Source organism: Balaenoptera musculus, chromosome 1 (assembly GCF_009873245.2).
Source record: "Balaenoptera musculus isolate JJ_BM4_2016_0621 chromosome 1, mBalMus1.pri.v3, whole genome shotgun sequence".
Classification (NCBI taxonomy): domain Eukaryota; kingdom Metazoa; phylum Chordata; class Mammalia; order Artiodactyla; family Balaenopteridae; genus Balaenoptera; species Balaenoptera musculus.
In genome coordinates this window covers 120,626,353-120,698,441 of record NC_045785.1, presented here as the reverse complement: position 1 = coordinate 120,698,441, position 72,089 = coordinate 120,626,353, and positions in this window count along the sequence as shown.

The following is a 72,089-nucleotide window of genomic DNA, read 5'->3' as shown; positions in this document are numbered from 1 at the left end:
TTTAAATATTTCTGAAATTGTGACATACTTCACAATAGATCTAAACATTTGATGTGGTAGTAGCTCTCTCCCACCAGAAGGTTATTTTTAAATACTATATAAACATTAGGGTAGCGGAAATAGATATAGCAGTGAAAATGCCTCATAGAGACTTAGACTCATGGAGATTATAGGCCAGTAATCACACAGGGAGTAGGAAGTGGAAACGGGACTCAAATCCACATAAATTCCATCTTGACACTAGACTAAGAAGCTCCCTGATTGCAGTTTCTTAATTTCCTGCATTGATTACATATCAATAGCTCCTAACTCAATGCTGAGAGTGGAGGTACTGAGTAAACATTAATTAATTAATCAATTGAATTTATTTTTGTCTTTTAACCTCATCTAGCTTCAACTACTTCAATTATTAAAGATTTCTGCTCTTCTTTGCTCCTTTACCATGTCCCTAACTTAGCTTTTCTATCCTTGGGACACATCCCTCACCCTGGGTACTGTTTATTATCTATTTTTGGTTCAACCATGCGCAGATCCCCTCCTCCCTTTCTGGGTGGTGACTGACCGTGACTCTGCTCGCAGGTACTATACCATTAAATACTTTTTTATTCTTTGATTTTGGCCCATTGACCATTTTGTCCTTGTGGAGCTGCTCAGCTCTAATCAGGCTTATCTTTGGGTATGTGGTTCATACTGGAAAACTTGGCTTGGGCCCTGGTTTCATGGACGTTTGCCTAGCTGGCTTTTGAAGGCAGTGCCAACCTCATTATATATGATCTGTGCACATGGCCATGGTCTACCCTTTTGTGTGTTCTCTATATCTGTGTTTCTCGTACCATAATAGACTGGGAGTGATAAATAAGGTCATAATAAGGCCACTAACTGTACAACAAGAACTCCCAGGTGCTACCTCCTTCTGCTAATGTGAGGGCTTTGATACATGGTGAAGTCTCTGCAGGTTTTCTCTTGCAATTCTCAAGGAGAGAAAGTAGAGTGATTTTACATATGCCATGAATGCAGCACCTTCAGCTCTCATGGGACTACTGCTATTGCCCATGAATATATATATATTTTTTTGGCTGCACTGCACGTCATATGGGATTTTAGTTCCCCAACCAGGGATGGAACCCGTGCCCCCTGCATTGGAAGGCAGAGTCTTAACCACTTGGACCTCAGGGGAATTCCCTATTGTTCGCTTTTATCGCTTTGACTTTTTGCTGTTTTCTCTTTCCTTTGTCACCTGTGATATCCAATGAAGACACTTCAGAGCTGTGGTGCCTTCTGCTGATCGCCATCAAAGTTGTACTGTATCCATAACACATTGAATTCCAGTGTGCCCAAACCACCATGTTTGATCCCAATAACATTTCTGACATTAATGAGGGGATGGCACCCTTGATATGTGCTCTTCCAAGTAGGGGAGAAGTCTTCCTTTGTGGTTTAAAAAAAGGACATGACAAGGTGACAAAATAGTACTGTTCTGTGATGCTATAAATATAATGAAGCTTTTGTGAAGAAAGTTGCACTTTCAGCCCTCTTTTCATAGAACTCAGATGTGATTTCATAAGGCCCTGGGCCAAAGGACAAATTAGGTGACAGGCATCACTGGGCACAACGTCATGCTCCCTTACGTACAGCTGGGCATCACAATTGGCCCAAGCTTGTGTGCCTTACTCTCTCCTTTGGGGGACGTCTTTTCCAGTTGATTTTTTTGGGGGGCAGTTAATGCATACAATTCCTATACACATCCAATCCTATAGACATGCTTCCATATGTCTAAACTCCAGAGTGAACACAATTTGGGTTCTTGTCTACCTCCCTCACTCCATCTTTATGAACTTTTTTTTTTAAATTTTATTTATTTATTTATTTATTTATTTATGGCTGTGTTGGTTCTTCGTTTCTGTGCAAGGGCTTTCTCCAGTTGCGGCAAGTGGGGGCCACTCCTCATCACGGTGCGCGGGCCTCTCACTATTGCAGCCTCTCTTGTTGTGGAGCACAGGCTCCAGACGGGCAGGCTCAGTAATTGTGGCTCACGGGCCTAGTTGCTCCGCGGCATGTGGGATCCTCCCAGACCAGGGCTCGAACCCGTGTCCCCTGCATTGGCAGGCAGATTCTCAACCATTGCGCCACCAGGGAAGCCCCTTTATGAACTTTTTAAGTGATCACAAGTTAATTATTCTTTTTGTCCAAGTTAATTTTTTCCTTTTATCCAATGAGATAAGGATAACATATTACTTCTAAATGAAGGAATGTGAAAATCTGTAAAACAGACCAATAGGTTCTTATCTGTAACTTTTTCTTTGTGTCACCAAAATGCTTTACGGGACTCTTATAAACTTGGCTTCATATCAGATGATTAGTACTTACATGTAGGGAACTGTACATATTTAGAATTCATTAGTATCATATTTGCTGTGTCTGTAGGTTGTCTTTATTTGTGTTATTCTCAGAAGTAAACCATTTCCATACCCCAGCATCTAGTAATGAGTTGCTTGCAAAAAAAGTGACTTTTTTTGTTATACATCTTTAAAAAATCAATTGAGATGACTGGAATATAGATTAAAAGGATAAAATCAGAGTTAATGTATTATGAGGCTGATATTTTCAACATTAAATGTGAAAAAGTAACATATGGTTTGTCATCCCAAATAGTATGAATAAATGGAGATAAGTTTAATGATCATTGGATCAGAAATATTTGAAGGTTGTGTTAACCAAATATGTGTATACACACACACACACACACACACACACACACACACACACACATATACACATATACAGAGAGAGAGAGAGAAAGAGAGAGAAAATGAATATGGGTATATGCCGTGCTTTATAAAATAGCATTGCTACATACACTGTAGAATACAGTGTAGTCATTCAACTTTACTACAGAATAGTCGTAATGAAATCTGGCATTTTTATTCATAGGTAGTATAGATTCAATAACCACAATTTTGTGAAAAAAATACACTAATGGTCCTATTAAAAATAGTGACTTTGTGCTTGTTAAGTGCTCATTGATTACTTAAAAACTCACACTCACTTAATCTGGAAGAATAATTAATAAAAGAAGCATTTCAGAGTTCAATTTCCCAATTACAAAGTTTATTTCTACATTTACTATAAAAGAGACAATATTGTTGCAAAACACAAAGCTGTAATTTGCCCCATTTTAACTACTTCTGTGCTTCAGCTCTCTCACCTTGACAGAAGCATGCTGAAACTCGGTGTGCCAAGATGGTGTTAAGTTCTATGAGACCCCTGAAGACCCGGCTGTGGAGAGCGTGATCCTAGTATACACTTGTGAACCCTGGCTTCTTAAACTGGAATTAACTTCACAAAGAATTGTGCTTAACTCTGCCTAAATGTGGTCTGCTCTGACAGAGTCTGAAATTGTTGTTTGGGATCCATAGACCATGCCAATTTGATTCACTCATGGACACCAAGCGCTTCAGAGAAGGCATAAAAACAGAGGCTAATTGAGTGCTCTAATAAACAATTTGCTTGTAGTCAATTTCCATTAAAAGGCCAAATAGCTTGCATTTGTTGTGGTTCTTTCTCCTGGGTGATATAAATGCCTAATGCCCCAAAGAGTCCATTTTTGCTGTTATGTGCCATACTGCTGATTTGAGATAGTGTGAGAATCAAAATACCTTTGCACTGGCTTTGTCACTTTAGATCCTAGACTCCTCTAGCCATCTTCATTTGGCTGTTCTAAAACTCAAGAGGGAATTCTCCCTTTGCAAGCCTCTAAATGCAGCAGGGGTTCCCCACAAAACAGCTCTGCCTGTGCCATTCTTGAAGGGTATTGGCAGTGCCTACAGCATACCGTGAGTACCCCTTCCACCAACACATGTGAACCAGGAACTTGGGTTTGCCCTTTGATCCAAAACAAATGATATCCAAAACACACATAATAGATGAGACTAGCCATCTGTGGTAATATACCTAAAGACTGTCAGAAAATATGTGATGGTAACACCTAGGGTGCCTAAAACTCCAATCAAAGTGTACTGGGTATCATCTAAGGGAGATGGGACTGAATGTAATTGTAATTTGGTAAGAACATGCCTAATTCATTTTATTGTACCCAAACTGGAAAAATGAAAAGAGAGCAAGCTGACACAAAGCATAAGACATAGAATCCCAAAGAGCCAGAAATCAACAGCATTTACTTAGAGCTGTCTGCAGGAGAGAAACACACACCGTAGAAGACACCAACTTTCTCATCACTGGAGAGGCGTTCTCTGTTTTGGCATAGGAATGGCTCATTAGGACTACGGCCAGCTCTAGACCTTGCATTTGGTAGCTCTTTTGTCTGAAACAAAAGGACCTATGAAAAGATTATATCTACATGTGGAAAGCTTTTTTTAAAAAAGACTGTGATTTGATACAGACCTTCCCATTACTATTGACATAGTAAAGAACAATTATAGAAATAAACCGGCTTTAACGTTTTGTAAAGTAATGGAAGTGGGAAGACCCACATCACACGTGGATGATGATGGCAGGCAGATTTCCTTCAACAGCAGATTTGGGACTTTGTCAAGAATCAATGAGAATGAGGAGGGCAGGACTGGATTAAGTTAACTAGGTGGAAGGGCTGATCCAACTAATCCTTATGGGAAATGGGTGGGATATAAATTATAAATAAACAAATTGAGTTGAGAGTGGAAGATCCTGATGGCCTGACAGAAAATAAATAATTGAATTAAAAAAATAATAAACCTGCTTTATCAATAGATGTATCCAAAATTATATTGCCAATAATTCTATTCTTTGGAACATTGTAAAAATGTCTAGGGTTTATACTCATGTCCACAAAATTACATATTTAGAAGAGAATATATAAAAAATATGATATTACTTTATAATAACAGTCTTTTATTCAATAGACATTTATGAGTACTTATGCAGTCTCTTTACAAGGTACTGGAGGAAAAGCACTGATCTCAGAAAGCTTGAGGTGATAGAAATACATGACCACATGGTTACAGAAAAGGTACCATAAAAGGGGATATGGATGGGTGCTACAAGAAGTATCAAATACGACACACACATGCACACAATACTCAGGGTATAAATCACCTGACGCATCAGTAGACACTGATGACTTTTGAAGGCTATTGTTAGTCGAATAGTCTAAGCTCCAACAGGAATTCAAGAAGGAACAATTCTTTCCTTATTCAATTATCCATCCATTTCTTCATGTAGTCACTCATTCAACAAGTGTTTTTGAGGGCCTGCTGTATGTGAGGTGCTGTGCTGCGCTGCTTCCACTCTTTGAATGGGGTGGTGGACATGCCATTTGGCATGCTATCAAGAGGAAGAGGACAATTTTTAAAGCTCTTATTGTCCTCAAGCTCCCTCTTTTGGGTCATTCTAAACTTCTCTCTGGGCTCAGTTTTCTTCCCTTGAAGTTGTTTACACCTGAAACTAACACAACATTGTAAATCAACTATATTCCAATAAAATTTTTAAAAAATAAGTAAACTGTAGCACTGGAGAAAAAAAGATGCCTTGAAAGCACCTCAGGTCCCAACTGAGAGTGAAGATGTAGCCTGGGTGGCTGTTCTCAGCTTGGCTTCAGCCCTTAGGGAGGGGCTCACTCTCTCTTTTCTCGATTCTAGCTCATTTCCTGCTCTCATAGTTTCATGGTGAGACAGGGTGAACAAAGCAAAAGGCTGGGGCTGAAAGATGCCATTTGGTCAGGCTTAGCATAAGCCTTAAGCTAAAGGAACAAAAAGTGATAACAAAGTATAGTGGTTAAGACTGGGAAAGGCTGCCCAAGCAAATGGCATTTAAGTTAGCACTTGGATGAATATTGTTTGTCCAAAGGAAGGTCAGAAGAGAGTTGTATATGGAGTGGGGAAGAGAAGAGAGTATATTAGGCAGAGAAAATGATGTTTGAGAAGGGAAATTATGGCACAACTAAAAAACTGAAGGGAGTTTAGTATGGATGAAATCAGGGCAGATATAGGTACAGGCAGAAGAATTTTAAGGAAGGAAGTGTCATTATCTGATTTCACTTTAGAAAGAATACTCTCTGGCTGCAGTGTAGAGAGCAGATTGGTACAGAGAACTGGAAGAAGGTAAAACCAATTTTCTAAATAAGAAATGACAGTTATCTGGTCTAGAGTAGTGGTAGTGGAGATGGAAATATATAGACTTATTGAGAACTATTTTGGAGGCAGAATCTGCAGAAACTTATATGGAGAATTTTTTCTCACATAAGGCAGAGCCAGAATAGGTGTTGGTCTAAGTGGGTAATCGTTTGTCTAAATGTTGTAAGTTAGACATTCTTAGAGAAAACCTGTCTCCAAATATGATCCTTGAGATCTGCAAACTGATGCCTAGAATTCTATCATTAATGATTAATTTTTTTTGTTAAATGCCCTGGATTGTCTGTTGTCAACTAGGCACCATCATAATCCCCTTCTAAGGTCTATGTTCATTACAGAAGCAAAGCCAGAAATTACATTTCCCAGAATCCCTTTACTTGTGTAGTTCTAGGTGAGATATTTTTTTCCAACATGAAGCACTCACATGTGATTTGGAAGGTGGGAAATGAGAAGCCATTATTCTCTGGACACAGTTGCACCAGATGCAAAGGCAAAGGTGAAATTCACTGTGGCTTCCCAGTGAGCTCTTAAGAACCATTCTGTGGCAGGCCAAGACAGTTGGTGCAAGCTTCTCTGCAGTTCCCTGGCAAGGTTTTCAGGATCACCCACTTTGCTGCTTCAGTCTGATAACATCAGTGTCAGTTTCCTTGACCTTTACTCCTCTAGATTTATTAAAGATTACCCCTAATTCCTATAGTAAACTCTTTTTGTATCCCAAATGCATTTAATGGTTTCTATTTTCTCTGAAGGAGGTCTGACTGAAACAGATTTCTGTACCTGAAGAAGTGTTTCCAGGGGAATTGAAAATTTAAAAATGGGAATCTCATATTAGTTCTACAATCTGGTTAGGTTTGGAGGAAGTAATAACTTTATTGACGGTGAAAAATGAGTCACTAATAGTTCATGGCATGCAGTGATAAACCAGCTGCTTAAATTATCACCTTCAACTGCCTGAGTCGAGTGGCTACAGAAGATGAGGCTTGGGATCACTGAGTTGTACTAATAGCACTTTATGGTGCATAAAGACTAGTGGGGATGGGATGGCTGTCTCTTCCTGAACTGGGGAGTCTAGAGAAAGAAAAGCAAAAGCTGAAAACTTTAAATTCCCAGCTCAAGGTACAAATAGAGAACCAGAAAGTGTCTATGGCTGTCCTAAAGGAAACAGAGATTTAGATATAAGTTATATCTAGATATATAGGGCTGAAACTAATGAAAAGCAAAACCAGAATCTGGGGATGGCTGAATTAAGTACAGATTGAGTCCATGAGCTTGCTCTGTCTCTTATGTTAAGGTTAATCCTTAATTAGAGAAGAATGGGACCCTGAGATTATAATAGGGTATTTGGGTAGATTATTAAGAATTTGAGTTCATCAAGCCTCCAGATACAGTCATCCCTCCGTATCCCTGCGGACTGGTTTCAGGACCCACCTCAGATACCAAAATCTGTGGTGCTGAAGTTCCTTACATAAAATGGTGTGGAATGGTCAGCCCTCCTTTTCCATGAGTCCGTATCCACAGATATGTAGGGCTGACTACACCAAGCCTTCCTTCCCAGCTGAAGTAACTCTTCCACTCCTGTCTAAAGAGTTCAGTCTCCACCTGAGAAAGGTCCTGAACTGATCTTAGGTAAGGCACTTGCCTTGCTGTGGAATGCTGACTCTCCTCAAGGCCCTCTCCAACCATCTCTCATTTCCTGCAGACCCGCAACTAGACTCAAATACCTAGGGATCTGAGAGACAAGCACAAAGTCTGACCCATGAGGAGATAAAAAAGGAACTGTAATATTTCACCATTTAAAATCAGCAGGTATTTAGTAAGCATGTGTGGAAATGGATTCTGTGTTAAACCATGGAAGAAGATATATAATAATGGACTGGACCAAACTGATTCATATGGGAGCGCTAATTAGAGATTACCTCTGTTATCTCAAGCATCTGGAAGTGGTTTTAACAATATTCTCTGTTGACTGATTGAAACTTCTACTTAATCTTAAATGAAGATGAGAAGCTAGATGTTTCTTGGTATTCTATAGAAGAAAGAATTTAAAGGCTGAGGGAGATAGGAATGCTGGAATGGCTTTATTAGGTGTAATCTGTAACCCTCCCCCATTACTGTCCCTCAGCAGGGTCCAGAGGGGTCTCTCTTCATCAGACACTGAGAAATATATTGGTTAGGGAAGCATCACCATCCCTAAAAGGCTCTGTATTGGTTGTTCTCTGGAGGTCAGGGTTGACAGTGGGAGATGCCATCACTGAGAAGGATTCCATGAATTCAGTGGGGCTGATAGGATCTCAGAAAGGGAGAGGGAGACACTTAAACATCAGGGACAAGGTGGAGGAGCTTAGTCTAATAGACATCAAGGCCAAAGCATTAATCTGAATGCTTTAAGTCTAAGACTGAAATAGATGGGTAGCCTGCTGTTACTTGAGCTGTATAAGAAAACAATGAAACAAACTCTCCAGGTTCACTTCTTTCTTAGCAATGGATTTCTTTTACTGACTCACTTGTGCCTTGGTTCTCATAAGGACTATTTTCCCTGTGGCCTGAGATATGACAGTGGTTTGGCACACAAAGAGTTAACCTTATTGCCATCTGTGTCTAGGTTTATGAGCAAGATCCTTTGGCTGCCTCAAAGGAGCCTTGAGCACTGAGAATTAGACTAGGCCCACGGGAGGAATAAAAACTGTTACCACTATGGAGCAATTTTGTGCTTATTCTGCCTGTTTGCTTATGATTTTGGCTTCCTTTTATTTAGCCCCTGTGACAAACTCTTGACCCTGTCACTGTACAGTAAAAACTCTGAGCATTGTTTCTGGTTCACTGAGCTCACGGCACTGTCTGAGTGGTACCAATCACTGAAATTGTTCTGAACAATTCTTTGACAACTTTTGTCTATGAGACCACGAGAAGATGAGGCGAACCACAAAAATGATACCACTAACTGATGCCCACAGACTCGTCTCCTGCTCGGTAAACAACATGGAGCTCAAGTCAATATGGCTGCCACAGACTTAATCCCATGATATACACCAGGGCTGATGTCAGAGCTGGGAAAGGAAGACCTGGTTGTGGAGACTAGAAATTGGAGACAGGCACTTGAAGCTGGACACTACTGTAGATGGTAGAAGTAATAGAGACAGGCAGGTAAATCATGCTGTTCAAAAAGTATAGTGATGGGAGTATGGGGGCATCTGTGTTGTCTTCATGGGACATGGAGTGTCAATGTCTGAGGCTGGGAGGTACAGAACAATGGATCAATGGGTGGATGGGTGCTGGGGGAGTTAGAAAGATCAACAGTTATTGGAGACCAAAGGGAGAAATCAGCTGGGATGTGGAGGTAGAAGTTCAGAGTCAGGGAGCAAAGTTTCAGGGAGAGCAGGTTAAGATGAAATGGAGTGGAACATGAGAAACTTCCATTTAGTATCCAGTAAGAGTAGGGTTCATTGGTGCAGTGGAGGCTGGATTAAAGGTCAAGGAGTTTGAGGGCAGAGGGCGAAGAGTAGGTGATGAACGGATACTAGTCCCTCAGTTTTGGGATGGGTCTTTAGGGGAGGGCTCTGGTTTTTGGAGACAATTGCCAGTAGTTACATATGGTCTCTTTCTTGGAGTAGATGAGGAACTGTATAGGATTCTGAGGTAGGACTTCGGCCACAGTGAAATTTAAAAAGTACAAAACTGGGATACAAGGCAGGAACTTGTCCACAAAAATAAAGTAGCAGCTTAGGTATCAGAACTAGGTACAAATGCATTATTATATATAAAGTTCATTAAATTTTCCTGTAGAATAGAATCAATTCCAAGACCTAGGGTGGAAATGGACTGAGGCCGTAGTTAAGAAAACCCAGCTATGGACAGGGGAGAACAAGAACCATGGTCAAATAGGAAACAAATAATTGTTGGGCACCCATTAGTACAAAACACTGGTCAGTAAAAAAAAAAAAAGGCAAATGTAAAGTGTGTTGAGCGTGTGTGTGCGTGCATGTGTATGTGTGTTTCCCTGGGAGGAGGAGGACAGATGAGATGCAAAAATAAGACATATAAAACTTGGCTATAGCTTTTTTCAGTTCTCAATCTAGTCAAGGAATTAAGTCATAAATATTCTCATGGGAAAATGATAAATAGTGCAACTGAGTACATGAAAAGGACGTCAAGTGGAAATGTGGTGGCCAGAGAAGCCTTCACCAGAGAGATAACAGAAACTGGACTTAGTTGGAACTTTAGGACTTGAGAAGACAGAAAAAAGGAGAAAGGGCAGACTGAGTAAGGAGAAAAGGCATAGTTCACGGGAGGAAAGGCATTAGAAAAGAGAGTGGAGTTGAAGGTGCCTTGGCACGTTAGTGAGAAAGACACCTTAGCTGGTGTGGAAAGTTTTTGTAGGGGAGTACTGTAGATAAAGTCAAAAGGAAGAAATGGGGTTCGTATTTTGTATTTAAGGGGTCATTGCTGATCTCTTCCATCACACTTTGATGTTCACCTCATCAGGGCTACTTTTTTGTTGCTGTTCTATTTATTTTGACTTCAACTAAGAATTAGATGGGATAAGAAAGTTCTAGGCAATCAATAGACTAACATTTTGGCTTATTGCTCCTTGGAGAGATTTCAAAGATTTCTTAACTTTCACTGTCACAAAGGAGTGTTTGCTTTGTTTTCGTTTGTAGTACAGCTAGTAAGCTAATCAATGTTCAAGCGCAATTCAAACCCAGGTGGCCTTTCCTAAAACCTGCATTCTCTCCAACATACAGTGGTCACCCTGTAAATATCCATTCCACCCCTGTTCAAACTCCTCTGGGTTGGGCTCATATGTATAGACCCTGAGCTCGTAGGTGCTTGAAGCAACATGCCAGGCATTTTTCTTATATGAGAATATATAAAACTACAAAAGGAATGTGTGTGTTTTGTTTGACATGCATTTAATTGTACATGAGCAAAGTATGTAAAAGAACTGAAGCCTTGTTTTCTTTTGTAAGAAGCCATCAATGAATGAATAGCATTGTGTGTACACAAACTTCCAGCAGGGTGACAGGTGACAATGATTGACTGCATGGGTGGGTATACCAATGAACACCGAAGTGAGGATGATTCATGCATAAGGTGTCAGAGGGAATGTGGTTGTCTTAGACAAAGTCACTTAGTCAATTGGGTCTACATTAAGGATAGCTGTGTGGCAGGATATGAGGGCACAGCTACTGCAGGCTTGGTTTCCATTTGGGGGTGGAGGGTTTAATCAGAGTCCACAGGCACGGCCTACTATCTTATAATTATCACTAAATGCAGAGCAATTTACCTATATGATGAGTCTGGAATAGTTTCCTCTCAGAGGCAAAAAATACTTACTCAAATCTGCAAAAGAGAAGTTGTTATACTCTTTGCGTGTTGTCTGTGTGAGCTTGTGTGTGTGTGTGTGTGTGTGTGTGTGTTTCTTTGAAAGCTAACAGCGAAAGGCCAAGTAAAGCACTGCAAGGCAACATAAATGATTTAAGACCCAACGATTTTGCCAGGGAAACATTCAAGACAGAGTCTAATCCTTTAATCTAACCCCAGTCCCTTTAAAAGCTTTGAGCGAGGAGTTGACTCAGCATGTCAGTGCCAAGAAGATCCATTGACCCTGAGTTCAGTGCTGAGAAATTGAGAAATGTTCTTTTTAATGTCTATTCAATAAATACAGCATCCACCTTGCAAGGGGCTGCACAATCCACTTCAAATCCATTATGGGATGTTCTCGTGGGCTGACAAGTTGTCCTGAGACAACCGTGGCCATGAGATGAGGTTAACCCTTCCTGTGGAATGTAAATCATCACGGCCACCGCTGCTGGCTCTCCTAAGACCCTGGAAAGAAGGTAATATTTGCATTGGTATGAGGACCCTGTGTTGTGCATTTCCTTCCAGACTGAGGTCATCTTCTTCAGAATACATAAATTCATGCACAGAGGCCCATGTAGAATAACCACAAAATGATGTTTTATAAGAGAAAAATAATGGCAAATAAGTTATGAAATTATACCTTTCCTTGTCATCACCCTTGGGGACAGAGATCTGATTTCTCTCACTTCATCTGGCATGGACTATTCCTAGGTGTTGCCTCTGAGTACTGTGGCCATACTTTATGACGTTCACATCAAGACATGCAATCTGATAAAGAATAGTTTTGCTGATAATAGGTGAAAGAAGAAATCTAGGAAATGTAGCTTGGGCACTGAAATATTAGAGTTGTGTGTGCATTTCAGTGGTTTATGAGACAAATGGAAAGACTAATGAAAATCAGGACAATTCCAAAATACGTCTAATACATGATAACTGTCCCCCTATATGGCTAGAGGGTGGAGTGACCTACAAACAAACAAACTGACAGATTTCTCCAGTGTTGGACCAAGTCAAGGCTGAGGTTCAGTACTTTGAATTTTTTGCATCACAGTAACATTGTCTGGTATGAAACCATTCAACTCACAGCAAAGTCTATATGCATTGGATAAATATTTGTGGCGTGACTGATTAGTTAGTTGACTGTATGTGGTGTCACATTAACCAACATGGAGTAATTGCCTATTGTTTGCCAAATGGCTAATCACTTGTGAGATCTATTCATTTAGCAAAGACTTACTGAACACACTCTATCTGTTAAGAACTCATTAAAAGCTAAATGGAATTTTGAATACATGGGAGAAAACAGTTTTAGACTCTTTGCCAAAGTTACCTTCCTTGAAACCAGTTTCGCAGAATTTTACAGGTCTTCTTTGGAAAAGGGATTCCCTTGTCAAATCAGTTTAGGAAATACTAATCAATATACAGAAGTTGTTTTACCAGATTCCCTTTCTAATAATAAGCTAATGCTGACTCTCAGTCTCAAAAAGTGGGATATAACATGCAGTGTTTTGCCAACCTTTGACCATGAAGTAGTCCTTTTATTTTTTTTTAAATAAAAATGTATCTCTTGGAACTAGCATTTTGTAGAGCATACTTTGAAGAATGCTTGTCCATTGAATTCACGTAGGATGACTTTCTCAAAGCAACTACAAGATTTTTGCAGTCAACCTTGATTTTCTCCTTTGTGTCTGAGAAGGTGCTAGCAATTTGCTACAGTGGACTCTGAGGAGGCCAGATTTATGCCTCCCAACAGAGTAAAGTGACTTCAATGTACGGACTGCTGGTGTTGAGAAATGTAAGCTCTGTGGATAAAGGGAGGGTTTAAGCACCTAGGGAATATCTCAGCAGAAAAAAATGACTAAATGGCTCTGCTCTTCTCCATCCCTGCCATGCTCCCTCCTGGGTCTGTTTAGATCAGGGATAGGGCATTATGCCCAGGGCTTTGCTTCCTGCGTGCAGGGTTGAGAGTGATTTCCTGTCTCTCTTTTGTAATTTTATATGCCTCTCACTACACACCTCCACATCCAGGTGTAGAGCTCATATTGATACTTGTTTACATTTACCTTTTCTCCCATTTGCAGAGGGATAAGTTATCCCCGTTGTCTTAATCAGGATCATCCAGTGAGCAAGTGTAGGAGAGAATGGACATTTATTAGATTCTCTGTCCTAGGTATGGTGCCAAACATTTTATGTATGACTTTTGGGGATGGTATTATTGTAAGGGAACTTAAGTAACCAAGAATATGGAACTGGTAAATAGTGAGAATAAAGTGGCATCTGGGTGGGTTTGCCCAACTTCAAAGTCTACTGCATCATAAGATAGGTGTGTATATAAGTGCTTTACAGGTGACAAAGATTTACACATGCATTATCTCATTTGAATTTTGACTTTTATTAATTCAGCATTCAGATTAAGAAAAGGAAGGGATTGCCACTTCTCCAAGGTCACGTAGTAAGTAGTAGGCTCAAAGGAAAAGATCCTGGTCTAGGCTTGGGCTAGATATCCTGCCCCCAAACAGATGACAATTTAGGTTGTCTTTATAATAATCATTTTCTGTCTTTCATAAATTCATAATGGTTCATAAGTAGCATTTTCCCATTAATCCTTGAAATAATTCTAAAGGTAGGTATTCTTATTTCCTGTTTATTCCAAATGAGGCCTATAAGGCCAAAAAAGGTTAAGTGACTTAAACCACATCAATGCTAGATACAATGCCAAGAGTTTGGTAGTCATTATTTTATTTACTCCTCCATAATCTTAAGAGGTAGCTACTATTATTATCCCCATTTTGCAGAAGAGAAAACTCAGGCTTACAAAGCTTAAGTAGGAGTGTTGGAGTTGGTCCTCCACCCTCTTCAGATTCTAGAGCCTCAGCACTCAGCCCAGTGCCTGGCTGCTTCTCAAATTAACACTCCTCCTCAAGACTTCTTTCTGGGAATTCCCTGGCGGTCCCGTAGTTAGGACTCAGTGCTCTCACTGCCAGGAGCCGTGTTCGATCCCTGGTCAGGGAACTAAGATCCTGCAAGCCGTGCGGCGCGGCCAAAGAAAAAAAGACTTCTTCCTGATTCTTATTCTCTTTCCAATATAGTCATGAAGCTGTTAAAAGTTATGAATGTAAAGTGAGAGTAAGTCAGTAACCCAAATACCTTCTCTATTAGAAATATCAGGTGTGCATGTCAAAATGTGTGCATGTTTAAGGTTGTAAACATAAACGCAGCCTACTGTGCCTTAAAACAACTCACCAACTTTAGAACTACAAGAGAGGGATCTCCGTGGGCCCCATTTCCGTGGCTTTTGCTCATGTTGTAATGAAATCCTGTCATAAGTTGATTTCTTTATATCTGAGTCCTGGTGAGCGTTTCCTGATTGATTAGGATGGAGGATCTGTCCCCCATCCAAAACTGCGTAGTGTGTATCGTGTGACGGCCCGTGCATCAGTCTGGGCCTCCGTCACTGTAGTAGCCAGAGTCCCGGATTGGCTTGCGCCTGAACATTGACATTCCGGTATCGATGCTCATGTGATACTGGGAACTATTGTAACAATCTTTATTTTATCTGTGGCTTTTGCTCTCGGGCTTGGGTTGAGCACCCACAGGGTTACCACGATAATCAACACCTCTAATTAGCACTTAGAAATGTCTGGCTCCCAAGGCTGTCATTAGAAGACAAGCTTGGTGTGCAAAATACTGAAGCTCTTGCATTTCCCCAGCAAAATCTTCCTCCCAGGCCTATGTCATGGATCGTGCTTTCAACACTCTGCCAGCAGGAGACACCCCCTCCCTGCTCCCCTCATTTAGGAAGAGCTGCATTCAGGGGATGAGGTCTGCCTGGGCAATTGGGAGACTGGAAGTTAGACATCACATCGCATGTCTGATTCTTTCTGCTCAGAAGGCAGGTCTCCGATTTGAGCCTGTGCTCTCTACCCACCCTCTACTGCGATGACTGGGCTGATGGTGTGCACGGTGGTCTGTGCAAAGAGTGTCTCTCTCCTCTCTTCCTCCATCTCATTTTCTTTTTACAAATGGGATGGGGAGGAATAGCTGAGCACCTGCTGATACCTCTGTGCTCAGCAGGCCCAGGGGAACACGGAGAAAGACACTGTCTCCGTTCCACTCACTTCCACCCTCCCCCTGCAGGGAGCAAGTGATGAGAGGCAGCAGCGTAACTCCTCAGTGGAGGTTTTCTGGGAGGAGGGAAATGATCCATTGGCTAAAGGGACCATGGTATACTTGGGAGCAGGCTGGCTGTTTATTCTCCGCGAACCATCACCAAGTCAAGTGGAAGCTGATGCTGATAACAATTTATTGCTGTTATTGTTGCTGTTACTGATGTGAACATACACTCCAGAGCAATGAGAGACGGCAGTACGACACCCAGCTTCAGTGCATGTCTTTGACTTCCTCCCTCCTTTAAACACAATCTTTGCTTTAATCAGCGGACACCACATCATGCCCCTATCCAAATTTTAGGGGAGCATTCTTTTTTGTTGGCCACACCCCTCGGCATGTGGGATCTTAATTCCCCGACCAGGGATCGAACCTGTGCCCCCCTGCAGTGGAAGCGTGGAGTCTTAACCACTGGACCACCGGGGAAATCCCAGGGGGAGCATTCTTAAAGGGCTTTATTTATCTATTTTGAGAGCCAGGCCAAATGCAGGAGATGGTAGAAAGGGGAGTAAGGGTAGAAAGGGAATTAAGGTAGAATGAAGCTAGCCTAGACTCCCTGGGAAAGGGCTATGCTGTCTTCCACTCTCAACCCCTCCCCAGCCCCTCTGGTTCTCACAGCCATGATGGATGGATTTCCCCAGAACCAGATCTGGGGAAAAGCCCAGGGGACAAAAAAGAGGCTGGACAAGCCCGTTGCAGCCTTCGTAACACAAAGATAGATGACTCAGTTTCTCTTCTGCTCCTCGCCATTCTGGTGAAGTTGGTGAAGTTGCTTCAGTGTTTTCTGGTCCTTATTTTCCATCCAAAAGAGATAACAATATTTACTCCTGGAAGACAGGAGGCAAATGGGCTCTCAAGGTAGCTTCCAGTTGAACAATTTAGGAAAATAGGCTTTGGCACTATCTCTTCCACTTTTTTCCTAACAAAATGGACTCACTACACTCTCTTAAGAGAATAAAGCTCCAGGCTTGTGGCTACTCATTCTTCTGCATTTACCTGTGCAGGCCTCAGCTGGGTAGCGAGGTTACCAAGGATAAAAATTGGTCTGGTGGGCTTCCCTTCCCTGGTGGCACCGTGGTTAAGAATCTGCCTGCCAATGCAGGGGACACGGGTTCGAGTCCTGGTCTGGGAAGATCCCACATGCCGCGGAGCAACTAGGCCCGTGAGCCACAGCTACTACTGAGCCTGCGCTTCTAGAGCCTGTGCTCCGCAACAAGAGAGGCCGCGATAGTGAGAGGCCCGCGCACCGCGATGAAGAGTGGCCCCCGCTCACCGCAACTAGAGAAAGCCCTCGCACAGAAACGAAGACCCAACACACCGAAAAATAAATAAATAAATAAATTTATTAAAAAAAAAAAAAGAATCACCTGGGGAGTCTTGTAATACAGATTCTTAAAAAAAAAAAAAAATTGACCTGGTGCTACTCACCAGTAACCAGCTTATTTTGTCATCCATCCCCCAGAGAAACACACACATACACACACACATGCACTTTAATTGAGATCTATTACCTTGACAATATTTTAACTCAAAGGAGTAGCTAATGGTAGTATTTCAGTCTTTCTCTTATGAAGGGTCTAAGATTCATATTTAAAATCTGCCCTCAAGCACCTTATATGTATCAGGAATGGTTCCAGGCATATTTTGTGTATTTTATCTTTTTAGGTTAATTTAACTCTCAAAATCAGAACCTGTGGTTATTATTCTATATATTTTGTACACTAGAAGACTGAAGTATAGAGAGAGTTTAACTTGCTCAAAGTCATACAATGATCAGTTTTGGATTGAAGTGCCTTTTGGTTTTTTCCTCAAATTAAACCAAATGAAAGCAGGTTTATTTCATTTTTCCCACAAACTTAAATCAGGTTCCATCTCGACATAATCTGGTCCGGAAGCTGGACTCACACGTAAGAGCAGTCAGGCAGCCCTGCCTGTGTCTGGTGACCACAGAGTAGTGGGTGTGGTGTGGTGGGTGAGAGACGTGGGCTGCAGGTTGGTCTTGAACTTGCAGGTACTCTGTGGACAGATAGGCAACCATTTGAGCCTCAATTTTCTCTGTAAAATGGGATTGATACACCTTCCTTAAGATTAATGTAAAGCACCCGGCAAATAAGTGCTCAGTACAAGTGATTTCTTTTAGACTAAGGCAAGATTGTACGTTTAATAATAATAGCTAGCATTTCTGGGACAGGTTAGAGTCGGCAAAACACTTTCACATGTTCTTTACCACCTCACCCTCCTGGACAGATAAATATAAGAGGTAGTCAGAGACTAAGTATTTTGGTATTGACACCTATCAAGTAGTTTACTCTGAAAGGAGGAATATTAGAACCGGTGGGTAAAGCAGACTCAGAAATGTGAGAACGTGATGTGGTTTTCTTGAACGAGTACCTAGGAAAGCTAGAAGATGGGAAATTAGCTGTCTTCTCTTTCTATCTACTAGAGCATGCGTATTTGATTCCACACCTGCTTTGCCAGTATGAATCCTGTTTGGTCTGTTTACTTGATATTTACCCAAGTCTGCGATCAACAAGAAAACACACCTCAGCATCTCACTTGGCAAGAGGAAGAATTGAGGCAGCACAGCAGCTGTCATATTTATTTCAGTGGCAAAGCAGGTCAGGAAAATTGATAAAATTAATCATACAAACTAGCAAACATCAGGAGTGAGAACGTGAAGGAACAGATGAGTTCTCGCTTCATTCCAAGCTGCACCTGCCCTTAGTTCGAATGGAATCTGTGCAATCAGCTGATGAAAGCAGGAGTGGAGGGGGCCGTGGCAATGGGAATAAAAGCCTGAAGAGAAATTGGAACATGAGAGATTATCTGGGCAGGTCTTTTTCTGCGGGCCTGAGGTGTCTGTGAAACTCTATTAAGTTCTCTGAGGCAGTAGGAAATCCATCTTTCGGTGTCCCATGAAGAGAATAAGTTCAGGACCTAATATTGGCTTGGATCTATGGCAGGTGATCCTAACTAATTTGGGCAACATTTCTTCCCCGTTAGGAGAAACAGCATGGCCTTTACTGCAGTGGCTCTTGACTCTGGATGTACTTTAGCATCACCTGGGGAGCTTTTAAAACTACTGATGCCCACACCCTACCCCAGATGAAATGAGTCAGACTCTTAGGGGTGGAGCCCAGACACTGATGATTTTTATAAACTCTCCAGGTGATTCTAAGGTGAAGCCTATGTTCAGAGCCACTGGCCTACAGCAGCAGTTTTCAAACATTCGTGTGCATCAAAATCATCTGGAGGGTGTGTGAAACCAGAGATTGTTGGTCCTCACACCCGAAGTCTTGATTCAGTAGGTCTGCGGTGGGGCCTGAGAATTTTCATTTCTTTTTTTTTTTTTTTTCTGATGTGGACCATTTTTAAAGCTTTTATTGAATTTGTTACAATATTGCTTCTGTTTTATGTTTTGGTTTTTTGGCCCCGAGGCACATGGGATCTTAGCTCCCCTACCGGGGATTGAACCCATAGCCCCTGCATTGGAAGGCGAAGTCTTAACCGCTGGACTGCCTGGGAAGTCCCTAGAAGAACCTCTCTTTTTTTTTTTAAACAATGTTTTTTTGTTTTTATAATTTATTTTATTTATTTATCTTTGACTGTGTTGGGTGTTTGTTGTGGTGTGCGGGTTCCTCATTGCGTTGGCTTCTCTTGTTGCGGAGCACAGGCTCTAGGCATGCAGGCTTCAGTAGCTGCGGCTCGTGGGCTCAGTAGTTGTGGCTCACGGGCTCTAGAGCGCAGGCTCAGTAGTTGTGGCTCACGGGCTTAGTTGCTCCGTGGCATGTGGGATCTTCCTGGACCAGGGCTCGAACCCGTGTCCCCTGCATTGGCAGGCAGATTCTTAACCACTTGTGCCACAAGAGAAGCCCAGAATTTTCATTTCTAACAGGCTCCAGGGAATGACCGTGTTGTTGGTCCAGAGACCACACTTTGAGAGTCACTGGCTAGAGGAAATAGCACCAGGTTCTCCTTCTAACCCCATCATTAATTATCTGTATTACCTTGAGAAATTCATGCTGAAATTCATGAACAGAAATTTATGCTGTTGCCCTTTTTATTGCAAAAAAAAAGAGAGAAATGTATACAGAAGTACTTTGTAAACTATAAACATAGGATGAAAATTAATTTTAATTATTTCTATTCAAATTTCCATTTAGCTCGGTGTTTAATAGATCTAGCTGTGATCATGACAACTTACAGCCAGATTTATTCATTCATTAAAAAAGTAACTAACACGTGCCATTATATACCAGGCCCTGGACTAACTGTTGGGGTGTAACAGTGATGTGACAAGTATATCTCTCTCCTCACAAAGCTTATATTCTGGTGCAGGGTCAAATTCACCTGTTTTATACAGCCTGTGAGCTAAGTAAGGTTTTTACATTTTTGGATGGTTGAAAACATCAAAAGAATATATTTCATTATTCAAAAAGTATATGGAATTCAAGTTTCAGTGTCTAGAAATAAAGTTTTATTGGAACACAGATATGCTTACTCATTTTTTACTTTTTTTTATGGGATTTTTGTCCTATTGATTTATGTAAGTTCATTTTACTTTTTAAATTTATTTTTATTTATTTACTTTTGGCTGCGTTGGGTCTTTGTTGCTACACGTGGGCTTTCTCTAGTTGCAGTGAGCGGGGGCCACTCTTCATTGTGGTGTGCGGGCTTCTCATTGCGGTGGCTTCTCTTGTTGAGGAGCACGGGCTCTAGGCACACAGGCTTCAGTAGTTGTGGCACTTGGGCTCAGTAGTGATGGCTCACGGGCTTAGTTGCTCTGCAGCATGTGGAATCTTCCCAGACCAGGGCTCGAACCCGTGTCCCCTGCATTGGCAAGCGGATCCCTAACCACTACACCACCACGGAAGTCCCCATTTTTGTACTTTTAACAACTGTTTTCACTCTACAATGGTGGAATGGAGGAGTTGTGACAAGGACGGTATGGCCCAAAAGGCCTATGATATTTACGCTCTGGTCCTCTACAGGAAAAGTCTGCTGGCCCCTGTCTTAGGGGAAGAGTTAAATACCACCATAGTAAGTGCTGGGAGAGAGCAAACAAAAGACTGGATAGAATCCCAGAGTGGGGGGTCTACTTTGGGTAGGGAGGCCAGGGAAGGCCTCTCCGAAGAGATCCTATTAACACGGGACCTAAAAAAATGAAAGGAGTTAACTATGCAGAGTTTCAAGGAAGAAGAGAATAGCATGTACAAAGGCCCTGAGGTGAGCAGTTTGGCTTGTTTGAAACAAGTAAGAAGACTAGCATAGCTGAAACATAGGTTCAAGGGGAAGTTGGGTTTGTTACTGATTCGAGATGAGGGCACATAGAGGCAGGGATGAGGTCAGGAAGGGCTTTTTATGCCTTAATGGGTTTCTTTTTATTCTAAGTACAATGGACACTATTTTAATGAAGGGAAGGTAGTGATGATAAAAACAGCTAACTTTTATTGAGTGCTTATTATGTGCTAGGTATTATTCTAAGGGCTCTCCAGTCTTCAAAACAAAGTTGTAAGACAGGGGCTATTATTGTCCTCATTTTACTGATGACAAAAGTAAGGTATAGAGAAGTTAATCACGCAATGTCACACAGCTGATTAAGTCAGACATGAAATTTGAACCCAGAGAATGTGGCATCACTGTTTGAAGGTGTAATAAGAGGAGAAACAGACCAGTTGGGAAGCTATTCTACAAGTCCATGCAAGAGATGGTGTGGACCAGTCTAAGGAGTTAGCAGAAGAGATGGGCAGAAGAAGAAGAGGCTGAGGCATAATAAAGGGCTCTGGTTGATGGGACCTGTGATTGTCTAGGTAAGGGAGTGAAAGTGAGAGAAGGGTCAAGGACAACTTCCAAATTTCAGGTCTGGATCAATGGCTATTCACTGAAAATGCCATGGCCAGAAGCCTCAGTAGACTCTATAATCTGGAACAGGACTCGCAAATACACATAAATACATATGTTACTCTCACTCTCCCACTCCCCAGAACTGTGCACCCTTTAAGGGTAGAGATAATGACCCTTGTTATCTTTCTATGTCCAACATGTAAAACAGTGTATGGCGTATTACAGCTGGTCAATATGATTTAAAGAAAGTTGAATAAAATTTAGTACTTATGCATGTTGCACATGTATAAGTTGACTAGGCTAGGCCACATAGAATTTTGACCAGCAAACCGAAATTTGAAAGTTTGAGTCTCAGTGTTCAGGCAGATTGATTTATTTTGCAGTGAGGGGTTTTATTTATTTAGTTAGTTAGTTAGTTTTGCTTAGTCATGTCTAAAACTCTGCAGGGTTTGATTCCCTCCTGACCAGTCCTTGAAATTCTCTGAGTATTCCTCAAAGTACTTACAGCTCTTAAACTTAAAAATCATGGGCTTCCCTCGTGGCGCAGTGGTTGAGAATCTGCCTGCCAATGCAGGGGACGCGGGTTCGAGCCCTGGTCTGGGAAGATCCCACATGCCGCGGAGCAACTAGGCCCGTGAGCCACAACTACTGAGCCTGCGCGTCTGGAGCCTGTGCTCCGCAGCAAGAGAGGTCGCGATAGTGAGAGGCCCGCGCACCGCGATGAAGAGTGGCCCCCGCTTGCTGCAACTAGAGAAAGCCCTCGCACAGAAACGAAGACCCAACACAGCCATAAATAATAAATAAATAAAATTTAAAAAAAAATCAATATAAAAAAGATCAGAAAAGAACTCAGAAATGTGTGTGCCTATGATTTCTGCCCCTTCTTTTTAAGAATAACAAGAAATTAAACTCAAGAACGATCGGATATGGTTTATACACATTTCTATTCACGGATGCTTCAATTTCATCTCACAGAGATCAGCAGAGAGTTTTGTGGATCCTCAGTGACCCTTCAGTTCCCTTGATCCCAATGCCATGACCTCTCCTGACTCAATGGATCCCTTCAGATTCTTCGAGATGTCACCCATAGGTTGCCAGGCAACGCTAACAAGACTGGTCCTTACCCTGCAGTTAGGCATCAGCGGCTGTCATCACATTTTAAGTTATTATTACTATTTAACAAAACAATGGCCAAGGCCAGTGTCATTCTCAGTGGGGTACTCTCTCTGGAGAAAATGCTCATATAGATTTCCTGGGAAACTAATTTATTTTCTTTTCTTAAAACAGATCACAGTTAAGTCTGTAAAGGATAGACAAGGTCTAGGATAGGGTAAAGGAAGTGTGGTGCTGGATGGATGAAAAGACACAACACAGGCCGTCTTGAGCAGATAAATAATCAGTATGTGCAAATTATATATAGGAATGGAGCAGAAAACACATTTATTTCCTGACAGTTGCTAAGACTACCAGTGTTTTGGTAAATTCCTAAGTATGAGCCTGAACTTGAATTATAGAAACTGTGTACCCCAGAGCCAACCTTTCAGTGTGAGGATGAGCTTAAGAAGCAGGATTTTCACTTCTTAGAGTTTTAGAGATTTTTTTTTTTCCAATTCTTTACTGATGTCTGGTTAACACAATGATGAGCACAATTCCTTGGTCATTGTTATTACTTGATGAATATCTGTGGACTGGGGTTGTTTATACAACAAGCTTTTCCCATTGTGCTTAGAGCTGGCGTTTATCAATCAAGCAGTCAAGCCCATATTTATTTAAGCTCCTACTATTTGTCCTTCAGTGTGCCAGGGAATCTGAGAGATATGAAGTGGAGGACCTGATGGGTGCTTTTAAGTGCACAGCTTATTTGAGACCATAATTACACAATCATTACCATTAATGAGTATGGGCCAGACACAGGGATAAACACTTTCTAGCCTCTGTCTCCAGTCCGTAAAACAGCCCTCCATGGTGGGCATTGTTGCCTTGTGTTATCTTGTCCAAGGTCGCACAGCTTGTTATGGGGGGAGCTCAAGTTCTGTGTCAGGTAGGTCTGGGACCAAAGCCCTCATATGTTTCCCTATGCCTGTGGCATTAGCACACATGAACATATTCATGCATTTACCCACTTTGGTCATTCATCTAACATCTATATGGTTTTACCACGTACCTGACAGGGTGCTCAGCGTGTGGGAGAGAGAAAGACTCACAGGACCCACTGAACAACACAAACGAGGTCCTTGCCCTCATGGAACTTACATTCCAGTGGGAAAGAATAACAAGTGAGGGGCCAAACAGTAAGCACACAAGTGAGTAAGCCAGCAGCAAGCATCTATAATTTCTGGTAATAAAATATGCTCTGATGAAAATAGAGCAGGGTAAGAGGAGGAAGAATTAACATGATTTGCTCCAGTTTGCCTGTTATAGACCCAGGATTGCTGACAACTCTTCCAGTGTACTTTCTACTTCATGATTTCTTAGAAAAGCCAGAATCTTCAAGCATTTCCAACTCCTGATATGGGATTTACACGCTATGATTTGCTAATAATGCTCACTTTAACATCACAACGTAATATTCCATTTAAAATCAAGTCCAATAACTCTGAAAGTCAAAACAAATTACATCTTTGTGATATATGTAACTGGACCATCTGCATCATATTACAAGTCCCAATTCTTTGACTTATGTTGATAGCTATGATAATGATAATGAAACAACAATTTTGAGTGTATACTATATGATAGGTTCTGTGCTACTAGTGAAAACAAAAACAAACATACCAAAACCCCTTGTTTTCTCTCTATGTCTTATGACTCTGAGGAGAGAAGAGGCACAAATGAAGGTCTTTTTAATTCTGTTGCTGCCTCCCTATCTCCCCTATTCTGCCAAATAATGCAAAGTCGCAAGTAGAAAGGCAGAAAAACATTGCTGCAAATGCAAAGAGTAATTCTACTATTAACGAAGAACAACCCAGGAAGACACAACCACTAACAAGCATTAAAAAAAGGCAGAACAAACCCTTGTATAGAATCTTGCTGACAAGTGCTATTAAATATTAATTCTATAGACCGTGGAGACATCATTAAACAAACATATATACACTGATGCTGAATGTGCACTGGTCCAGACATTTGTTTTACACGTGGTTGTTGGCTAGGTGTAGTCTTTTGTGTTGCTTTATCAGGCAGAAGGCAATTTCCCCCCTGCTTCTCTTAGTTGTATCCTTACACATCACCAAAATTCTCATTGCCTTTTTGGTTATTTGTCTTGTCCTTTCCTTTCATTTAATTGGAAAGACAATTTTAGGGAGAATGAAGGGAGTTACCTGTTTTAAGGCTGTCATGCATGGATAAAAATTCTTCATGGTTTTATGGCCATCTCCTGGATTTAAAGAACCAGTACCATACACATGGGCATTTAGAGAAATGACAGCACTGGGTCACCTTCACCCAGCTTAATACTACTTTCCAATTTCTTCTCCTCAAGACTCTTTCAATAAAGATCCTAAATATTAAAGAGGAAAAAAATCTACCCCATAGAATTAGCAGAGCTTACCTATGCAGTTTATTCTTAAAGTATGGGTGGACTTTAAATACTGTAAATATGAAGGAACAACCTCACTGTATTTGGAATTGTAGTCATGGAACTGCAAAGGGCCTTAGAGAGCATCTAGACCAGTGATTCTCCAACTTCAGTGACATCAGAAAATCCTTAATAAAACACGGACTGCCAAGACCTACCCCTCCTTCCGGGGAGTTTTAGATTCCGTAGATCTGCGTTGAGGCCAGAGAATTTGCATTTCTAACAAGCTCCCAGGTGATGCTGATGCTGCTGATCTGGGACCACACTTGGGGAACCACTCATCTAGTCACATTCTACAGATGAGGAAACTGACACCCTGAGAAGTTACTACAATTTCCCAAGGTTAAGTTTAGTTGAAGGCTGATTCTCCACTGGAACATGAGTCTGCAGAGCCTAGACCCTGCTTTTCCCACTACCCCATGGAGAATTTTAGACAGCTAACATAGGAAGATTTCACCTCTGTTACTGTATCAGGAAATCACACTCTGGGTTAGTCATTCCTCTGAGGAATCTGAGAATCATTCAGTGATACAGCTGGAGAGCATGGAAGCAATCTCCCAGTCCTATTGCCCTCTTGAAGGGCAGTCACCAAGTTTGGGATGCATGTGGCATGTTCGGGGCTACATCCCTGTCAGTGACTGAGATGGAATCAGAATCCAGCTCTCCAGAATCCCAGGACCGGGCTCTTTCTGCCAGTTGTGCCACCAGATGGGACAACCATTGCCTGCCTCTGCAGGACGTTGGGGCCAACTGAAAAAAGTGGTAACCGTTGCTTGCCTACTTTTAAGGGAAACTTCGTCCAAGCAGACACATAGCCAGGACGTAGGATTCAAAACCTCCTAGAGAGCACATCACGTTAACACCATGTATTCCATGGCCGCCTTACGCCTTTCGTGGGCCTTTTGTTTTCGTGGCTCCCTTCTTCCATCAAAAAATAGGAAACGTGATCTTTTATCCTTACATTGACATGAAGACAAGTATAATCCAGGCTGCCTTCATGATTACATACCCATTACGATTTTTTCTGATTCTAAAAGAAATTACCATGAAAGCTTTCTCGTGGGCCCCTCCAAACGCAGGCACCGTGCCAAGCGTCCCAATGGGAGAGTGGGCGCTAAGGAGCTCCGCACTCTGCTGCGCATTTAGCTCTGGGCTCTGCGCTGGAGACAAAGGGGTGGGCCTCCCAAGGCCTTGGAGGCAGAATCCGGCGGCAGCGACGGCCAGGCGTCCCCGAGCAGCGCGCAGGTGGAACTGCCGGGCGCTGGCGGAGGCCTCCGGGACCGCGGGGCGGCGGCCGGACTCGCGAGGCCCAGGCAGGGCTGCGGGCGCTGGAAGCGCGGTCCCCGGAGCGGGTGGCGGCGCCTGCGACCCTCGACCCGCTTGCGCCGAGGAGGCGCGGCCCCGGCTCCCCGGACGCTGCGCACACAACCGAGGGGAACGCGGCGCTGGGCTTTTTTTTTTTTTTTTCCCTTTTTCTTTTGCATACAATTATAGTGATGGCATCATTTTTTTTGAAACAAACTGTCCATAAATGTCACTGAAAATCCGGGTCTCCTTTTATTAAAACTGAAAAATGTGTATAAATGTAAATAACAAATGACTGATACAGGGATAAGAACACCGGAGCGGCTGCTGGCGTCTCTCTCTTTCTCTCTTTTTTTTCCTCTCCTCCTCATGTAATTTGCATTAATAAAGAGGCTGTTCCTTGTCGGAATGTGTTTCATCCGGTTTAAAATCCCAGGGCGATCCACTAGGAAGAGCTCTGGGAGAATCCAACTGTCAGAGCCGACAAGACAAATGAATCCTGATGTCAGGAGCGTGTGGTTCAACGATGACAGATTGAGAAGAACTGTCCCCCTCTCGACAGGCGGGCTTCATTTTCAAATTAATAAATCTGAATAAAATATTTTTCCTTTCATTACGAGCGGAGCCTGTTTGACAGTTCCTGTGACAGGAGGGAGTAGCAGTGTTGATGAGAACAGTTTGCATGAATTCCACCTGGGCTTTTTCTGTTTTATTTTTACCTGCAATCTCTTCCCTGTTTGCCTATCTCCTTACCCCCTTCCTCACCTCCCAGGTCTCCCTTTTCTTCTCCCTCTATTCCTTTCCATCTTCTGTTTCCCCCCATATTCTTGTCTCATGATTCTTGCCTCCTTTCCACTCCCTTCGCTATTCCTCGCTCTCTGAAATGTCACAAGCTCCTATTTTTTTTGCTATTCTTTTGATTCACCAGCAGGCTATTACCCTGAATTAAAGGTCAGAGTATTATTTCACTAAAAAAAAAAAAGGGGGGGCCACAACTAATTATTATGAAATGTTTGCTTTATTCCATGGTTGCTTATCACTGATCATATTATGATAATAGCTCACCACCAGGCTGGAGGAAATAGTGGATTTCTCTAATTTATAATTTCACCTTAGGAGACAATCCTCATCATTTCCTCTTCACACACACAAAATAAAAGCAACCCTTTCAAACAAACAGACAAACAACCAAAAACTCCTTTGTTGTCAATTTTCCTCCCAAAGCCAAAAGAATGAGATCAAATGCACCTTAGGAATTGGATATGCACAGGCAAATCTTAATGCGCAGGGTGACAGGCTGTTCCTCTTAAATAATTTAGGAACACTTTCTGGGAAACTATATGTGATCATTAGAGAAATACTACTGAGACAAGTGACTTCTTGATAACAGAGGGGGTTTTGTTTTTGCATTTAGTATAGAATCCAGGCGCAGCAGGCAACTTGCAATGTCCCTGTTCTCCAGCCTGAGATCCACAGAGTCAGAGAAAAATTAATGTGACTGCAGCAGTCAGTGGCTCTCAAGTCCCCAGCCTTAAATGCAGGACTCCTCCCTCCTTTCTCCTCAACTTGGAAAGAAGGAAGAACCCTACCACAGCTACCACAGTAAAATGGGGGAAGCACCAGGAGATCCAGAGCTCTTTAGCCCAAGGGTCTGATCTGTAACCCTGATTTGTTTTAATCTGCCCGTCTGTTGTTCCTGCTCTTTCCCATCCTTTCACAAGGTTATGAGTCTGCAATGCCTTCTCTGTAATCATACAGGACAAACTCAGGTCTTACGTTTTTGCATCTGATGAACATAGAAAGTTTACTTCCCTTCCTCCCCAATAGTCTTTAAGAGCATAGGGCATAAAGGTACCAAGATTGTGTTTGGTAAATGTAGATGGAATCTCCAAGCAACAATGTTAGGAAAATGTTTATGAGCATGTGTGTGTATGTGTGTGCGTGTGTGTGTATCACATTTTGGGTTGGATTCTTGAAATAAATTATTCAACCGGTAGAAATTAAGACAAAGGCAAAATCAGAAGTTCTTTCTAAATTCTCATGTTATAAGTATCACAAACTGCACTAGTAGGAAGTGTAATACTCAAATTTCTCAGAGAGGTGACTTCCAGCTTTAATTTTGCTGAAATCCTAGATTAATCACTAGAATAAATAGAAAAGCCATCTACTAAAAGGTCAAAAGCAAGTCATCACCGGGAGGATGGGAGGAAGTTTGATGGTCAATGTCAGGATTCCAGAAGTTCTCACTCAGGTTGTTGTGGTCACTTTATTATATATCTCCTGAATTATACTTTTACCACATAGATAAAAAATATCTTTCTAAGACTGTCTACCAATGATTCCAAAACCCAATATCACAAATCCAGATTTTAATGTCTAAGTAGCTATTGTGGAACTATAGGTATATAAGAAAAGAAATGTGAATGTTTCAAGTTTTTTAACATATAGTAATTTATTTGATTTTCACAACGACCCTGGTAGGCAAGGTGGGTATTGCAATCTTCATTTTACAGAATTTACAGGAAACTGAGTGTCAAGATTAAGTGACTTGCATTACTTATGGTCACTTGACTCATAAATAGAAAAAGGAGGATTGATTTTTTTCCTTACTCCATGTGCCATTACCTTTTCACCAAATTATACTGCATTCTGCTCTCTGTGTGTGTGTGTGTGTGTGTGTGTGTGTGTGTGTGTGTGTAGAAGTCCTTAGGTAAATCAAACAATAATAGAGTTGACTACTATTAATTTTCCAATGGTTGGAAATTACTGCATTTGAATCTTACCAATCCACATTCCATTTTGATGACTGATTTATATCTGCCTCTCCAAAAAAATGTTTTTTCAGATTCTCTCTTACATTTTGTTTCTGGATAATATTCAGGTGTTTATCAAACAACCATACCAGGACGATTGCTGCCCTCAAACAAGCGTTGTTATTGATTATTGTATGGAAAATAACCTACAAAAATTTGAGGTCCTTTACAGTATTAAAAAGTATTCACAGCATTGAAAGAGGATCATAATAGATAAAATGATTTATTTTTAAGATGTGATTCACTTTAAATTATGTGAGCATGGGGAATTATGCCCTACTATAATTCAGTGAGCTGGTTGCTTATTGAGTATTGGATTTTTTGACAATCTCTCTTCCTTGTGGCTGTATTAATAAAAGTGGACAGTAATTATTTTATAGGAACACTCTGAAGACACTTGAGGATAACATAACACCTTACATTTACAAGGTACAATTTTCAAACTATCAGAGAAACATTGTTTCTTTTCTTTCTTGAATCAGACAGAATATGAAAGATGAATGAATGAATGAGTAAACAAACAGATAAACAATTCTCTTTATCTTCATGAAAACCCTGTAAGGTGGGCACGATTATTCCCATTTTACTGCCAAATGACATACAGAGAGCGAATGGCTGACAAGATCCAAGGAACTAACATGAGGCAGAGCCAAATTCAAACCTTCATTGTCTCAGTCTAAGGTTTTTTCTACTCCATCATAGGTAGACTTTGAATCAAATCATGTCTTTTATGTTATTAGAGCAGACAATCAGCTTGGGCCCCTAGGTAACGCACTCAACTGGCAAATTATATCAGGTACAAAGCCATGCTGGGAAATGGGGAGGTATTTAAAAGACAGAATGAGTAACTCATTCCACGGTTCACTTTTTAGGTTGAGATTTCATTAAATGCAACTCGATTGTTTACTAAGAAGATGTGGCTAAGGCTTAGGATCTGGTTGTAGCTCCATAGACCCAAGGTCACTGTGAGTGCCAAAACACCAGAATCACTGGGGTTCATGGCAAGCAGAGGCCGGCCCATCTCCTGGCATGAGCTCCCTCCTCCCAGGTCTCCTGCATGGTGCTGCAGGAGATCAAACCACTAGAACATCTTTAGCCCCTTTACCGGAGGGAAGCACCAGAGGCAGCTAGAAGAGAAGTGCAAGCGATTCACTTACACGTTTCCCGAGCTCCCGCTCTATGACAGGCATGTGCTGGGAAATGGGGCTAGAAAACTCAACAAGACTCACACCTGTCCTCATGGAGCTGAGTCACACCAATACTCATAATTTTCTGGGCTAAGTTCTCTAACAGAGGTACGTTCACAGTGCTTTGGGAGCAGAGGATGGAGAAACTAACTTTGTGTGGGGGAATTCACAGGAAGTTTGCCTTTTAGGTTGATGCAGAGAAACAGGAGAATTTCATTGAAAGACACATGCTGTTGAATATGGCATGATGTCACAGCTCCGTATTCGTCTTATCTTTCCATTATTCATTTACACACCTTCAATTTTCCACTTAAATTGAATCACTTTACTGTCATTAATATTATTACTATACCATTAATTAGACACCTACTATGTACTAGGCACCTTGCTATCTCTTCCATGTATGTCCCATTTAATCCTGACAACAGCTCTGTGGAAGTATTTTTATCTTTTTCTTGTTACATAGATGAGAAAGTTGAGGCTTAGAAGCCAAACAACTCCTCATAGGTCATGTGACTAGTAAGGTGTAGAGCCTGGATCCACACTGTGGACTTATTAACTTCTAAATCTGCATCATTAACTCTGAGGCATTACAGTCACTCACCTCATTTACATGATGTTTCCTTGCCTTTGTTTCATTTACCTAGAATTGCCTTTCTCTTTCTTTCCACTTGTCAAAATCTCACTCGGGGCTTAGTTCAGATGCCTATTCCTCTGTGAAATCTTTCCTGATTTTGCACTGCCAGAGTGATGTCTCCACATCAAGAAGATTCTTGAGCTTGGAAATCAAGGCAATCATTTGAGGATAATTATGAAATCATGACCTAAGAGCCCATAGTCCTGCCTTCAAACAGGCTTGATTCATCGTGTCCCTCCCTCAGGATATATGAATCTCTGTTCTTCCTTCAATATCTCCAGGGATAGAATTACTGCAGTCTCTAAGTAGTCCATTTCTTTTGGCAGATCAACATTTCCCCCACTTAATCTAAATGCATTCCCTCTTGTTTGATATTCTGCTGCCTTAGACGCTACCTGCTCATAGATAATGCACCAACTGAAAACCATCCCTAGGCTCCAAAACAGTAATCAGGCAACCCTTTTGCCTTCCCCTCTCTGACTAACCTTTTGCAATTCTTGTGACCTTTCCTCCAAAGTCTATTTTTCATCCCTTTAATATTTTTGTCACTGCCCTTTCTTACCTCTAGCAGCAACAGCAAGGATACCAGGTTCTGACACACAAAAATGCCACTAGCAGGTGGTAAGCAAATTGGCACACTTAGCACAGCCCCATACACCCTCCGGGGATTAATAATAAATACTATTTGATGATGAAATCTGAGTGCGTTTTCTTTTCAATGAGACGGTGTCAACTGTTTTCTTCTAAAATAGAAATGAGCAGAATACAAAATCGAACAGCCTTCATTTCTCCCCACTCAGGAGGCTGTTATTACTGATCTGGTTGGCATTCCTCCTGGCTCAGCAAAGACGGAAAGAACCTTAGTGGGTGCCATTGCACCTTCCATTGATAACTAGCTATTATTTATGAAAAACTGGAGACAAGTACTTGGAATGCTTTGTTTTCTTTATTTCCTGGTCTGGTTGGTATACCTCAAATTATTAAAATAGATGATTTTAACCATTAACTAGAACTCCAAAACAAAGTAGGAAATCATACACAGGAATTTAAAAAATTGGATGACTACGACAGGGCTAGCAGGATTCACTCTTTTGACACTTACCGAGCCCTTTCTGTATTCTAGGGTTGAGGTGGTTTTGAGAGAAGGGTGTAGGGAGAGAAATGAGGGTGGAGATCCTCAAAATAATCTACTCCAAAGACTTTAATTCCCAAATTAGAAATCTGAAGCTCTGAGAGGCTGAATTATATGTATATAATTCCTTAGGTATTTATTGGTAGAATTTGGGTCAGGACACATCTTACTATGCTCACTGCAGGTCTATTTCCAGTATAACCATGCTACCTCTGTTTTTCCTCAAAAAGCATTATGTCAGTGCTATGGCAAAAAGAAATATAAAACTATGATTAAGACATCCAAAAACAGTGAAATATAGATCAGGTGAACTTGGAGCTCTGTTTGAATTAGGACTGGAAGCTGGAGTTCTGCCTTCCTTGCCTCTCTCTCCTAGAACCCCAGGGTTTAGAAAGCATATAACAAAACCATTTCTCCAGAGAGATGCAAAGAAAAAATAGGAGACTTTTCCTGTGTCAAGGCGAATCCATGCTAGTTAAGGCTAAAGGTCAGAAAAATGCAGAGTTAATAATGCCAGAAATAAACCAACAAGGCAATCAAATATAGACTAAAAATCGGAATGCATAATTAGTTGACAAATGAGTGATTCTATAATTGCTGTAAGAATTTAAATATGAAGAAAAACTGTGAGTAAGGAGGGGAGCAATTTTAGCCTCATCTGCAAGAATGTGTATGATCTGAATATGTAGAAAACAAAGAGAAGAACCTTCAAGGAGATATGGGGAAGACTTTGCATCAAGAAAATGTAAAATGGTTTGGATAATGAATAAATCATTTATTACACTGGGGTAGGGTAGCTGATAAAGAGAGTTGTTAGAGGTAATATTGGAAAGTCAGGTTTGGGTCAGACAGTGAAAAGTGCTGAAAGTCAGGCCAAGGAAAATGGAATTTATTTAAATTCCTTAGTATTGAATTGTTTCAGTATTACCCAAAGAGCCAGCCCATAAGAACTGATCCGCACACCCTCCCTAGGTGGAATTTTTTTTTGTTTTTGGATGACTTTCACATAGTCTCTAATTTATGAACCAACATCTACCACTTGTTCCAGTTCAGGTTGGTAAGCATTCTTCAAGAGTATGTCCCTACAGCTCATTCCTATGCCACAACATACGTTGCTCTCCAATCCTGTCATGGCACCTGACCACAAAATACTCTTTTACGTGTGCTGCTTCCAATTGCTGTGGAATGACATATGGCACGAAACCAATCTGCTGATCTGCCTCTACCTTGTCTAGCCACACTGCAGTTTCATGAACAATGTTAATTGCATCTTCCTATCTTTAAAATGGGGATAGCACTCAGACTGCAGGTTTCTCACTGGTAGGTATGTGACTATTCTAATTTACCAAATAGCAAATGCAAATACCATACATAAAGTAATCAATGGAGCTGACAAGCATCTGAGGAAAAATCTAGGACCTATGTGCAACATGAAAGGAGACTGAGGTGTATTACTTGCCATGTGATTGGGGAAAAAGAGTTAATGGACATAAAAAAAATCAGAAATTCTTAGGAACATACAATTAGGGTACAGATGCTAGTCTGAATAATCACTTAATTGAGAATTATTTGATTATATTAAATAGTCTATATGATACTCATGACTGTATTATCTGCTTTGTGGTTAAAGGTAAGAAATAGTCTTATTAAACCTATAGTAAAATATCTTTTAAGAAGGATCCATTTCTAATTGTTGAAAAGTTAATTGTTGGCAGGAACTATGCAATGGGTCAGAAAGAAAATAAGCAAGTTAATAGCAACTACCACATTTTGGAAGTAGTTGTGAATCTTTGAGTGGAATAGTTTAGGAGCTTCTCTATATACTTATACGAAGTGCAGAAAGTACTGGAAAGGTCATTAAGTTCCCAGAGGGAGAGGTGGTGAACTAACCTTGGCCTTATTATGAAATGTGTGATTTGGAGTAAGTCACCTACAGGGGACCAAGTGATTTTCTGGAGATGAGACAACATGTAATCTAAGAAAACTGTTTACCCAGTTTACCATATAACACTGAAAAAGTTGTGAAATTTTGGGGACTACTTTGCAACTTGAGCTCTCAAATTTTATAACTTTGAAATTTTCTTTCACATAAACCAGAGTGTTTCCTTAGTTATTCTCCAAAGAACCTTTGCAAGATGACCTTCAGGAACTTTTATGTGTGGCTTTAATTTTCTACTGCATTTTAAAAAAGACAGGTTAGCAGTTTTTCTTTACAGTATATATATATATTTAAAGGATGGGGTTTAAATTGTAGTAACTGACAACATTTGCATTATTTTACCATTTATCAAGTGCTTTTGTATACATTTATTATAAAAAAATGTATTAAAAGGTGATGAGATAACAATAAAAATAAGAATAAAATTTTGTATCTTAAAGTAAAGAAACAAAGGGTCAAATTACTAGAGCAGGAATCTATAACTTATAGAGGCCATAGCCAGAACTTGAATCTAGGTCCTCTGTCTCCAAATTCCATGTGCTTTCCAATCTATCATCCATCCAGTGTATCACATGTAATTTATGGTCGAACGCAAAAAATCTGGATATTTTAGTTGAGATATTTAGCTTTGTTTTTAAACAGATGTAGCACTATGCTTTTGAAAAATCACCTTCATTTATGACTCACAAGTTGGTGGGAAGACCACAGACAAGACATATTCCATCTCAACTTTCCCATCTGTAAAGTGGAGTTAATGGTTCTGCCATCTTTTTTCGCTTGCAGAGTGGTTGTGACGATAAGTGATGCGATGGATGCGTGGCTCCTTGGAGTAAGGAAGCCATATAAATCCAAGATATTTCATCAAGATGTCCCTGATATTTACACAGCTCTCTTCTCCAGGGTACAGAGGGCTTTTATTGCTTCACAGAACTCTAGGAAGTAGAGCAGTAATGCTCTTTACAAAAGGGAAGCTGACCGATAGACTGGATGAGTAGCTGACCCCCACATGGCACAGTGAGGTGATAGCGTTATTGCCCAGTGATGTTGATTAATAATTGTTAGTAGCAATTAGTCTAGTGAGTCTAGCTTGCTGTTGGCTATCACTACAGCAATAAAAACCCTCCTGTTATAGAAGAGACCATGGTTTCTAAAATGGAATTTAAACTGAACTTTTTTATTTTTCCTGCGGCTCTTAAATTCTCAGATAACTTTCTCCTACACTTACTTTCTGGTTTCAATAGAAATAGCACAAAAATGCTGACTGTGGAATTCCTGGCCAACAGAACAGTAGAGGGTTTGAATGTTGCAAGAAATATTGGTTTCCTTGAGGCTTTCAGACATTTTTTTTCTAACTACCTAAGTAGCTTGGGAGTGAAAGAGAAGGCAAGAGATGGGAAAGAGTTGACAAAAGAGTGAAAACTTTGCATTTTCAAAAGAGAGGTGGATAGTATATTTGCTCTTTGTCTCATTAAGAAGAAAACTGTGTGTGTGTTTGGAGGATGGGGGGAATGGGGAGGTGGGTTAGTAGGCATGACAGTGTGAAATAGGGGGTATCAGGAAGTAGAAGACCTGAGCCCTGCTCTTGATTCTGCCACTGAGTTTGATCTGGGAGATATTTATTTAATCAACCTTGGCTTTAATGTTTGGATCTTTAAAATTAGAAACATAGAAGATTTCAAGGAGTCTCTTTAAGATTTGGTGTGTCCCTAAGTACCACCATAAAATTGCCTACTGCATTGGCCGACTATTTTTTGTCCCTCCACTCTGTGCCACAAGAAAACTTTTTCATATGAGGAAAGGGCAGCCCCAAATTACCCTTGTGGCTTTTTGAAGTTTCGAAATGTTCCATGAGGTTCCAGCATTCTTTTTCAAGGCTGAATTCCACTTGAGGATGACTGAAGGGAGACTCTGATATGGGCCTGAGGCTCCAAAGGGAGTCTCTCATTCTGTGAACCAAGGAATGAGAAGCGTTGATTCTGTTCACAGGCTCCAAGAATGGGTACTCATCTCTATCAGCTTCATATTCCCAAAGCTTTCAGTACCATATTTGCTAATTCATTTGCATAACTACCTCAGCATTTAACCTGGATGCACAGGCTGTGGAAAAACAACAAGAAATACAAAAGAAGAGATAAGACTGCTTATCAATCTATTGAAGTTCCAAGACCGTCAGTGTGAGTGGAAATCTGGATGTCTGAAAATTTGGTTGATCTAGAATATTTATCGTAAATGGCCAGATATCTTCAAATGAATGGAAAATTTACCTGATTTGATCTAGGCAGAAATTGATTCACTGAGTTAATTGTTCATTCTATACAACTAATTTTAATAATAATAATTCAAGTATTTGCTTCCAGATAAACAGGGCTCTAGAATTACCCACTTTTATACTGCTCCTTACATCTTCCTAAAAGTAAGCAGCATGTGACTAACTCTTACTGGGTAGTCTTAAACAAACATCTGAGGTCTTTTTCCTGCTAGAAAGAGCTGAAATTCTCTTTTTCCACCTTAAAGAGATAGTTAATACTGCCACTGTGGTGTTGTAATAAAATCCACAAAATTTACAGGTGCTTTCCATTTTACAATTCATTTCAAGCACAGCCCTGATTCCTGAGAGGGAGAAATTGAGCATCAAGAAATGAGTCTTTCCTCTCTAGCTGAGATCATGTCTCTTTGATCATGTCTTATGTCTGGTGCTATTATATAATGTTTCTACCATCAGAAATTTCTCTCATGACCTCCTCTGGTGGTGGTTATAAAGGAATATCAGCCAGGATTATAACCAATAGTTCTAACTTGCTTTCTCAGACTATTCTACCTTGGATAAGAAGAGTCACAGCCCTCTAAGTAAATTCAATTACAAGCTCTAGTTCATATACACTTCATAGGTTTGGACCTAAGTAGTGTGACCACAAGAAATGGGAAATATTAGCTCTGACTTAAAGTGAAGCTTCTATGTGGGAATTATTTTCATTCTACAAATGAACAATTGTTTTAATTTGCTAGATGACTCTGGAATTATCCCTCTGTGACTATCCAGCTCTGGACCGAAGCTTAGAATATTCATCTAATAGAACTGAACAATTGCCTGACTCAATTTCACACATAAAGACTGGAGATTGTACTTATAAAAGTAATTGTCTTTTTTCTTCTACTTTTATCTGTAAACGCAACATACTTGACAATTGAGCATTCTTCTCACAAATTAGCCCAGGGGCTAATTTGCATAGTCACAGATTAAAGTGGGATGTCCCATGTCTCAGGAGCCTCTTTTGAAAAGACTCTCTGGCTCCCTGGCTTGGACTAGAAAGAGGACTTTGAAAAGGCTTAAGAGGATGTTTACCAATTAAGGCCCAAATATTGATACTTACATGATGGACATGATACCCCATGATACTTACGTGATGGACATGATACCCCCTTACGTGATGGACATGATACGTGATGGAGAAGATCTTGACAAAAGCAAAATGGCAGGAGAGAGAACCAGAGCAGAGAATATTTGGATTAGGAAGACTCTGTAGCAGGTAAAATGTATTTGGTTCTTATACTTTTGGACTCAGTCAGTGCAATGTGGAATATGGTCCTGCTCCTTTGGCTTTCTAGCTTAAACCAGTTCATCTAGTTTAGTTCTGATGTAGATGGAGCCTGTAAGAACAAAGCCTCTCCATGCCAAGCATGCTCTGGCAGACAAAAATGTTGACCTGGAGAAGAGGCAGCAGGCTCAGCCAGAGTTGGGAGAACTGTCCCTGGAAAGGATGTGAAAACAACAGATGTAGGCCTCAGAGGAGAGCAGTGGGCAATTATGGTACCAACTGGAATTGCAATGTGGTCTGTTGGTGTCTCAACAGGATATGTGGCTATAGTAGCAATAATAATAATAATAATAATATTAACACATTTTTTGCTGGGGTCTTTTCATATTTGATTCTCATAATAATCACATGAAAGGGCTATTATTATCTTTTTAATGCAGATTAAAAAAAAAAAAGAAGTTGCAAAACTTGCCTAAAACCACACAGCTATAAAATTGAAACTAAGATTTAGACTCATTCTGTCTTGAACCAAAACCACATCAATGTCACAAACAATAGAAATTGCCCCTGCAATGAATGAGCCTTTAGTGACTCAGGGATTTGGGCTAACACATTCTCAATAGAACCATCTTGCCAGTAGTGGTCAGTATTGGAAAATGATGGGCCATGGCTGGAGTGCCTAGCAGGAGAATTGTAGGAACAGAGTAGGGTGATAAGAAGCAGAGGCAATGCAGTAGAGTGACCCCTGGTGATGGAAACAGAAACCAATATCAATATTGACATCTGTGCTTCCCTTCTAGTCCGGTAGCATTTGAAGGGCAGGAATTATATCTTATTAATTTTTGTATTTTCAGCACCTATGATAGTATCTGGTATATTCAAAGTGGTAAAAAAATTCTTAAATGGTTGAACTCAAGGTGGTTACACAAGACTCAAGGTAGCAGGGAGGTGGAGGTCAGCCAGAATGGACAAGATCCGTTGCCAACAGGGTGATGCCAGAGAGACTCTGCTGTATAGAGGGTCAAGTCTACCCCAATTCAGCAGGGTCATTGGATGCACAGGAAGTAGAGGACATTGCAGGGGTTTCCCTCTACATGACAAAGAAAGGCAGAATTCTATGACAGGTAATTTTTACTTTGAAGGAATATGATATGATATATTTATTAGTTATTAGGGGCTTATTATATGTGAGTCACTGTGCTAAGTTTTGAGGCAAACAAGACTCTCAAAGTCCTTCCCCATAAGAAACTTACCAAGTGGTTATAGGCAACTAAGCAACTATAATGCAATATAAGAAGTACATTGGCAGAAGTACAGGGTGAAATTGGAGTAAATATTAGGAACACCTATCCCAGAGATGGAGGTTCAAGGACAGCTTTTTAGAAAAAGTGGAATGAGGTATTCAATTTGGATTAGACCTGGGTTTGAAGTCCTATCCTGTCATTTTGTAGCTGCAAGACATTTGGGAAGTTGTTTAATCTATCAGAGCTTCAGTTTTCCCATCTTTAAAAAAGGGAAAGTTAAAATTGACCATTCATGTTTATCCACTAATTGTGTGAATTAAAGTATTTAAAGCATCACGCACAGTGCTGGGCACAAAACAGATGCTTAAGAAAGTTTTCATCCATCCACATCCTTCCCTTTTTTGTGGAAATACTAACATACAGTGGTGGCCATGCTGGCACATAGTACACACATTCAATAAGTATTTCTTGAAATGACCTGAATCTCAACAAAACAATACATTTTGGTCAAGTTTTCCATTTTTTCTGGGATATTTGTGTTTTTAGCATCATGTAGAATCTGCAGTCATGAGGTCATGTAATGCAGTGATAGCATCCAGGTAATGCTTCACCTTATCAATCAAAAAAAATTCAACTCTTATGGGAATGCAGAATACCTTAGAGTGCTTAGATAATGTTTAGCATAGGCAGGTAACTTATGGGTTCTTGGTTTTTCAGAATGGTTGCCCATATGTTGGCAAAATTTTCTTTTCTTGAGTATGTATACAGAGTCTGGAAATACTAGATCAGGGGAGTGAAGTGTTTTAACTGCAGAAGACAATCTTTTTTAACTTTGGCTCCACAGAGACTGTCTCATAAAGTGACGTGTGAATTAAAAATTTAGCAGAGATGCTAACAGCGTTGTCCTAACAGTGATTAGGATGACCGTATCTCCTTAATCCAGCAATATGCACCAATTTGCAATGCAGGTAACTAATATAGTGGCCAAGAACATTCCAGTCCCAGCCATTCCCATCATTGTGGAGACTTGGCATAAGAATTCCAGGTTTCCACACGCAGACTTAACAAAACCCTATCCCTGTTGACTCTTGCACAACAATAATGACAGGAACACAGGAGCAACACTTCTGCAATCAGAAACTTCATGATATCATGAAACCAAATATCTATTCAACACAAGTGCTGCTTCCTGGAGGAGACCTCGGGCCCTTTGTGTGGTTGGAGGCACAGCGTCTTCTAAACTGCAATTCTCAAAACACTTAACAATTCCCATTACTTTATGAGTAAAAAGAAAAATCCTAGGGGCATTCGAAGATATTTGGCTCAGGACTTGAAGTGTGCCAGTGCCCTATAAATTTTTTCTTGCTTTGTACCCCTAGGCTCTTTTGCATAGATTTCGTTCACTTCCAAAGGGAGGAAAAACTAGAAATCATGCAGATAGTCCTGAGAACCAGCATTAAGATAAATACAAAAAAGAAGTTATGCAAACAATGGAGAAGAGGGCAGCAGGGTCTGAAGTTGGCTTGAAATCTGTCTTTCTGAAGGACTGTGAAAATGGTGATGAGAGAATGGAGCACAATGAGTTCAAAAAGGCTTTATTGGGGCTTCCCTGGTGGCACAGTGGTTGAGAATCTGCTTGCCAATGCAGGGGACACGGGTTCGAGCCCTGGTCTGGGAAGATCCCACATGCCGCGGAGAAACTAGGCCCGTGAGCCACAACTACTGAGCCTGCGCGTCTGGAGCCTGTGCTCCGCAACAAGAGAGGCCACGATAGTGAGAGGCCCATGCACCGCGATGAAGAGTGGCCCCCACTTGCCACAGCTAGAGAAAGCCCTCGCACAGAAACGAAGACCCAACACAGCCAAAAAAAAAAAAAAAAAAAACACCAAACAAACAAAAAAAAGGCTTTATTCATCCTTCTATTTATGACTCTTCCACTCTTTGGTCCAAATAAGTTGCCCCGAATTGACTTTGTTTCTCTTCCTGTGACACAGACACTCTTAAAATGCCTGATTACATTTTTGCAACACTTAGAGTTGTGCAAAGTACATTTTCCCATCTTTCGTATAACAATCCCACCCTCTTGTAAAGCGAGACAGATGACATTTCCCGCATTTGACAGTAGCAGAAGTAGATATTGGGGGATTTAGAACAGTGGGGGAGTTGGGGCTACAGACCAAAGTTTCTTGATTCTCAGTCTAGGTCTTCCCGGTAAATTATGCTTCCGCCCTGATCCTGGCTGTTGTTGAATTTCAATACGAGGCTGATTTCTTCATTATTGATTAATGACATGAAGTTGTATCATCAGCAGAGGCACATAATGTGATTTCCCTTTCTCTTCTCTTCTGAATCATGGTGAAGCCATTTATGCTGTTATAACCAAGTTCCCCCATCTATGAAATAGAGGGAGCAGGCGAAGAATCAGGGAGAGTTAATATCCTACCCTTTCCTTCTATAGATGATTGTGTGACTATATACATACATGAGATTATAATTACCAGGTAATCCATTTGCGCTCTGAAGGAAAAAGAAAGATGTCTTATAAATCTAAGGCATTATCATTATTTTTATTGCTTGGATTAATTGGGTCTTAACACAATATAACAATAAAGATGTTATCAAGATATATTTTAATTGTCTGTTTTGAGGTAAAAATGTCAGGTGTGCAGAAATCTAATTGGATGCCAGGGTATGACAATTCTGTAACTTCTCACTATATGTGGAATCACTCTAATAGTTGAACTGCCTGACTTTTGTCTAATATTCCTCAATCTCTGGCTTTTTTTCAGCTCCTTTAATTATAAATAATATGATTTTATCAGGTATCTTGGCATATGTTACTGGTATATTGCAACTTAAAGAAATCTCTCTATTAGCATTTACTATTTTCAGACTGTCAGTCTCTGCCTGGTTCAGATCTCATCATAGAGTAACACTCAACCTCCTCTAAAGGCTGCCAGGCACACTATCCCAGTATCAATGGGTCTAGCTGGGCATGATGTTAACACTCCTTCCTCAGTGAGCAGGGGAGTTTAGGAGAGTTTGCCTGGGTTTGAATCCCAGCTCCAGTATTTACTTTATAAACAGGGGTGATTATATTCCTGGTTTGACCTGGACAATTCCAGGTTGTCTACTATGCCAGATTAATTATTATAACTCCCCCTTTCACTCTCAAATGGGCCCTAGCCACTCTATATATGTGGCACCCTGGACAAATCACAACTTCTTTAATCTGTCCCTTTTTTCATCTGAAAAAATTTTGAAAACCTTTGAAATTTTGGAATACATAACAAGTATTAAAGAAATATCAACTATTATCATTGTGTTTGGCATTGTTGCATCTGTGGGCCTTTGGAGGAGGATGAACTTATTCTGTTGCTCTCCCATGGCAGTTCTGAAAAACAGCTGCTGGAGTCCATCCTTTATAGGACTCTCATCTGACAATCTATCCATCTCTGGTTTAGGTTAGCAGAACACCTGGAGTTTTTCTGCTTGATACCTCTCATTCTTGGTTGAGAAGATCTTTGCTCTATTCCAGGTAGACATCTGGGCACTGACAATGTTGTTTCCCAGGCTGGGCTGGATCCTACTCTTCCTCAAGTCATATTAGATGGATTTCTCTGGATACCTGGGCTCTGCCTCTACTTGAAAGTCTTGAGATCTCACCCTGGCATGCCCACTTCTCTCCTCAGTGATTGGGTGATGTAGGGTGAGTGGAGCCGTAGAGATATGATGCAGCCAAACAGACGGTGAGGAAGGGAGGGGAACTGTGGAAAAAATGTGAAGAGCCAGGGGTCCAGCCAAAGCTGAAGCCCTTTAGAGAAAGTGGAAATCAAATGTCAGGTACAGACACCAGGGACCAAGGGCAAAGGCAGAACCCATGTTATCATGTAGAGCCAGGAGCCTACAGTATGACAGATGCAGGTTCAGAGCAAGAGCAGACGGAATGCAAATAAGAAAGGCCTGGGTGGTTGCTGCAAAGAACACTGAGATGTCTTCTGCTTTCTTAACTGGCTGGTTTGAGTGGTACGTGAGAGTGTCACAGGCTTGCAGAGACAGGGGTGAGTGGACTGTCTTCCACTCTCAGATGGATGCCTTCTTGGGTATGAATGCCTTCTTGGAACTGGGCTGGAGTTGTCACAATCTCATCAATTTATTCTTGATTATGATTCTTGACTCCTCCTTGGCCCTTTGCTTGTCCTGAAATCCCACTAAATCTCTTCTCAGAACTCAGTCTGCCTTTGTTCTCTGAATGATGTGACCTGCTGTGGCCTAAGTCTCTCCTGGGAAATGAAGTGGTCATCCACAGCAGGTGAGAATCCCATGCACAGCCTCAGGACAGGATTTAAAGTTCCATACTACAATCCAGATTCCAAGGATGCACTGGAGAGTGGGTGTTTCTAGACCCAGACAACATTTTGCACATTGCTACCTGTATTAGCTCTATTTTCTTATGTTCTGTTTTCTTGCTGCTCTGACATCAGAGGCTTCTGACCTCTGATGACCCAGAGAGGGACTGCCCCTTCCAGGGTTATCTAATTCCTAGAGATAGTAAAGGCTTACCTGCAAACATGGCATTGATATGCAAACCAAACAATTCTAACCCCATATCCCCTTAGAAAGTCTATGCCCCTGCCTTAATCACCCCAAGGCCAGGTACTGGATAACTAGGGACCACCTCTATAGCCCAGAACCCATTGGAATTTTTCAAACTATCCAGTCCTACACCTGCTTACGTTGCCTCATGGTTCCTTTCCTAGAGAAGCACAATCAAGGCTCCCGCCAGCAGTTCCTTTCTCTATGCCTGCTCATCTTGCCTTGGTGCTTCCCAATGTTGCCTTGAATAACATGTTCTGCCACGACTCCTGTTTCTAGGGGACTAGGAGTATAATAAAATGTTCTTTTTCATGACAATGATTTTTGTGTCTGTGTGTCTTACCACACCTGATTAAAACAAATTCTGGGCATGATTAAAACCCCTCTCTTAATGCTCTGGTATTATAGTTGTGCTTCACTATTTTAGGGGTGAAGACTAAGCTTTGCTCTTCTCAATATCTGCTCTTTCTCATAACAAAACACTTTGAACATAATGAATATATGTTATAAGTAACTGGAATCTTAGATGGAAGGTTTTTCTATCTAGGAAGAACTAAGCCAGGTCTACATCAAGTTTGGGAGAATGACATCTGGTCTTGATTGAGGCAACCTTAACTTCAGCTAATAAACAATGTGAAGAGTTCCCACAGATGCTATAAGTGGACATGCTCCCTTGTGCCCTCCAATCATGCTTTTCTTTTTCCTCAAGACTTGTGTCCCAGATTTCAGAGGTTTCAGCAGACTGTACAGAGTGAGGATTCTGCCAAGTCAGAGAAACAGAGTCATAGGCTCACTGCATTTTTTATAATGTTTGAGACGGGAGTAGCTGTGAAGGGGGGACAATTTTCAGCACTCAAATTCTACCTGATCAGCATAAAAATAATTTCCTACTTCACCATAATTGCATACTTCAGCTTTTATTTCTTTCTGCATTTACTGGGACCCTGAGGTTTCAGGGCATCTAAACTGTTCATGGTTTACAATACAGGGTTCTACAGTCAATTCTTATTATTTGTAGTAGTTATGTTCTATAAAATCACCACAAACATTTAATTAGCAAATACTTAACCATTATACCTAGTGGAAAATACAGCGTTAGTTTCCTGCAAGACTCTGTTCACAATATTTTCATTAACGTATCCATACCTAACATGTATTTCTGTTTAAAAACACCATATGCATGTGGTTGTCTCACTAACATTGACCTCACAGCCATCAGCACTCTAACCATGCCTGAGTGAAGCTGACCTGACACTCACATTTTCTTGGTCAGGTGCATCATTGCCTTCTTGCACTCAGCACACTAGACAGCACCTTAGTATTATGCTTGAGGGATGATTTAAACAGTAAAATTATCCAAAAAAGCACAAAAAAATCGGGGGAATGTGGCATTCAATAGACCCCCAAAGGACACTTGCTTACAGTATGAGAGCTGAAACAAGAAAGCACAGCATAACCTTGTTCAAACTCAGTCAGGAGAGGGCACATTGGGCAGCTCAGATTTCTCACAACTCTGAGGATATCTGTGAATAACTGCAAAAGCACTATGTATATCGGTTTTGGGATTACAGATGCATTTTAATGAATAGGTGAACTTACGTATATGAAATCCATGAATAATGAGGATCAACTGTACAAAATCATATGGGAAGACCCACAGCACTCAAACGCCAGCTCTTCCAAAATTCTATTCTTGACCGAGCCTACAACTCTTCATTCACAACCCACTCTATCTCTGCCTAGTTTCTGTCCCACTTGTCACTTTGACCTCCTGGAGTTCTGTTAGTTTCAGCCTCATTTCAAACTTAGGAACATTGATACAACTACTTCCCTGGGCTCCTACTCATTGGGTTTTCTTTCATCTTGTGATTTTTTCCTTCTCTACCTGCTTCAGCATAGCATGTGAGCTCTCTAGTATATACATAGGACTCTTTCTTATTAACTCACGTCCATGGATAACCTCAGTGGATATCCATGAAGGATATCCCAATATCTTTAGGGCTTGACACGTTCTGGGGCTCCCGCTCCAGAGAGTCAGCCCTGCACACCCAAAGCTGAAACTCGCTTTATGACATACAATGTCTACTTGCTCTTAGTACAATGGAAATCCTACTTCATGGGACAGCTGATTACATTTTTCAATAGTTTTAATTGTGAGAAAATTATTCCTTCCCTTAAAGTTTAGATTTGAATCTCTATAATTTTTACCTTCAGGTCTCAGTAATTTTTTTTTTTTTTTAATTTATTTATTTATTTATTTATTTTTGGCTGTGTTGGGTCTTCGTTTCTGTGCGAGGGCTTTCTCTAGTTGCGGCAAGCGGGGGCCACTCTTCATCGCGGTGCGCGGGCCATTTATTATCATGATACAGTGTATTGATTTACTAACTCTTTGACCAATTTTGCTGATAGCAGCTGTCTACTAACACTATCCTAGGTTGTGAATTGTATTTCCAGATTAATTACAAAACCTACATTCTAGGGTGAAATATGAAGGTAATATCCAAACACCATAACTATAACACTAGTACAATAATCCACACAAGACAGCATTTTCCCCAGGTGGTAGCTCATGAGTCAGCCAGGTGGAAATGGAGGTTAGGCAGGCAGTTTGTTAATGGTAACTTGTGGCAAAAGTCTTGGCTGGAATATGTAACTACTGTCTGAGTGCAGAGTTCCAAGGATAGAATCAGTAAAATTATTGGGACTGTCACACTCTAGATGGAGAGATTATATTATGTTGTTATAGCAGAATCATGGAGGAACTGATTGCAGCAAGTACATATAACCTGATGGGTATTGTTCTAGGGTCTAATTATTATCTTGATCTGTTGTTGGTATGAGGACACTGTACTGTCACCAGACTCTATATAAGCAGAGGAATGTACTTCCTAAAACTGGGAAATCAACTGTGGCTCCCAGTCAGATATGATACAGTCTCCTTACAATTTGACTGAAAGGTGGCCTGGAGATACTGTATAGTTATCTCTAGAATTATAGAGGATTCTGGCAGAGAAAGTCAGGCATTACCTTAGTTAGTTGTCCATAATGACCAGACTGACTTTTTGAGAAAGCATGATGTCATTTATATAATTCATATAAGACCTTACCAAAGGGTTCTGCAACCTGGGAAGTGTTAGTGAAAACTGAATGGACTGAACGTTGGTGTTCCCCAAAATCCATATGTTGAAACCCTAAATGCAAATATGATGGTATTTGGGCATGGGGCATTGAGAGATAATTAGGTTAAATGAAGTCATGTGGATGAGGCCCCCATCATGGGATTAGTGTACTTACAAGAAAAGGAGGAGAGACCAGAGCTCTGTCTCTCTCCACCATGTTAGGATGTAGAGAGAAGGTGGCTATCTATAAGCCAGAAAGAGTTTCACCAGAAACTATATCTGCCAGCACCTTGATCTTGGACTTCCTAGCTTTCAGAACTGTGAGAAATAAATCTCTGTTGCTTAAGCCACTTAGTCTATGGATACTTGTTATCACAGCCTGCTCTGACTGAGACAGAGACAAGTCCAGTTATTTAGGATATGTAGGTGCCGTAAGCCACGAGACACAGATCCAACATATAGAAGATCTGGGGCCACTCAATATCTCCTGTGAACAAGGTTAAGGTTTTTAAAAAGCCCTGGTTCCCTCAGCAAGACGCCAAAGCATAGGATGATAATTTGTGCTTCGGTGTCCTTAGTGGGAAATATAGGGAGAAAGGAGCCAAATATGATTTCAAGGGTAATCTTCTCCTGAGATAACATTTAATCTGGGAAGTTTGGGGCGAGCCTAACTGAAGCATGTCCTGGTTGATGCTCGTGTCATACGAGGGCTTCCACAACCTAACAGGTTTAAGCTGTTAACCTGGTTTCCAGCTCACAGGCCCACTGTGGAGTTTGGATATAAGAGGTCATTCCCTGGGGATTGAGAAAAGCTTATTTGCTCCCAAATTCCTCACAAATTCATTTGCAGAAGGAAGGTATGCTTCAGCAAGACTGTGCTGAGAAAAGATGAAAAAGTGTTAGCACAAAAGCTGAGGCATATTGAAAGACTAGGTGGAGAAAAAATTAACAGGGAGTTAAAGTAAATTACCACACCATAATGTAGTAGAATTGAAGTATTATGCTAGAGCAGTGAAGAATGTAGGATTTGCAATCAATCTGCCTAGTTTCAAACTCCAATCCTACCTTTTATTAACTGTACGACTTTGGGAAATTTATTAAAGTCTCAGTATCCTCACTGGTTAAGGTTTACTTAACAATAAAAGGGAACCAGGAAGATGTGTTTCATATAGAATGGATAAGAGAACAAAATGACATGAAGCAAAGAAAAAGAAAGTTGCATAGTATTGGCATATAGTAAACCTTCAATAAATGGCAGCTATTATTATTGGCACTATTATAGATTTTGATGTCTTAATTGCTCAGAGTGATACCAACTAATCTTATAAAGTTATCATGGAAAGGCCTACTTTTCTCCAAATGCAGTTAGTTCTCCTCAGCTTGGGTCAAATTCTATGCGAAGTAGAAAGATAAAAATGTGAGCTTTGAATGTGCTTAGGAGATGGCTCCTGGAAAAAGTGGCATACACCTGCCAGTAGGATGCACAAGCTTGTGCATGAGTGCTTTAGGATGGGGATTGTCATGTTGTGACATTTTATTAACCAGTCAAATGGGTGGTTCTTTTAAAGATTTGTTAAGGGAATAATCACAAGAATAATAAATTCATTTTAGTTATGGGACATATAATCAAACTTGGCATTTAATTAATCTCAGGATATATTAGGAAGTGATGATCTATAGCAACTTTTGATCAGAAAACTTTTTCTGCAGAGGACCAGGTAATAAATTTGACTTTGTAGGCCTGGCCATAGTTATCTATAACAACTACTCAATTCTGGCATTGTAGTGTGAAAGTAGCCACAGATAATACATAATTATGGGTGTGTCTGTGTTCCAATAAAACTTTATTTACAAAACAGATGACAGGTTGGGTCTAGCCCATAGGCTGCAGTTCTCCAAGCCCTTATCAATAGAAACTAAGCCCCTCTATTTGTATATTTACATCTCAGCAATCCTAATATACTAAAGCTAAGGTATTCAAAGATAGGTTCTTGGTTGAGTTGGATCTGAAAAGAAAAAAAAAAAGTCAAGTAAATAACCACATTTATTATGATAATATTTTCTCATTCTTTTTCTTTTCTTCTCCTTTCAATGTATCAATTGTTTGAAACATTTTATTATCTAACAGAAAACCATTACTTATTGACCTAGTCAGCAAATATTTATTGACCTACGGTGTGAAAAGCATTTTGTTATGTGATAGAAACGGAAAAACAAATCAGGGAAAAACTGTATGTTCAATAAGCTTATAGATTGTAGGTAAAATAGTTATGTAAACATAATTATAACTTGGCATAGTGTCCTATAATAGAGGTGTCCTATACACCAGCTGAACACCAGGCCCTGCCAGCTCTATTTTCTATTTTTTTTTTTTAGGATTTTATTTAGTTTTTTATAAAGCAGGTTCTTATTAGTTATCCATTTTATACATATTAGTGTATATATATCAATTCCAATATCCCAATTCATCACACAACCACCATCACCCCGCCACTTTCTCCCCTTGGTATCCATACATTTGGTCTCTACATCTGTGTCTCTATATCTGCCCTGCAAACCAGTACATCTGTACCATTTTTCTAGGTTCCACATATATGTGTTAATATATGATATTTGCTTTTCTCTTTCTGACTTACTTCACTCTGTATGACAGTCTCTAGATCCATCCACGTCTCCACAAATGACCTAATTTTTTTCCTTTTTATGGCTGAGTAATATTCCATTGTATATATCTACCACATTTCCTTTATCCATTCATCTGTCGATGGGCATTTAGGTTGCTTCCATGACCTGGCTATTGTAAATAGTGCTGCAGTGAACATTGGGGTGCATGTGTCTTTTTCAATTATGGTTTTCTCTGGGTATGTGCCCAGTAGTGGGATTGCTGGGTCATATGGTAATTCTAGTTTTAGTTTTTTAAGGAACCTCCAAACAGTTGTCCATAGTGGCTGTATCAATTTACATTCTCACCAACAGTGCAAGAGGGTTCCCTTTTCTCCACACCCTCTCCAGCATTTGCTGTTTGTAGATTTTCTGATGATGCCCATTCTAACTGGTGTGAGGTGATACCTCATTGTAGTTTTGATTTGCATTTCTCTAATAATTAGTGATGTTGAGCAGCTTTTCATGTGTTTCTTGGCCATCTGTATGTCTTCTTTGGAGAAATGTCTATTTAGGTCTTCTGCCCATTTTTGGATTGGGTTGTTTGTTGTTTTTAATATCGAGCTGCATAAGCTGTTTATATATTTTGGAGATTAATCCTTTGTCCGTTGATTTGTTTGCAAATATTTTCTCCCATTCTGAGGGTTGTCTTTTCATCTTGTTTATAGTTTCCTTTGCTGTGCAAAAGCTTTTAAGTTTCATTAGGTCCCATTTGCTTATTTTTGTTTTTATTTCCATTACTCTAGGAGATGAATCAAAAAAGATCTTGCTGTGATTTATGTCAGAGTGTTCTTCCTATGTTTTCCTCTAAGAGTTTTATAGTGCCTGGTCTTATATTTAGGTCTCTAACTCATTTTGAGTTTATTTTTGTGTATGGTGTCAGGGAGTGTTCTAATTTCATTATTTTACATGTAGCTGTCCAGTTTTCCAAACACCACTTATTGAAGAGACTGTCTTTTCTCCTTTTATATCCTTGCCTCCTTTGTCATAGATTAGTTGACCATAGGTGCGTGGGTTTATCTCTGGGCTTTCTATCTTGTTCCATTGATCTATATTTCTGTTTTTGTGCAGGTACCATATTCTCTTGAATACTGTAGCTTTGTAGTATAGCCTGAAGTCAGGGAGTCTGATTCCTCCAGCTCCATTTTCTAACCTCAAGGCTGCTTTGGCTATTCAGGGTCTTTTGTGACTCCATACAAATTTTAAGATTTTTTGTTCTAGTTCTGTAAAAGATTCCACTGGTAATTTGATAGGGATTGCATTGAATCTGTAGATTGCTTTGGGTAGCATAGCCATTTTCACAATATTAATTCTTTCAATCCAAGAACATGGTATATCTCTCCATCTGTTTGTATCATCCTTAATTTCTTTCATCACTGTCATAGTTTTCTGTATACAGGTCTTTTGTCTCCCTGGGTAGGTTTATTCCTAGGCATTTTATTCTTTTTGTGGCAATGGTAAATGGGAGTGTTTCCTTATGTTCTTTTTCAGATTTTTCATCATTAGTGTGTAGGAATGCAACAGATTTCTGTGAATTAATTTTGTATCCTATAACTTTACCAGATTCATTGATTGGGTCTAGTAGTTTTCTGGTGGCATCTTTAGGATTCTCTATGTATAGTATCATGTCATCTGCAAACAGTGACAGTTTTACTTCTTCTTTTCCGATTTGTATTCCTTTTATTTCTTTTTCTTCTCTGATTGCCGTGGCTAGGACTTCCAGAACTATGTTGAATAATAGTGGTGAGAGTGGACATCCTTGTCTCCTTCCTGATCTTAGAGGAAATGCTTTCAGTTTTTCACCATTGAGAATGATGTTTGCTGTGAGTTTGTCATATATGGCCTTTATTATGTTGAGGTAGGTTCCCTCTATGGCCACTTTCTGGAGAGTTTTTATCAGAAATGGGTGTTGAATTTTGTCAAAAGCTTTTTCTGCATCTATTGAGATGATCATATGGTTTTTATTCTTCAATTTGTTAATATGGTGCATCACATTGATTGATTTGCATATATTGAAGAATCCTTGCATCCCTGGGATAAATCCCACTTGATCATGGTGTATGATCTTTTTAATGTATTGTTGGATTCTGTTTGCTAGTATTTTGTTGAGGATTTCTGCATCTATATTCATGAGTGATATTGGTCTGTAATTATCTTTTTTGGTAGTATCTCTGTCTGGTTTTGGTATCACGGTGATGGTGGCCTCACAGAATGAGTTTGGGAGTATTCCTTCCTCTGCAATTTTTTGGAAGAGTTTGAGAAGGATGGGTGTTAGCTCTTCTCTAAATGTTTTATAGAATTCACCTGTGAAGCCATCTGGTCCTGGACTTTTGTTTGTTGGAAGATTTTTAATCACAGTTTCAATTTCACTATTTGTGATTGGTCTGTTCAAATTTTCTATTTCTTCCTGGTTCAGCCTTGCAAGGTTATACCTTTCAAAGAATTTGTCCATTTCTTCCAGGTTGTCCATTTTATTGGCATAGAGTTGTTTGTAGTAGTCTCTTAGGATGCTTTGTATTTCTGCAGTGTCTGTTGTGCCTTCTCCTTTTTCATTTTTAATTTTATTGAACAGAGTCCTCTCCCTCTTTTTCTTGATGAGCCTGGCTAATGGTTTGTCAATTTTGTTTATCTTCTCAAAACACCAGCTTTTAGTTTTATTGATCTATGCTATTGTTTTCTTTAGGTGTAAGGTTAGATTGTTTATTTGAGACTTTTCTTGTTTCTTGAGATAGGCTTGTATTGCTATAAACTTCCCTCTTAGAACTGCTTTTGCTGCATCCCATAGGTTTTGGATCATCGTGTTTTCATTGTAATTTGTTCTCTAGGTAATTTTTTGATTTCTTCAGTGATCTCTTGGTTATTTAGTAATGCAATGTTCAGCCTCCATGTTTTGTGTTTTTTATGGTTTTTCCCCTGTAACTGATTTCTAATCTCATAGTGTTGTGGGCAGAAAATATGCTTGATATGATTTCAAATATCTTAAATTTACTGAGAATTGATTTGTGACCCAAGATGTGATCTATCCTGGAGAATAGATAGATCTTCCGTGTGCACTTGAGAAGAAAGTGTAATCTGCTGTTTTTGGATGGAATGTCCTATAAATATGAATTAAATCAATCTGGTCTATTGTGTCATTTAAAGCTTCTGTTTCCTTATTAGTTTTCTGTTTGAATGATCTGTCCATTGGTGTAAGTGAGGTGTTAAAGTCCCCCACTATTATTGTGTTACTGTCGATTTCCTCTTTTAGAGCTGTTGGCAGTTGCCTTATGTATTGAGGTGCTCCTATGTTGCATGCATATATATTTATAATTGTTATATCTTCTTCTTGGATTGATCCCTTGATCATTATGTAGTGTCCTTCCTTGTCTCTTGTAACATTCTTTATTTTAAAGTCTATTTTATCTGATATGAGTATTGCTACTCCAGCTTTCTTTTGATTTCCATTTGCATGGAATATCTTTTTCCATCCCCTCACTTTCAGTCTGTATGTGTCCCTAGGTCTGAAGTGGGTCTCTTGTAGACAGCATATATAAGGGTCTTGTTTTTGTATCCATTCAGCAGGCCTGTGTCTTTTGGTTGGAGCATTTAATCCATTCACGTTTAAGGTAATTATCGATATGTATGTTCCTATGACCATTTTCTTAATTGTTTTGGGTTTGTTTTTGTAGATCCTTTTCTTCTCTTGTGTTTCCCACTTAGAGAAGTTCCTTTAGCATTTGTTGTAGAGCTGGTTTGGTGGTGCTGAATTCTCTTAGCTTTTGCTTGTCTGTAAAACTTTTGATTTCTCCATCGAATCTGAATGAGATCCTTGCCGGGTAGAGTAATCTTGGTTGTATGTTCTTCTGTCATCATTTTGCATATATCAAGCCACTCTCTTCTGGCTTGTAGAGTTTCTGCTGAGAAATCAGCTGTTAACCTTATGGGAGTTCCCTTGTATGTTATTTGTCATTTTTCCCTTGTTGCTTTCAATAAATTTTCTTTGTCTTTAATTTTTGCCAGTTTGATTACTATGTGTCTTGGCATGTTTCTCCTTGGGTTTATCCTGCCCGGGACTCTCTGAGCTTCCTGGACTTGGATGGCTATTTCCTTTCCCATGTTAGGGAAGTTCTCATCTATAATCTCTTCAAATATTTTCTTGGGTCCTTTCTCTCTCTCTTCTCCTTCTGGGACCCCTATAATGTGAATGTTGTTGCATTTAATGTTGTCCCAGATGTCTCTTAGGCTATCTTCATTTCTTTTCATTCTTTTTTCTTTATTCTGTCTGCAGCGGTGAATTCCACCATTCTGTCTTCCAGGTCACTTATCCATTCTTCTGCCTCAGTTATTCGGCTATTGATTCCTTCCAGTGTATTTTTCATTTCAGTTATTGTATTGCTCATCTATGTTTGTTTGTTCTTTAATTCTTCTAGGTCTTTGTTAATCATTTCTTGCATCTTCTTGATCTTTGCCTCCATTCTTTTCCCGAGGTCCTGGATCATCTTCATTATCATTATTCTGAATTCTTTTTCTGGAAGGTTTCCTATCTCCACTTCATTTAGTTGTTTTTGTGGGGTTTTATCTTGTTCCTTCATCTGGTACATAGCCCTCTGCCTTTTCATCTTGTCTACATTTCTGTGAGTGTGGTTTTTGTTCTACAGTCTGCAGGACTGTAGTTCTTCTTGCTTCTGCTGTCTGCCCTCTGGTAGATGAGGCTATCTAAGAGTTTCCTGATGGGAGGGACTGGTGGTGGGTAGAGCTGGGTGTTGCCTTGATGGGCAGAGCTCAGTAAAACTTTAATCTGCTTGTCTGCTGATAGGTGGGGCTGGGTTCCCTCTCTGTTGGCTGTTTGGCCTGAGGTGACCCAACACTGGAGCGTACCCAGCTCTTTGTTGTGGCTCATGGTGGACTTGGGAGGGCTCACGCCAAATAGTACTTCCCAGAACTTCTGCTGCCAGTGTTCTTGTCCTCATGGTGAGCCACAGCCACCCCCTGCCTCTGTAGGAGACCCTCCAACACTAGCAGGTAGGTCTGGTTCAGTTTCCTATGGGGTCACTGCTCCTTCCCCTGGGTCCTGATGCACACACTACTTTGTGTGTGCCCTCCAAGAATGGAGTCTCTGTTTCCCCCAGTCCTGTTGAAGTCCTGCAAAGAAATCCTGCTAGCCTTCAAAGTCTGATTCTCTAGGAATTCCTCCTCCAGTTGCTGGACCCCCAGGTTGTGAAGCCTGACTTGGGGCTCAGAACCTTCACTCCAGTGGGTGGACTTCTGTGGTATAAGTGTTCTCCAGTTTGTGAGTCACCCACCCAGCAGTTATGGTATTTGATTTTATTGTGCTTGTGCCTCTCCTACCATCTCATTGTGGCTTCTCCTTTGTTTTTGGATGTGGGGTATCTTTTTTGGTGAGTTCCAGTGTCTTCCTATTGATGATTGTTCAGCAGTTAGTTGTGATTCTGGTGCTATCGCAAGAGGCAGTGAGCACAGATCCTTCTACTGTGCCATCTTGAACCAATCTCCTGCCAGCTCTATTTTCTAGTATGAAACTATTTCTTCTGTCTTCCACTAAGTAGTTTCATAAGGTTAGTAACATGGGGGCAATATTACAATAACAAGGACACACCATCCATAATAAAAACTTAGGTAATGTTCTGTTAATTGGATTGGATTTGCTGATTCAGTTCCTTGGGACCTCCCAAATATCTCAGGAGAGAGAATAAATTTGGGGGGAAAAAGGATTCACTTGGGGCATGAGGAGCAAAAATTGAAACACCCTTTAGGCATGTGTGCTACATCATTGTTTCCATTTTTTTAATATCTAACTAATTAGGGGAGAGAGAGAGAGAGGGAACTAGCAGCAGACAACAGTAGTTGATAATTTCTTATTTGCAAAATAATGCCATTATAAACAAAATTATCTGATACTTTCACCATCTTTGCATAAAACAAACACTATTTTAACATCAAAATTATCAGGAAAGATATAAACTATCTGGTATAATATAATCTGTCTGAAAAATTACTATATTGTCTTTTTTTTCTCTCAGGGAAACAGGTGAAAATTTTATCGCATATCTTTATCAACGCACCACAGATCAGACATGGGAACTCCTGGACTAGATTTCAAACATGGACAGGATCTGCATAGTTTCCATCAGCAGGGCAATGTCTTGTAGGTGATTCAAGAACCTCTCCTGGCACTGATTCAGAGAGGGCACATTCATTGCCTTTTTTGTAATGGACGTGGCCAGAGGGGTTGAGATGTAATCAGTGAAGATGGTGTTTATAATGCACAGGGGTGAGTCCTTTTGGATGTTCTGTCATCAAGTATGTAGCTTCCCCTATTTCAGTGACGAGGTCAGTGACAGGAATTGGCAAATCTGATCTTATCACCAGATCCCCCAGTTTTAACTTCCATTGTCTTTGCTGCCGCCACAGAGCAACTTTTGAAACTAGTGCCTCATAATTGAATGTGAGCCAAGCTGCTACAATGATTACTTCTGCAGACAACATGGCATCTTCAAGTGAGGGAGATATGAGTCCATCCTCTTGGCTAAGGTACTCCTTAGTTTATAGGCTCATACTAAGACATTGTTCTCAAAGCATTGTTCTCCATGTCAGGGTGGCTGGATTAGAAGGTGGCTTGAGCAAAAGCCACACGTGCCAGAACAGTCCTCCTTTCACAACTGCCTGCACCATAGTGCTGGGCCTGGATCACATGCCAGATCCTCCCCTGCTCCCTCTCTGCCACGCTGGATTTAACTTGGTCACCCCTAATCTTCTCTAACTCCAAAGCATCTTGGGCAAAACTATCTCAATTCATCAGAAAAGGTCTAATAATATTGATCTTCAGAATGAAAGTGGCCAGGATCTCTAGTTTTTCCCTTCCACTTGGCTCCCTAATCCCTACATAAAACATAATCACCTTCTTCCCAGAGAGGGACTCTGATCCAAAGGCAGTGTTTTTCAAGGCACAAATGGTTCCTTTTCACCATTCAGCACAGCAGTGATCGCAAAATTAACTTACATCTGCATAATGAAGGGGGAAATTCATACATGACACAGGACAATACGATTTGCTTTGAGGTGATTTTCTGTCTTACATTGTCTAGGAATGCCAGGCAGCCTTTAAATAACAACTCCTCTCACTTTAGTTCTGCTTAGCTTGATCCCTTGTTAATTTGGTTTATTGTTCAACCAAAATGTAAGCCAGTTACTCACATTTTTCATTTAATGGTACACTTTTTAACGAGTGTATATAATTGTCATTTCAGTTGACTGTAGCTTCATACTCTTAAATGTGGCTATCACTGCATTAAAATGTTTGCCTACAAGCTGAAAACTACAAGCTGCTTTAATATCATTTTTTCCAAAGTGCTTTGAGCTCTTCAGTTTGACAGGAAAACAGAAATCTGGATGATTATTTCTTTTACAGTCTTAAAAAATGTCGACACAGTCTAATTTTATTTAATTGACAAGATAAAGAGCTATGCTTGTATGGTCAGTGAAGACTTCTGTATGGAATTTGAACAAATATTTAGGTTGTAACAGTTGTAACTTTCTCCATTACAAATTCTATGAACTCTCAAGGCATCAGTATTTCTCCATTCCTTTCTAGCTTCTTGGGACATTACGAGAAGAAAGACAAAGTGAGAGGATGTAGAAACAATTGAATATATGGGGTCACAAAACTAAAATCTGCCTACTTCATAGGATGAAAGGGAAGGAAAGAAATAAAATCTCACGAAAAGTTAAAACAGTAGTTAGGGAGCAGCTCTTCAGAGAAAGAGATAAAAGGAAATGGCAGAAAGACCAAGGGAAGCTGAGTGCTTAGAACAGGCAGAGGTGCTCCAAGGCTTGGAGTGATTGGCTCAAAGAGAGCACAACATTAAAGGAGGCGTTGAAAACACCTCAAATGCAGAATGAAAAAGGATAGTTAAGTGGGGATTACTTTATCTTGAGGAAGGACATGTTTTATTTATGTCTATATAAACAGATATAAAAAGTTATATCGCTTCGCTTGTTTCTTTTTTTTGTTAGAAACAACGCTATTTTGTAAAGATGGACACTGGGCTTGGCTTGAGCAGATCAGATGGTCTGACCCTGATTTACTAGAAAGAAATTCTTGAAGCATAAGGCAAGAAAGATGGTATTCAGGGTGCTTGAAAAGAATAGCGGCTAATCCATGGCCCTATGAGCTGTGGAGTTGTGGGAAATGTTACAGGTAAATGAAAGGCATGATCCATGTAACCTCAATGAATTTGAGCTAGAAAATGGGGGAATTGGAAGGAGATGAGTAATGGAATCAAATATGAGACTTTCCTCCTCTCTCCCAACTTAATTTTTTTTAAGTCCTCTTTTCTTGCGTGCTTCCAAACAGCTCAGTGCTGTGTTTCTAATATATTCCTTGAGTGGGATTGTCCTCCTGATTCTTCTTTCTGCTGCCTGTATTGCAGGAGGGATGAAGCAAGGAAGGCCCTAAAATATACCTTCCTTGATTCCCACCCTCAATCATAAGTCCTCAGAAAACTTAAAAGGTGAATGTGTATGTGTTCTTTACTGTAGCCTAAAAACTCGAGACGATCACTTTTCTTAACCAAGTGTCTCTTTCTGGCCAATTGGTGCTGGTGCATATTTCTACCACAATAGTTCTCACAGAGAATCAATCTCATAAATCAATATAATTCCAACCCAACCCATATCAGTACCACCACTACTGTCACTACTTCTTCTACCATGGTGGCAACCATTACAATTAGCTAACATTTATCAAGCACTTGCTATGTGTTGAGCACTACATTGAAACTTTTCTATACATTAACTCATTAAACTTTACAGTAATCCTCTAAGATAGATGCCCAAATTCATATAGCAAGAAAATCTCAGAGCAAGAACTCAAACTTTGATCTGATCTTTCATTATATTATGCAGCCTTGTTATTTGATGTCTTGGGTATTTGTTTTGTCTGTCAGTACTGCCTGACCTCTTTCCCCTAAACCATCACTCCCTTACTGCTTCCATCTGCTGCAGGTTGCTCTCTCTGAGAGGAGCATTCCACAAAGTCCTGGGGCCCTGAGGGTGGGAGCTTTTACTTAGCTGAAGGGGTCTGCCTCTGTGGCTGAAAGATGGATGTTTTGAGTATCTGTGCAATGTTGTTATCACGTGTTTCTCTCTTATTATGGTTTGCTGAAGAAGATCACAGTCTACTAGGGCTCTGTGACTCTGGTGGGTACCCCAGCCAGATCGTCAGTGTGATATTCCCCGTGGTCTCTTCCTTCATCAATTGTAGACCTTCTGTGGTCTTATGGGATGGCAGAGACCACATCAGTCTGCATCTCTAAGTGAAATGTCTCTCCTGCATAAGTCTACATTGTACCATAACTATAGAAAGTAGTGAATCCATATTGTATTGAATTACTGAGAGTGGGGTTCTTTGTTACAGTAGCTGGTATTACTTATCCAAACTAATACATCACTGTACTGGTATTACTTATCATAGTAATAAGGATGATACTTATTACTTCCTTTCATCCTTACACATTTTAATAAAAGCTTTGGCTTTCACCAGGATGGAAATAATAAAATAAGGGAAGAAAAGAGGGGATATGAAAAGGAGAGAAGAAGGAAAGAAGGGAGGGGAAAATGACAAAATAAAGGAGGGAAGGAAGAAGGATTTAGGTATGTCATTTTGATAAGAAAAAAGACGTACAGTAGTTATACCAGTCCCATCTCTGGATACATTTTCCAGATCTTGTTTGTACACATTGTGGTTTGTGGCTCACAGATAAGGATATCAACCAAGAGACAGATACACATGGACTGTCTTCCAAAACCACCAAGCAATTCTTTGATTCTCAGTGGACACTTACAAAGTGGTGTGTCTTACAAAGTTAACTCAATTTTGACACTATGTATCTGGAGAGAGCATCAGATCCCACAAGTCAAAAGGTTTAGTGTCACAAGACTGCCCCTACTTCAGATGCCAACTGCAAATCCAGGTTGTCACTTACACTCCTGATTGACTGGCTATAAACCAGAGATTCCCATGATCCTCTTCTCAGCTTTGATATTTGTTAGGATGGCTCACAAAGCTCAGGGCAACATTTACATTTACCATTGTATTATCAAGGATATTATAAAGGATACAGATGAACAGCTAGATGAAAAGGTACACAGGGCCAGGTCTGGAAAGTTCCCAAGTGCAAGAACTTCTGTCCCTGGGGTGTTCTATGCCCTGGCCATGTGGATGCATTCATGAACTCAGAAGTCCATCAAATCTCATTACGCAAGAGTTTTCACAGAACTTAATCTGCAGCCCACCTCCCTTTCCCCTTTCCAGAGGTTGCTGGGTGCAGCTGAAAGCCCCAGTCTTCTAATCATTGGATCTTTCTGGTGACCAGCCGCATTCTAAGGCTATCTAGAGGCCCCATTTTAAGTCACTTCATGAACCTAAACCCAAGTGTGCTCAAAAGGGGCTCCTTATAAATAACAAACGACACTCCTATCACTCAGGAAATTCGAGTAATTTTTTAGGAGCTTTGTGCCAGGAACTGGGGAAAATGTCCAAATGTATTTCTTAATATACCAGAGGTCACCATTTCTAGAATATGCTCCTCTGGCTTTTGAGCTCTTATTCTTCCTGAGAGCTATCACTCTTCTCCCCATTCCTCTAGGAACATATTTTCTTCTTTTTTTGAAACAAATTTTACCTTTTGTTAATGACCACTTTTATCATAATCACTTCAATCTTCAGAAATGATTTCAATACACATTGATTTTTCTCTATCATCTCACATTTTGTCTTTCCTCAATCATTTTGTCAATTAGCCACATATTATTTTGCTTGAAATTATTCTTATTTCTATATATATAGTTTATGCAGATAGATTGAAAGCTCCTTGAGGCCTGAGAGGGTGTCTTGTTCTTCTTTATTCATAGGGGTATCAGGCATAATATAGATGCTGGATAATTAATAGATTTCCATAATTATTATTTGAAGACAGGTTCCTATCTATCATGATTATGTAATACCTTAACACGTTTACATGTTCATGAAAATTAAATATGAGGCAATGGTTTATAATAGTGAAGGAACTCATTAGAAAATTCATGAATCATGATTCTCAAGATAAGATTTCTGTTATTTTAAGAGTGATGTGATATTGGGATCACAACTTTCATTTTGTTTAAATATAAACAATTCTATAGACCTGTAGTCTTTGTAGCTCATTAGAGACATGAATAGTGCCAAGGAAGGCAACCAACTTTAGCTCAAATAAACAAATGATTAGAGATGACAACTGAAATTTAAACCAAACTCTCATGGCTCTCTTCACCCCTCTGCACATTGTTCTCTGTTCTATTACCTGTAACATACATGCATTCATAGAGTAGCATTCACAGATGCTGCTTCTATTCAGCATAGAACAGCTTTATATTTTTAAAGGATATTATTGTGTATATCCATAGGTACAGGTTTCCAAAAACTTCCTACAAAATTATCATCATATTAACAAAGCAAAACTTCCTACCTCTGTTTTGCACCTTGCTTTATCAGTTCTTCTATGGAAGTTTTTTAGGTTTGTAGGTCAATGGAGTAGAAGAAAAAACAAGACCAGGAAAAGAGAGGCAACCAGGAGCTGGAGGGTACCTGGGGAAAAGGAGTGGAGAGTGGAGTTGAAGCTTTGCACCCTGGCCAACTAGGTCCAGGAGGGTGATAGCATTTCAGAAGCCGCTGACAATTCTATGGCTTTCTTTTAACTTAAAAGCAGAAAACAATGTCTGGCCAAAAGTGCTATTTCCATTTAAATGTGTGAATGGGAGACATTATGTCCACATCGTATTAATTTGAGATGTGCTATGTAAAGAAAAACTGAAAGAGTCCCATTTTCTCTTCTTACGCCCCTGAGTTTCTTAATCTATTTTTAGCTTTTGTCCTTTCAGCTCAGCCAGGAGCTGCCTTGAGACTCAGTCTATGGAAATGTGCTGGGCTCTGAACTGAGCTGTAAAGAATGAAGGTGAAGTTTTGAGCTGCTAGATTCATGGCTGGGGTTTTTACACACACATAAAATATGAATCTCAGTTGTATACAAAGCTGAACCCATCGTGCCAAAAAGATCCCAGTCAAGCAGGCCTGTAAAATGAAATCCTCTTGGACTAATTTAAGGAGACCTGAGTGATATAAATTGTGGCCTGCTCAAATGCAGGAAATAAAAAAAAAAAAATTCCAACTTGAATACATGCTTCTCTCTTGGTGCCGTTGGCAGCCCTGGTGTATGAGCAATGGGAGCAAAAAACAGACCCAGAAGTTAGATCTCGATTCATTTTCCAAATAACTCTGCAGCTCCCTGTTTATACTGGTCTTGTGGGCCTAATGAAACCCTCTTCAGTGAGAATTTAATACAGAGATAAACTTTTCAATAAATAAATGGCTCTGAGTTGGCTCAACGCTAATGCCTCTCAGTGTGGTATAGCCACTTCTCTGGAATTGGTATGCATAGAAGGAAAATGCTCGTAAAACCATTCCCGATAAAAGAATTAATTCACACAGAACACTGAGCCGGAACCTCTGCCTATCAGACTAAGATTTCTCTATTTTATTCGATTTTTCACTAACCGTCTTAGAGGTCTTTTGTTATCTGACTAGGTACAAACGCTCAAGTCCCTCTGACCTTCTTAAGCAGGCACTTGAATGGCTATTAGAGCAATTAAATACTGTTGTATGTAAAAAGATTTCAATATCTGTTTAGGAGATTTCACGTAGTAGAAGGAGATGCACTGCAAATAACATGTGTAACCTTGAGGATGAGTTTCATTTGAAGCAACATTCAAGCTCTTATCTCCTATAAGAAATTAACTTGTTAGGATTTGAGAAGTGCATTGTCTTCATACACTGGGAGAGAGGATGTGCTCTTTTCTGTAGAAGATAGAAAATAATTTCTGTGACTGTCACTTAGTTAAGTTTTTAGACAAAGATACTTCTATCAAGTCACCAGGTATTAATTTAAAAATATTTTTTCTATTTAAAAAGATTTTAACAAATATTTTTTGAGCATTAGCCAGTGTTCAGGGCATTCATAATATTCCAGACCATGATCCTTTCCTCAGTAAGTCAATTAATGTACAGAGAAGACAGCATAGTCATGAATATTTTATCAAAAATTAGATTTCCACTTTCTTGTGGTACACATGAGAATCTTAGAAATCAAAATATGCTTTTCTTTTCAGTTTCAAAAATAGAACAAAAACCTACAACTTTGTGCAAATTGATGTGGCTTATTTCTCCAAGTGTTGGGTAAATTGCTCTCTTCCAACCTCACATCATTATAAGAGAGAATGATTAATGTTGTAACCAATTTATAAGGGGTTCATAAGTATTAAAACAAAAGTGTAATAGAAAGTAGACACTTTCTATTACACTTTTGTTTCAAGAAACTGTTTTATGAAACACTGAAAAATATATTTTATATAAATATGACAAAAATTTTTGAATATAATATATAAACACTTGCTTATAATTTTTCTTTTTTTTGCTGTCTAGGGAAAAATTTTCCAAAAGAAAATGTGAATCTCCAATGTATCGTCGTAATATTGTTATAACATAAAGATAGTTTAGTAAGCCAAATAAGAATTTTCAGGAACTGTTTGCTACTGAGATGTGTGCTATGTAAATCCAAAAAGAGCATTGCAAATAGATCCTCTAAAATAGAGTCGATATTTTTTTTCTTTGAGAGTCTCTCTCAAATGTCAAATGTTCTCCTGTTTCTAGTTTCTATAAGATAAGATTTTATTTTCTAATATACTTAATCAAAACTTAACTCTAGTGGTTACTATTTTTATAAGGTTATTCTAATAGGACCTTTTACAAAAATGATGGGCCTGAGCTCTGAAGTTCAGAATGTCAGGCCTGGAAGTTTGCTATAGCTTCAGGGCAAAGCCGGCCTTATTCTGGGGCAGAAATGGGTGCCAGAGTGATCAGAGGCATACTAAAGTCTTAGAATTCAAAGCCTTCTGTCAACCTAATATTACTACAGAGTTTGAATCCTGGTGTTAATGATTTCTTTTTATGCTTTAGCCAGGAATGGCAATAGATTTCACTTCATTTTCCAATGTTGGCAGTGGCTGCTGGGACTGCATCTTTAAGATTGTTTGACTGCTAAAAAGATCAATGGGAAAGTGTAATACGATTGTTTAACAATGTCTGTCGTGGGTCAGGGTTAGATTGTACTGTATCTGACAACCTTCTGGGTTATCAATTTGGCCATATAAAGCATAAATACCTCCTAGGAGGGTATTTACTATGCCTGTTATTTCGTCTTTGGAATCCTTTTTTTTGGGTAAGCATATTTACACATATGTACACATGGATACATGTTTATATATATATTAACATACATAGATAATTATAGATATTGGGAATATATAAATACATGTATTTATATTTTCACACAGATTGTGAGTGTAGAGCTCAATGAAATTTTACAAAGTGAACATATTAATATAATTACCACTCAGAATGAATATCAGAATAGAAACAAAATATTACCAGCACCTCAGAAGCTCCTTATCCCTTCATAGTCATTATTTACTCCCCTCCCCAATAACAACATATTTTGACTTTTAACACCTTCTATTAGATTTGCCTGCTTTAAAATTTATGTTAATGAAACCATACAGTATGTCTTCTTTTGTGCATGCCTTCTTTTTTTTTTTTTTTTTTTTTTTTTTTTTTTTTTTTATTCACACACACACACACTGTATTTTATTTTTACAAGACATAAATAGACTGACACCAAGCATTGTACATGGATGACCACAACAAAAGCAACAATGATTGCAATTACCAAACATGAAACACACTCATACTATGTCATAATATTGACATTCAGTCCAGTAATCCTCCACTGTAACATGTGCATGCCTTCTTTAACTCAATATTATGTGTGTAAGATTCACTCATGCTGTGGCATATAACAACAGTTTATTTTCATTGTATAATATTTCATTTTATGAATATGCCATGATGTATTATTACATATTACTGGTAATTAACATTTGGGTTGTTTCTAGTTTTGGGTTATTAACACTGCTATGAACATTCTCATGCATGTCTCTTGTAGCATATATGTATACCTTTCTGTTGGGCATATGCTTAAGAGTAGAATTGATTGGTCATAAAAGATACATATATTCAGTTTTAATAAGTACTGCTATGGATTTCTAAAGTATTTGTGTGAATTTATATGATCATCAGAAATTTATAAGACTTCTAGATATTCCACATCTGGTCCAACACTTTGTACTGTCATTTTGTAAGATTGTGGTCATACTAGTGGGTATGTAGTAGAATCTTGTTGTGGTTTCAATTTGCATTTTCTGATGATTACTCACAATGAGGACCTTTTCTAACACTTATTAGCCCTTTGATATCCTTTTTTGGTGAAATATCTGTTCAAGTCTATTGCCTATTTTTTTCTATTGAGTTGATTACCTTTTCCATATCAGTCATAGGAATTTAAAAATATATTCTAGGTCCAAGTCCTTTGTCAGATACAGGCATTTCAAAAATCTCTCAAAATATTTAATATCTTTTGGAAAACAGAAGTACTTAATTTTAATGAAGTTTAATTTATCATTCTTCATTTTATTTTTGACTATTTTTGTCCCGATTAGGAAATCTCTGCTTACTCCTAAGTCATGAAGATGTTCATATTCAGATTTATATCCCACCTAGAATTGATTGTTGTTATATATAATGTGAGGTAGGGGGAAAACTTTGACAATGAATATCCAAGTTAGTGAACATTATTTATTAAAAATATTATACCATCCTTTCTCATTGAATAGCAGTGGCAACTCAATCTTAAGCAACCGTATATAAGCCTCTTTCTGGTTTCTCTCTTGTATTCTACTGGTCTATTGTCTATCTTTGCATCAATACCACTCATAGAAGCTTTGTCATGTTTTGATATCTAGTAGTCTAATTCCTCCAACTTTTTTCTTTAAGATTATTGCAGCTATTATCAACTCTTTACATTTTAATACACATTTTAGAATCAGCTCATCAATTTCCATATTAACATTTTCACACAGACACAGAGTCAGCTAGGAATTTTATTTGAATTGCATTGACTCTACAGATAAATTTGGGGAGAGTTGATATTTTTATTATATTGGATTTTTCATAGATTCGTGAATATGGCCTATTTTATTACTAATTCAGATATAGTTTCATTATTTCAAAAACAGCTTATAGTTTTCTCTATAGAGATCTCGTATATTTTTATTAAGTATATTTCTAGACTTTTAGTGGTTTTAGATAATACTGAAAATAGTAGTTTTAAAAGTTTCACTTTCTAGTTTTTTGTTTCTAGAATATAGAAGTAAAATTAATATTTGTACATTGACTTTGCAGCCAGAGAATGTGCTAAATTGATTTATTAACTCTAATAATTTTTCTGTAGATTTTTAATAGATAAAAATGTTGTCTTTAGATAATGATAGTTCTATTTTTTTCCATTCTAATTTTTATCTTTTCTTACTTTATTGGGCTAGCAAAGACCTCTACTACAATGATAAATAGAATTGGTGAGCATTCTTGTCTTGAAATGCTTTTAATATTTCATCATTAGGAAGATATTTGCTGTTGGCTTTTTTGTGCATATGTGTTATCAGATTATGGAAGTTTCCAGCTGTTTCTAGTTTGCTAAATGTTTTTTTCTTTTTTAAATTATGCTTAGGTATTGTATTTTATTAAATGCATTTATCCAAATCCTGAGAAAATCATATGATTTTTCTCCTTTATTCTGATGATGTGGTGAATTATATTGATTCTCAAAAGTTTGATCAATCATACAGCTCTAGAATAAATGATGCATTTTCCTTTTCTATATTTTTGGATTTGATTATATTTTATATAGGGTATTTTACATCTAAGTTTATAAGAGCTATTGGCCTATTTTGTAATTGAAATTTTCCTTTCCTTTAAGTTTCTTGTCTAAGTTTGGTGTCAAGAAACCATAGAATAAGTTAGTTGATAAGTGTTTCTTCTTTTTATTTTCTCAGGAAACTATTTAAAATACATAATCAAATTAATATTATGTTTAACTTTAATGGTTAGGAGAATTCACCAACAAGCCATATGGGCCTGAAGTTATCTTTGTGAGTACAAAGTTGTATTTTTCAAGCATTTTATCTATTTCATTCAAAATTTTCAAATTTACTGGTTTAGAATTATTCATAATATTCCCTTATTATTTTTATTTATATTTTTTAACAAACTCATTTATTTATTTATTTATTTACTTTTGGCTGTGTTGGGTCTTCGTTTCTGTGCGAGGGCTTTCTCTAATTGCGGCAAGCAGGGGCCACTCTTCATCGCGGTGCGCGGGCCTCTAACTATCGTGGCCTCTCTTGTTGCAGAGCACAGGCTCCAGACGCGCAGGCTCAGTAGTTGTGGCTCATGGGCCCAGTTGCTCCATGGCATGTGGGATCTTCCCAGACCAGGGCTTGAACCCGTGTCCTCTGCCTTAGCAGGCAGATTCTCAACCACTGCGCCACCAGGGAAGCCCTCCCTTATTATTTTTAAAGTCTGTAAAACCTATAGAACCTATCATATGTTTATCTTTTCATTCCTGATACTGGTAATTTATGCCTTTCTTTCCTTTTGTTTTTTCTTGATTGATGTTGCTAAGGGGTTATCAATTTTATTAGTCTTAAAAACAAACAAACAAATTTTGCTCCTCTTGATTTTCTTCAATGTATTTAAAAAAAAAAATCCATCAACTTGTGCTCTTTTCTCCTTTACTAATTTTTGTTTGATTTACTCTTTTTTTTCTCCAAGCTCCTTGAGATTGATACTTAGATCAGGCATTTTTTTTCCCCTTACGTATGTGTTTAAGGACTTACTAAATTTCCATCTAAACTTAGCTCTAAATTCATCCCATAAAATTTGATTCATTATGTTTTTACTTTCATTCAGTTTAAAATATTTTTTAAATTTCCTTTAGGATGGCTATTTTGACACATGGGTTAAGTAGGAATATATTAGCTGATTTACAAACATTTGGGGATTTTCCAGTTATTTTTTGTTTTTATTTCTAGTTTAATTCCACTGTTGCCAGAGAACACACTATGTCAATTTTAATGCTTTGAAATTTTTTGAGACTTGTGCTTTATAGTTCAACATATGGTCAATTTTGGTAAATGTCCAGTTTACACTTGAAGCAATGTGTTTCATGCAGGTGTTGGATGCAGTATTCTATTAATGTTAATTAGGTGAAGTTTGTTAATCATGTTTCCAAACATTTTATTCTTTATTCCTCTAGTGACTTTTGGTCTGCTTCTTAAATCAGTTACTAAAAGAAGCATATTTGGGACTTCTTTGGTGGCACAGTGATTAAGAATCCACCTGCCAGTGCAGGGGACATGGGTTCAAGCCCTGGTCCGGGAAGATCCCACATGCCGCAGAGCAACTAAGCCTGTGCGCCACAACTACTGAGCCTGTGCTCTAGAGCCTGCGAGCCACAACTACTGAGCCCACGAGCCACAACCACTGAAGCCGGCGCACCTAGAGCCTGTGCTCCACAGCAAGAGAAGCCACTGCAATGAGAAGCCCACGCACCACAATGAAGAGTAGCCCCCGCTCGGTGCAACTAGAGAAAGCCCATGCACAGCAACAAAGACCCAACACAGCCAAAAATAAATAAATTTATAAAAAAAGAAGCATATTATAATCTCCAACTATAATTGTAAATTTATTATTTTTTCCTTATATTTCTTTTTATTTTTGTCCCATTTCTATGGTATTTCCCTTGTGTCATTTCTCATGTTATATATTGCCCTTTTATCTTTTTTGATTAAATCAGATAGTTATTTGTTTTAAAAACCTGAAATTTTGATTTTTAATTAAATTTGCTCTTCTTTTTATCTTCCATATTAATTCCACTTTTATCTTTATTATTTCCTTTCCTTTGTGTGTGTGTGTGTGTGTGTGTGTGTTTGGTACATTTTGGTTTTTTTTCCTAACTTCTTGAGCTGGGAATTTATTTATTTTTATTCATATATATATATTTAAGGTTATAGATTTTTTTCTGGGCACTGATTAAAATATATCCCACGAAATCTGTTATGTAGTGCTTTTGTTCTCATTTTTTTAGAGATTCTGTAATTTCATTTTGTAGTTTCACTCTCATCTAAGAGTTGTTTAATGGAAGTTTTTAAATTAACTGTTAGGAAGTTAATTTAAAAAGTTTTGCTACTAAATCTGAGTTTTTTTTTTTTTTTAATTTATTTATTTATTTTTGGCTGTGTTGGGTCTTCGTTTCCGTGCGAGGGCTTTCTCTAGTTGCGGCAAGCGGGGGCCACTCTTCATCGCGGTGCACGGGCCTCTCACTATCGCGGCCTCTATTGTTGCAGAGCACAGGCTCCAGATGCGCAGGCTCAGTAATTGTGGCTCACGGGCCCAGGTGCTCTGCGGCATGTGGGATCTTCCCAGACCAGGGCTCAAACCCGTGTCCCCTGCATTGGCAGGCGGATTCTCAACCACTGCACCACCAGGGAAGCCCTAAATCTGAGTTTTACTGCACTGTGATCAGAGAGTGTTCATTGTGATAATTCTAAATTATGAAAATTACTAATACTTTCTTCATAACCTCATACACAGCAGTTTTCATGAATGTTCACTTTAGAAGAAAGTGAATTCTTCATTACCAGGGTAAAAATTCTGCTATGTATGTATATGTGTATATATATATATATATATATAACATACATAGAGAGAGAGAGTATTATATATATTTTTCTTTATATTCATGAGATTTACTTATTGAGTATATCATTAGATTCTCTATAACCTTAATTTTTGTTTACTCAGTCTGTTTTGTACTGAGAGTAGTATGTTAAAGCCTCCTCCTATTTTGTTTCTATGTTTTCTTGCATTTAAATTAATTTTTTGCTTCATATAATTGGCTGCTGTGTTATTTGATGTAGATATTTATAATACTTATACTTTCATGTGAATCTTGCCTTTTATTATTAAAAAAGTATCATTCCTTGTTATGTTTCAATGATGTAGGTCTGTATTCTACTTTGTTTGATATCAGTAACACTATCCTTGTTTTTCTGTTGTTTCCATTAACTTATACCTTTGTTCATTCCCTTAATTTAAGCCTTTCTGAATCATTCTGTTTTGGGTATATCTTGTGCATATAGAAAATAATTGGTCTTTATCAGGTAAATTAAAAATTCTTTTCATTTAATATAGTTAAGCCTATTTCCGTTTGTCATTATTATGACAATAATGACAAATATTATGCACATTATATTACCTTTGTCATATTTCTTTCTCTATATGATGTTTAAAGTATTCTTTATAAAATTTGTTGGCATATAGAAAAGTTTGTATTTCTGTTCTATTAGTTATCTTTGTAGTTATACCCTTATTATTGTCCTTATTTCCTTTTATATATGAGTTGCCTAATTTTGACTTTGTCAGCACATAAAATACAAAGATAGAGCATATATCATGTAAAAAATAACATTATTTTTTGTCTTTTTCTTCTCTATTTTTCCTTATTCAGCTGACTCTTACTTCATTTCTGCCCTTTTTCGAGTTTCCATTTCTGTTCTAAGTTTTTTCCCTATGTCCCCAAATACTTGTGTGTTGACATTTTAATTTAGTTTAAAGTGCTGTGTTAATTTCCTTTTGCATCACAATTTTCTTCCTTCCTTCCTTCTTTTCTTTCTTTCTCTCTCTTTTTTTTTTTTTTAGGGCAGTGATGGTTTTCATTAGCTTCTTATTCTCCTTTTATGTTTTATTTTTGTGGTAATTTTCAATAGATGAAGTCTGTTTCTGAGTTTTCCCATGGAGAGGACTGGTAGTTTGATAGTTTTATAAGATTCATAGTTTAAGATCATCCACTTCTGCTAGTGTAGTGAAGTATAGTTCTTTATAGATAGTCTTTGTTTTGTGGAGATGAGTTTTGGAGGAAAGGATTGTGTGTCCTTTAATGTTAAATTGCGTGATATATTTTGCCTTATTAGATGTTTTATTTTTCCCTCTTTTTTTCCCCCTTTACCAGGTGATCTTCGAAGGGTCCTCTTCCTTTCTTTTTACCCTCTTCTCGTCCAAAGTGTTATCGTTTCAAGACGGTGTCCTCAAGTCTCACATGAACTTTTTGAGTTTTTTCCCTGTGGTTTTGTATGACTTTCTATTCCTTTCACACTTGGGGAGGATATTCTCATTTTAAAGATTGACTCACTTTAATTTTAGGTCTGATGTTATTTCTATTCTTCTCCCTTTTGTACATTTGTGTGTGTGTGTGAGTTGCACTTGCTTTTAGTGAAAGTTTGCAGCAGCAGCTTGGGAAGTAGCTCATTGTGATTTGGTGTTTATTTTCCTACTTACAGGTGATTTGAAACTTCTAAGTTTCCTAATTATATTAATTTCATGAGATAATACAATTGTTTTGTTATTATTGTTATTAATTTTCTTGAGGGGATATAATAAGAGATTCAGATTTACACCATACCCATTACCTTGGCTACCTAGAAAACCAGCTGGTATTTTTTTAGCACCTTAATGATATCAATCTATTTTCTTCTGTCTCCAATATTTGTTTATAACAGTCAACTCTTGTCTTATTGTTGCTCCTTTGAAAGTAATGTGTCTTTTTTTTTAATGCTTTTAAATTTTTTCTTTGTATTTTTCTTCCAGAAATTTCACTCTGATTGGCCTAAATGTTATTTACTTTGTCTTTATCTTGCTTGGGATTTGCAGAGATTCTTCCATATAATGTTTGCTGCCTTTTTTCAGTATAAAATTTTTTTTGATCAGTGTCTCTTTTTATATTGTTTCTTGCACATTTTCCCATTTCCCTTTTTCTGGGATTCCAGTTAAATTTATTTGAATTTTCTACCATACCTCATATTTCTCTTTTCCTCACTTCTGAATTTTCTATCATTTTTTTCTTTGTGTATTGATCTGGATATTTTCAGTTGATGTATCTCCCATTTCACTAGTCCTTTCTTTTGCTGTGGTTAAATATTGTTTCACTCACTTATGAAGTATTAGTTTTAGTTAAATTTTACTTTTTAGCTCTAGAATTTCTATTCTATTCTTTTTTTAAAAAATAGATTTCCTATTGCCATCTATTTTGTTAAGCAAATTAAAAATATTTATTTCACAGTCTATGCCTGCTAACTCCAACATCTATATCCTCTTCACGTTTCTTGCTTTTTTATAATTTTATTGATATATAATTCACCTTTAAAAATTCACCTGTAAAAGTGAATTCAGCATTTCAGCATTTAAAAATATATTTTCAAAAGTTGTGCAACCATTATTGAAATCTAGTACATTTTTATCACCCAAAAAGGAACCTCAAGTAAAATCACTTCCCATTTTTTCTCCCACCAAGCCCCTGGCAACTACCAATCCAATTACTGTCTCTATGGATTTTCCTATTCTGGACATTTAATATAAATGGAATTATAGAATATGTGGCTGTTTGGACTGGCTGCTTTCAATTAGCATGTATTCAAGTTTCAGTCATGTGTTAGCATGTGTCAATAATTCATTAGTTTTTAGAGCTGAATAATATTCCACTGTATGGATTTGCCACATTTTACTTGTACATTCATCAGTTAATAGACATTTATGTTGTTTTTACTTTTTGGCTACTATGAATACTGGTAATATGAACATTCATGTACAAGTTTCTGTGTAGATATATGTTTTTTTTTCTCTTGGACGTACACCTCAGAGCGGAATTCCTGGGTCATATGATAACTCTATGATTGGCTTTTGAGGAACTCCAAAATTTTATCCAAAGTGCCTGCACCATTTACAGCCTCAACATCAAAGTATGAGGGT